Source organism: Gymnoscopelus microlampas (assembly GCF_963454915.1).
Source record: "Gymnoscopelus microlampas genome assembly, chromosome: 24".
Taxonomy (NCBI): domain Eukaryota; kingdom Metazoa; phylum Chordata; class Actinopteri; order Myctophiformes; family Myctophidae; genus Gymnoscopelus; species Gymnoscopelus microlampas.
Window position 1 is genome coordinate 8,285,566 of NC_139961.1, and position 60,948 is coordinate 8,346,513.

At 40.4% G+C, this 60,948-nt stretch overlaps 3 protein-coding genes across 3 annotated transcripts; all 3 read right to left on the bottom strand.

The window, feature by feature from the left end:
- Nucleotides 1-485: 485 nt before the first annotated feature.
- Nucleotides 486-11,109, bottom strand: LOC311041124 (thiamine transporter 1-like; the record flags this gene model as incomplete). The annotated part of the gene is made up of 7 exons (XM_084051627.1): nucleotides 486-938; nucleotides 2,203-2,344; nucleotides 3,884-4,076; nucleotides 6,611-6,872; nucleotides 8,158-8,385; nucleotides 9,415-9,741; nucleotides 10,984-11,109. The coding sequence occupies 7 exons, from the start codon at nucleotides 11,107-11,109 to the stop codon at nucleotides 768-770; spliced, it is 1,449 nt and encodes a 482-aa protein (XP_083907753.1). The 3' UTR covers nucleotides 486-767.
- A 7,936-nt stretch (nucleotides 11,110-19,045) lies between these two features.
- Nucleotides 19,046-26,433, bottom strand: LOC311040527 (uncharacterized protein; the record flags this gene model as incomplete). The annotated part of the gene is made up of 5 exons (XM_084050858.1): nucleotides 26,073-26,433; nucleotides 25,439-25,537; nucleotides 23,857-23,958; nucleotides 20,971-21,450; nucleotides 19,046-19,110 (listed from the first exon to the last, which is right to left on the bottom strand). The coding sequence occupies exons 2-5, from the start codon at nucleotides 25,506-25,508 to the stop codon at nucleotides 19,046-19,048; spliced, it is 717 nt and encodes a 238-aa protein (XP_083906984.1). The 5' UTR covers nucleotides 25,509-25,537; nucleotides 26,073-26,433.
- Nucleotides 26,303-50,341, bottom strand: LOC311040528 (uncharacterized protein; the record flags this gene model as incomplete). Its single annotated transcript, XM_084050859.1, has 5 exons — nucleotides 50,237-50,341; nucleotides 48,361-48,462; nucleotides 40,769-40,867; nucleotides 30,945-31,251; nucleotides 26,303-26,336 (listed from the first exon to the last, which is right to left on the bottom strand). The coding sequence occupies exons 1-5, from the start codon at nucleotides 50,313-50,315 to the stop codon at nucleotides 26,303-26,305; spliced, it is 621 nt and encodes a 206-aa protein (XP_083906985.1). The 5' UTR covers nucleotides 50,316-50,341.
- Between the last annotated feature and the right edge of the window lie 10,607 nt (nucleotides 50,342-60,948).

A 60,948-nucleotide genomic window follows, 5' to 3' on the forward strand; every position in this document is an offset into this window, starting at 1 on the left:
AACGTGCTGAAAGAGAAGAGGTTAAAAAGCAAACTTCAATGGATTCTCCTCCTGACTGGATAACAGCACAACTATCCAACACATTTTCTTGACTTTTTATAGTAAGTCACACTTTGAGATTTGTGTAAATATAAAGTGAGTTACAATAAATTATTGTATGTATTATTATTATTATTGTTATTACTACAACTGTAGGCTACTCTTTAGTTGTTGCTTTTCCAAAAGTATCTGAGAACAAAAATCTACTTAAGTGAAAGGAGAACTGCTGATTTTAGAATATGTTCCAAAAAAAGTACATTACTGTCTACCTCTGAATCAGAGTAATGACATCATCATTCAGATGTCCAATCAGAGATTTAGGACCAATGTGGTCACTGTGATGTCCTAAACACAAAAACCCAGAGTGTTAACCCAAATCTGAAAGTGTACAAATAAAATACAAATTGAAGGGACCATTTGCATGTACTATGTTTACACTCTTAAGAGTTAAATTAGCCTTCTGTATTTTACAGAGTATGGAGCTAAGCCAAGCGTATTAACCTACAGTCATAGATTGTCTGTGCGTCAATAAGCGTTCGCTCTCTACCGTGTGAAACCACGTAGAGACTCGTTTGTGCTGGCGTTCAAGAAGAAGCCAACGTTTTGGATTCTCCACACACGACCGCTCACTTTGAGTAACCGATTGCCACCTTTCCTAGTGCATGTGGGCTTTAGTGCTACTGTGATAAGGAAGATAACGTCTTGGGGGCTGCCACTTATCGTAGAGGTTATGTTTTAGAGCTGGCATCATTGAGCGGAGGAGAGTCTCGGGCCAGGGAGTCCTGGAGGCCATCGTCTGGGACGTGCGGCGTAGAGCGCCTCCTGGGGGCCAGCCTGTAGAGTCCCGCCAGGAGGAAGACCACGGCGATGGCGGCAAAGTAGCAGCCGTAGATGAGGAACTGTAACACATAAACAAAGTAGCAGCCGTAGATGAGGAACTGTAACACATAAACAAAGTAGCAGCAGGCAGCCGTACATGAGGAACTGCAGACAAAGAAGAGAGGAGATTCTTTATTTTGGATTTCTCATTTTGCTTTGCCCTGCGATGTGCATGAAAGAACTGCATGACAACATCTTCCCCCGGTTCTTCACACTAGGAAACACACACCCCTCAGAACACATGCACCACATCTACTTTATGGTTCTTTAAACGCATTGACCCAGCAGCAGCAGCAGCAATGAACGTGCGTAATGATTCATCTGTATGAGGAAGGCTCCGGCCAAAACGTTCACTGCTGCTACATTGACTAAAAGAGCCTAAGAAAGACTTTAACCCATTTAGACGTGGAACAACTATACGTTGTTACACCTTTCAAGCAGGGAACACTACTGTTGCTATACAGTATATATGTCACACAGTACGATTGGAAAACCAGTCCGATTGAAAAAAGGTGCACTCGGTTTGCACCGACGGAGGCGTGGCGTCTCAAGGTGACTTGAGCCACGAGAGGCACCGCCGAGCGAGCTAAAGCGAGCGAGTCGTCATGCTGAGCGTTGAAAAACGCTCAGCATCTTCACCTTCAGTCGACTCAGCGCTGTCTCCCCCCTCGGTACCTCCGGGATGTCATTTCTCTTTTTTGACGGGGTGGCCCCGCCGCGGGGGAGCACGGGAGATCGGCTATTTAATCAGTGTTGATTTTGACAGAGGTGAACTCGAAGAAAACAAGCACTCCCTTTTCAATCAGACTGTAACATATATATATATATATACAGTATATGTATAGCACAGTATATAGCATCATCATTTATTTATTTTTTACTTTTGATAAAAACATGTTTTTCAGAAAACCTATGTCAGGATTTAGAAGGCGTTTTTAGAATCGGCCTCAGGTCTAAGTGAGTGCTGGTGATCATTTAAAGTCATTGGAATTATTTCAGAACCCCGCGTTGTGAGGTTGACCGAACTGCTATTTTCGGCAAAGAGGTTTGGTGTACAGGGAAAAAAAGAGCAGATCAAGTACTGAGCCAAAGGTCAGGTTTACAAAGTATTGAGGGTTTACGTTGCTAAATGTCTGAAAACACACATTTAACATGAATCCGATATATGTAGTGAGTTGTTTGTTTTGTATATCGACTTTGCATACTATGAAAAGTGCGATATAAGTGTGATGTATTATTATTATTATTATTATTATTATTATTATTATAAGCCAGCAGTCTCACCTGTGTAAAGACGTCCAGGCCTAAGCCAGCAGAGTCCACCACCACCAACGTGAGCAGCGTCTGCAGCAGCAGAGCCACAAAGGTGTTCACTCCAAACACCAGGGCGTAGCGCTGCATGCTCAAGCTAGCCGCTATCTGGTATCTGCAGGGAAAAAACAAAAACAAAAAGAGGACGTAATGTCAGATTGGGATCAGTAGTGATCAACCTGTCTGGATTTATTCATTAACCCATTTAGACCTGAGGCAGATTCTTTTAAAAAGAACATGTATTATGTGACCATAGATCGTCTTTGTCAGGTGGAAACCCATTTATGTCCAAAAACTTTACTTTTCAGGATTAAAACAGCAAAAGTAGCAGATCTACAACCTAAAAACGCATTGCGATCTGCTACTTTTGATGCTTTTGTGTCACGCTGCAGTATAATCAAATGGGACATTCATTTACAAAAAAGGCGTCCCCCGCTTGAAAGGTTTAACGACGTACAGGTGTAACACCGTGTAACAGGTCTAAATGGGTTAAATGTATTTTATTTGTGCTATACACTGACCAATAGCTAATTTATTTAATCGGAAGAACATATTTCCAAAACATCTGCTACAGTAAGTGTGAGCTGTAACGGTGTCCTACTTACAACGCAAAACACTGCTGTTTGATCATTCACCGAGTACTGATGTGAGATGATGCAATAGTTATAATCCCTGCCTCTGGATAGATGTGTGTGCCTGCTGGTCAAAGAGACGCAATCGTCCATGAAAGATTTCAATTTAAGTCGCCATTATAACACCAATGTCGGCCATAAATACAAATATGAGAAGTACACTGGAGCTGCCAGATCTGCTATTGTCGCTGACCTGAAATCAAAAATAAAAGACCAACAGAGCTTTTTTTACCAAAGCTACTATACAGGAGTCCTGTCTCAAGGCATCTTATGCCGTTTCACTTGATCTTGCTAAAAGTAAGAAACCATTGTCAGACGGTGAGACGGCGAAGCGATGCGCAATTCTGATGGCTAAATCTTTTGGAGATGACAACATGGCCAATAACTTTGAATCTGTGTTTCTCTCGCGTCGTACAGTGACGCGTAGAATATTTGACATTCAGAATCACGTCGAGGGAAAGATAAAACGTCCTGAATGACTGTGTGTACTTTTCCTTGGAAGTAGATCTTCTATTTTTGAATAGCCAAAGTGTAAAATAATGCTTTTTTTAGCTCGAATCAAAAAATGACACAGACCGGTCTTAACCCATTGAGACCTGAAGCCGATTCTACATGTCTCCTAAATCTCAACAGTTTTCTGAAAAAAACGTTTCTATATCAGTGGTGTTCAATCTTTTCCCAAAATGAAATGTATTTGGCCGCGGACCCCCATCAAAATATTTTGTTCCAGGGACCCCCAGAAGCAACGATTTGAGTTAAAAATGTTCGCTTTAAAAATATATATATTCAAAGACTTGCACACATTTTCACGATTTTTCAAAAATAGCAGATCTACAAGCTCGTAGCGCGGCACTCGGTGCCGCGCTACGATCTTGTATATCTGCTATTTTTGAATAGCCCAAAGTGTAAAATAATGCTTTTTAGCTCAAATCTAAAAATGACACAGTTCCAGGTCTTACTGGGTTAATGTAACCCAACTAACTGAAGACCACGTGGGTGGAGAGAGGGTTGTGTTGACTCACGTGGCGATGGTGATGAGCAGCATGTACGTGGCCCTGAAGAGGACGTAGGAGCCATAGCACACCCAGATGTTCCTCACCAGGTCCATGACGTAGACGGAGGCGGCCATGACCACAGAGAACACACACAGGGCCAGCTCCCCCCACACGGCCCAGGACACCTGCACGTAGCCCACAGCGAACGCCGCCAACGCCCCTATGGAGAGAGCCAAGACAAAAACCTTGGTTACTCCAGCCATAGGTCTGCTGCAGACAAAGTGATTCTAAGCATGGGGGTCCCCAAATTATTATTTTTTTGGGGGTGGTCCCCAGATGATTAGCTTAACTCGTTGACTGCCAAGGAAGAGATGACGAGATTCTCACCAAGTGATGTTTTCAGTGGTTTACAATAAAGGGCGCTCTTCCGCAGAACGTGATCACAGCAAAATGAAGCTGGTTTCATTTAGTAATATAGGTGATAAAAATCACATTTTCTCAGCTTTCTGTTGCTTTTTGGCGAAACAAGCTACATTCAACTGGCCATAACTATGGAACGGATTATCGCGACGGCACGCTTTTTTTTCTCCCCGATTCCCCAAGACCCCCTATGTCTTTCGAGGCGATCACCAGGTTGATCGTTGAGAATAATAATATTCTATGATTTTTCAAAAGGTTAGTAAAAACGCTCGAAATCGCTGGCAAGGGCAGCTATAGACAATGTTTTAACTCTGGCAGTTAAAGGGATTCTAGGCAACATTAAGCCTACATTTTAAAAATATTCATATATATATATATATATATATATTGCATTTTGTCCCCTCTATCAGCCACTATATAATGATGCTGGTTTGTTTTCCTGCATTGAAACACAGTCCTCTTTCTGCAATCCGTATTTTCCCTACTATTTATGTTTTGACATCCGGGTATCCGGGACGTAAATGAAACGCACGCATGTGCGCGTCCGTGTCGGTGTGAACTGTTCGAGTGAAACCGAATGGAACCGAGTGCAGCCGACTAAAATGGAACGAGTCAATTTAAAACTCAAACTTCTTTTTTTAGGCACGGAATTTACTTTTAAGATATATTTTGGATAGAATGTAGTTGTTTAACTTCATATATGTGGTCAATTTATCATGACACAGCCTATGAAAAAAATAAAAAAAATCACACCCTGTGTGAAGAGAGTGGTGCCTTTGATGAGCCCTGTATTGACCCCCGTATTGATGTTGTCATCAATGTTTGTTTATTGGACAGACATACATACATACATACGGACACACGGAAAAAGTCAGATATAGGAGTGGTTGGCACCACTCAAAAATCAGAGAACCGGCAGGGGTTCACACCCACACACGCACACACGGCTGTATCAGAACATGGCCATGCTGTTTTGTTGATTAGACTGTATTTTTGTATAGGCAATCTAAAAGCCAGTCAATAGGTGGTTTCAGAGAGTCATTAAGTAACTGCATTATCAATACAGCAACACAGCAAAACTATTACTTTTGAATACCTAAATATTTTAAGTAAGTACTCCCGTACTTTTACTTAATAGTAATATTTGACCCGGAGTATCTAGCCTATACTTTGTGTACATTGTGCTAGTAACAGCTTCATTCTTTGACTTTTTGTTGTGCCGAGTCATTTACTGGAAATCACTTGATCTGCTGTAAAGCCCCCCCCCCCCTTTCTGGGCATGTCATAAATGTGTTGCAAAACCATGCTCTGTGCGTTTATACATCTGCAATTTAAATATAACACATAATTACACAAAATGAAATATGTCAAGCCTGCATCTCCTATATCTAGCCTATCCAGTATCTCAAAAATATTGAAAGACCAATCAAACATTGTATTTATAATACCAAAATATCAACCTTGTGAAAAGTATGTTCATTCATTATGCGACAACAAGCATCAGCTGGACGGACACACACACACACACACACACACACACACACACACACACACACACACACACACACACACACACACACACACACACACACACACACACACACACACACACACACACACACACCTCCCCTCTGCAGTAGTCTTAAGTGTCTCTTTTCTCTCCAGCCCTTGAATATGATGGAATATGATTATGGATTACTGTGATTATGGAAAGCTCACATTTCACATCGCATCGCACACACCATACCTGTAACTTTCACTAAACCCCTTTTTTTGTTGAAAAAAACACTTTTTTTTTCATTATTAAAGGGACATTTCGCCGATTTTGCAACCAGATCTTATTTTAAAGTTTAGGACTCAAGAAACAAGATCCAGTTTTTTTTGTGTGTATAATCTGTGTTTTTAGCTATCTAGTAATCTTCGAAGATCTCGTGACGTTATTTACGTCACGACCATATGGTCTCATTTCTTTCCACACTACATCTCAGTCAGACCAGCTCCAAAGACAGCCATTAGGGGTGTCCCCAAGATTTGGTCCAACCTTGAACGGTCTTGGACTCCACCCCATAGAGTTGAGGCAGCGGCGGCTGCTGCTCATGCAGCCAGCGGGCAGCCCCCCCCACCCCCCCGCCGGCGATTTTAGACAGAACAGAACACAGAAAACAGCCCAAACTGCGCATTTGTTCGGGAACCGGCATGCTTTGGTTTGGTTCGGATCGGGGGGTGGGTCATGAGCTTGAAGATCAGCTCATTTTGAATAGCCCAAAGAAATGTTAAAATGACTTTCCCTGTCTTAATGGGTTAAATGACAACAGGGACACGTGTAGGCCTCACCTAGCAGCGTGGCGAGCGTCTCCACGTAGCCGTTGTAGATGTCGGCGTGCTGCGAGGGCAGGACCTCCTCCCACAGGGCCTGGGCGTAGTTGAGCACCTGGAAGTAGCCGCAGGTGGACAGGGCCCACCACGCCGACCAGGCCAGCAGGGGGCGACTCGAGTAGCACTGGAGGAAGTCCTCCCACAGGAGGCGGAGCACCTCCAGCAGCCCTCCGCCGCCAACGCTGTGTCTCCCTCTAGTGGCCTGGCTGGCCTTGGGGACCTGGGGGGGGTAACTTTATTTAAACAAGTCTCAAAAACACAACTTAAAAAGGATGCAAAACAGAAAATTAACTCATTGACTGCCATGAATGATGCAGGAGATCACGCGGTCGCAAAAGAACCCTAAAAAACAGCCACATTCACTGCCATTCTAATGGATTTGGAAACATGCCTTTTTCTCTGATTTGTTGCTTTTTAGTTTTATGGCAAAAACAACCTACTTTCAACTGCCATTAACTATGGAACGGATAATCACTGTTATACTGATATCGTAATATGAGACTAGATATTGTCTGGGATGTTGGATTATGTTAATATATTGAATAGGACACACATGTTGTTTTAAAGGCTGCATTACAGTGCAGCAATGTAATTTTGTGAACTTTGCCCGACTGTTCTAGTTGTTCCATTATATGCCCATGCAGTTAATTATTACATAGACAATCCAATTGTTAGAAAGACACTGATATTCGTTTTATGCTTTTTTTGACACCATGGCGCGTACCTTTCTGCAGTTTACGCAGGCAAGCTCTACATACACTGAAGTCTTTTGCCAAATGGATTAAAGCTAAATTAAATCTCACGACTGAAACATTGTGTCCTTAACGTGCGATTTGGGAAACGGGTGTGAAACGAGCACTTTAAGACTGCCAGAGTATTTTCATAAAGTACTCCCCCAGTGCCAGCGATTTTTTTTTTTTACTTTGTTATTTACATTCAAATCGTTTGTCTGGCTGCGGTTTTAAACACACACGACAGATCGACCAGCAGATCGACCTCTCGATCACTCGCTCACTGGCTCGACCCCCCCCCCCCCCCCCAAACAGGCTAAAACAGTCCAAACGTCTGGATATGACGCTTTCGCCGCTCGCCGCTCGGGCTTCAGATCGTTGGTGTACATGACGACGATAACTGTTCGTCATCCAGACTAAAGAAAATAGACGTTTTTTATACCGTGTGAAAACGTGTTTTTCCCTATTCTGGCCTAAAATGAGACTTTCAAGCTTCTGGAGAACCGGAAACGGAATCTGCGTCATGAATCCGGATCCGGGTGAGTGTGAAGTGAACAAAAAGAGAAACTGATGGTGAAAAATACACAGAACAGCTCGATCACAGATTAAACAATGAAAAAGCTATCAGCGCGTCTAACGCGTCGATGGCGTCTGTGGGTTAAGTAGCATTTGACTCGAAAACGCGTCGAGAGTTAATGCTGAGAACTGTAATACATGAGATTTAGTCTAAAAATGGGCTTCATTTGTATCACTGTTAACAATCGAGTGACTCACCGCCGCCACGCCGTCCTCTAAAGTCAGAGGCACTTTACTCTCTGCGTCCTCCATGTGGTCTCCGGGGCCCCGAGGCTCCGCCCCCTCGCCCGTCCCCGGGCCCTTGTGGAAGAACAAGCTCTGGCTGGCCACGGGCAGGAACCAGGGCGCCAGGAATGCTGTGGCGGCCGACGCCAAGGTGAGGCCGACCAGGTAGTACAGAGGGACGTGGAGCACGGTCACCAGCACCTGTCCAGAGAGAGAGGGAGGGGGGGCAGTAACCCATTTAGACACAAGGGCCGATTCTAAAAGAAATGTCTTTGTAGGAATGAGCCATCTAGTGGCTGGAAGCAGTACAGAGGCGCTTGTAAAGTGCAGTCAAAAAGTGCTTTATTCAGCGACTAAAAAAAACAAAAAGACATTTAAACTGGGGCTCCAACCAGTGGCGTACCCACTGTAGACTCAGGGCGCCAAGGCGGTCGCCTGCCCAACTAAGATCTCGCCTCCCCTAAAAAACCCAAATAACCCGAAAATGTGTCATTGCGTGCATAATGTCCTCAAAGTCACGCATCCAACAAGCTTTGAACTGAGCAGATTGGACCTTCTGTTCCAGAGATAATGGCCAAAACATCTTGAAAACGGCCACCTTCACTGGTTTTCGATCACCGATTTTCGATTTAGTTGAAATTTCTTTCTTGGGGGGGGGCCAAACATCTCGCCTGCCCTAAATGTAAATCCTGGGGACGCCACTGGCTCCAACACAGGTGACATGGTGGTACCTATAGTACGTAGCAAAAAATCCTGAAGGGGGGCGTCAAAAAGTGTCATTTGGAGCGGCGGACATCTTGGTGGGGGATAAACAGGTTGACTTAACATTGACCCCCACGAGTATGTCTGCAACTACTATGCCACGCCCCCCCCCCCCCCCCCCGTGGCAACGTTGCCAAGCACTATAGTTCTCATCCTAACACCAACTGACTGAATCCGTTTGTTGCTTTTTATACTCAGCTGGAGGCAATTAGTTTGGACTGCACCATGTCAAGGGGTATATTAACAAATAATAATAATAATATAAATAGCTAAGCCCAAGCTCAACGTTTTGCTATCATTTCTGTTTCATTCTGTTTCAAGGTAAAAAGGGTAGGCATTATAAGCCACGGCTTCAGCCTACACCTTTCCGGTCCATGTGTTGTTTTTGTGATGTTTGTTGTGAATGACCCTGTGCATGGCTCAAGACAACAAAAGAAAACAATTCATTCATTGTCCAACCAACCGTACCTGTCCCAGCAGGGAGCCCAGCGCCGAGCCCAGCAGCGAGACGCCGCGGCAGTAGCCCGTCACCCTCTGGTAGCGGGCGGGCTCCACCACGCTGTAGATGTAGGAGTAGTAGGCCACGTCGGCCGCCGTGGCCAGGCCGAAGAACAGCTCCACCAGCTGCATGGCGGCCACGCCCCGGGCCGCCAGCAGCAGCGAGTAGGTGGCCACCAGGCTGGCCGCCTGCAGAAGCAGGACGGGCCGGTAGCACAGGTAGTCCGTGGCCAGGAACACGGGGAACAGCAGCGCCAGGTAGGAGTACGTCCATAACGGGTAGATCTCTTTCACAAGCTGAAAGAACAACAGTGAACTGGATTAATTTCTCAGGTGGTAGAGAGAGTGAATATGAGCTTGACAGGACTCATTTACAGGTGGAAGTAGATCTGGGGCGGCCGTAGTTTAGTGCAGTGGTTCTCAACATGTGGGTCCGGTCCCAACATGACTTTTTTGAGGGGGTCCCCAGATGGACAGTGAAGTGACAATTTAAGGACTTTTCAGACCGTTTTAATAACTCCCCCCAAAAAATTAAGAAAATAAAAAAGACCATTACTGCATCAAAAGTAATCAAAAGAATATAAAAACTTGTTCTTCTTTTTCTTGACAGCAAAGGCTTTTATTTTCGATAAAATACAATGAAATGAAAGCAAAAGTCAGGCTTGATAAAATGCATCTGTGATAGTCTTGATCCAAGGCTACTTCAGACCATTTTCGACTATTGTTTTTATTTAGTTTTCTTTGGTTTGTTTTTTAGGAAAAACAAAATAGCCAATTTAAAATTGAGATGACGCGGTGCCATGCCCACTCTGAGGGGGCATGGCAACCTGTGTAAGGTTATTGTCCTCTCCTTATTCATTATTATTATTAGTATTATAATACCTGTGTCAGAGTGAGGTTCTTGTCCTCTCCTTATTAATTATTATTATTATTTTAATACCTGTGTCAGAGTGAGGTTCTTGTCCTCTCCTTATTAATAATAATAATTTTTATTTTAATACCTGTGTCAGTGAGGTTCTTGTCCTCTCCTTATTATTATTATTATTATTATTTTAATACCTGTGTCAGTGTGAGGTTCTTGTCCTCTCCTTATTAATTATTATTATTATTATTGTAATACCTGTGTCAGAGTGAAGTTCTTGTCCTCTCCTTATTAATAATAATTATTATTATTTTAATACCTGTGTCAGTGAGGTTCTTGTCCTCTCCTTATTATTATTATTATTATTATTATTTTAATACCTGTGTCAGTGTGAGGTTCTTGTCCTCTCCTTATTAATTATTATTATTATTATTATTTTAATACCTGTGTCAGAGTGAGGTTCTTGTCCTCTCCTTATTAATAATAATTATTATTATTTTAATACCTGTGGCAGAGTTAGCCCTGAAACATGACTGTCATACCATGACAGTCATGTCATCATGGTATGACAGTCATGTGATGTTGTATACAAGCGTGATGTGAACCATGGCTATGTCAGAGTGAGGTTCTTGTCCTCTCCTTGTTAATAATAATAATAATTATTGTTATTTTAATACCTGTGTCAGTGTGAGGTTCTTGTCGTCTTCCAGGAGGAAGGCGGTGAGGAAAGGCTCGTAGGGTCTGAAGTCAGAGAAGAAGCCGTAGACACACAGCAGCACGGTGGGGCACAGCCATGAAGACATATGCCTGTTCTCTGTCTCTTCAGCTCTACAGCCATGAAGACATGCCTGTTCTTCTCTGTCTCTTCATCTCATCATTGACGACATCCTCCACCTTGCCTCGGTGCATCATGTGTGTGTTTGTTGTTCGTCCGTCCCCTTCGTGTGGGAAATGACGAGTGACGACACGCCCCTCCTACCCGGCCAATCAAATGTAACCTCGCGTCACCAGTCCTCTCCACAGCGGAGGAGGAAAGCGACAATGCTACACATATTTTGGTATTGCACCCACACTAACAAGTTTTGGAAGGATGTAACTCTGTATATTGTTGATAATGTTGACTCTGACTTTAGACCCCCCCAGCACCCTCACACAACAAACACACCAATTATTACATAACATTGCATTGTCAACATTACTTTGTTATTAACTGTTCCACAGAAGTAAAATACTCTGACTGCATTACAATGATCAAAAACAGAGTCAACAGTAACAAAATAAACATTACAATATTTGGGCATGCATGTGAGAATCAAGGAATGACGGCTACAAGACGCTAATAGTAATAATAATAGGTCTACAGAAATTGATTTGATGACTGAAGCAATAATGTAAGACCCAATAATAACCATTCATTACTTAAAAGTTAATATCTCTGTATGATTGCATGCACTGATATCACACGTCCCAAGCGGGGGTCTGGGGGTCCACCCCATAGACTGTACACACCAGAGTCTGTCTAGACGCCAGTTGGCGTGTTGCTGCCCCCCACTGTTGGTCTGATTGATTGATTGATGTACTTGTATTTAGTAAGACATGAGAATAGCAGTACAGAAGTACAAATTCACACAATACAAGGTCTACTAAACTGGAACTCATTAATCTTGTTTAAGATGAGAACCCCATGCACACAAATCATGATGACAGACAGACAGATATACACGCTACTATACAGAATGTCATACAATCAGTTTACAGGTTACTGGTATGAAGAGTGAAAAAATATGTACAAGAGAAGAAAGAATATGAAAAAAATATGTACAAGAGAAGAAAGAGAAAGGGGGGAGGGGGGTAGGTTAGGACTTAGGGTAGGTTAAGATTTGGACAGGGGTTATTTTGGAATTGCAGCCTCCTGAAGGTGTATCTTTAGGGCAGTTTTGAAAGTGAGTAGGGTTTTACACTCCTTTACTCCTTTTGGTAGGGCATTCCACATTTTTGATGAATAGCATGAGTCATGAGAACGAGTTCCTTCCCTTTGTTGAGCCAAAAAGGGTTGAACATGATTTGTGGAGCTGCCTCTGGTGTTATGATCATGGACTTGATTAACATTTTGGAAGTATTTTGACAAATACAGGGGGATCCCAATGTTGTGGTGCATCTTGAAGACCATGGCCCATAGCAAGTTGCTGTACTCTGTCCTCAATCCTAAGCCATCCAATCCTAGCAAAATGAGCAGGGGTTAGATGGGTTTTGTGATTGAGGCCAAGAAGTAGCCTTACAAGTTTGTTTTGGGATCGGGTACTGTCCATTGTTTATATACAGTAACAGTGACCTTCCTGACCTGTAGCGACCAGAACATCCATCTAGGAGTGCAACAGTTAATGCAACTAATTCAATTTAAATGATTACAATTTATATTTTGGGCATGTCATTACAGGCAAAAATATTGAAAATAGCAGATCTACAAGCTCACATCGCGTCACAGTGCGATGCGTTTTAAGCTTGTAGATCAGATATTTTCCTTCAAGTCTTGCACAACACTGTTGTACAGCATAGTATAAGATAGGGCTGATGTCATTAATCAAAGAGAAAAAACATAATTGCTTCTCAATTAATTAATCAGAAAATGAATCTACAGAGTCAGCCCTACAACAGCTTCCATCACTGCACATTGATGCTGCACAGGTCTGATCACGTCTCATAGAAATGCAGGATACAACATATACCAACAAACCATGTTACATGACACAACAACATACCATGTATTAAACATGTTAACCATATCATTTTCAAACTATGTAACTATATCAATATTTCTATGATAAATTCAGTCTGTATGGTATATTCAGACTGTGACACAGTAAGAGTATCACAAGTTTTTTCAAAGCAATGTATGTTCCAAATAGTTCTGAGTTTGGTTGTTGTACCAGAATGTTCTGGGAAACAGGAAACAGTTCTGTAAGATAGATTGATTGTGATTAAATGGGTCAGGGTCCCATTTGGGTCAATGTTTTACTAGGTAGATATGTGTATATATTTTGTATATTAGAAAGGTCTAACCAGGACTGGGGTCGCAAATTAGCCTTGGCTATAACCCCCATATACAATGCAACGGTTTCATGTTTTATAACTTGTATTGTTTTTTGTATTGTCCCTGTCAAATAAACATATAAATAAAATAAAAAGGCCGACCTAAAATGGTGTACCTAATCATTGATTGAATACTTTATTAACAGTTTGCAAATAGTACAGTGGTACGATTATCCACAAGTTTCCTAGGGTGTTGTGGGCATCACTTCCTGTCGATTTCATTGGATCAAATCGACAGGAAGTGATGCCCACAACGGTCTAGGAAACTTGTGGATTCAATGGTGCTAAAAGGATAACACCAAAAGCCCTAAGGGCTTGTTTCCATTGTGTCAAGGGACCCTGGATACCACCTTCCCAAATACAAAAAAAATAAACAGGGTCCCAATAGGGGCTAGTCATTTATATAGCTTAAGGGACCGTTAAATGGAGTTCAATGGACAAGTGCCGTGACATTGGGAGGTTTTCATTTGTTACTTCCAATGGTGTGACATCATCTTCTCTTTCTATTATGGTATACATGAATAACACCAAAATACATTTAAGAGTGTACATATGGAACCAAATAGACCCGTAACATACAGTACATATACAAGTAAGACGCGCGAACGCTGGAAGCGAACGCAGCTCGAAAATATTGTGTATTTACGAACTCTGTGTGTGTGTGTGTGTGTGTGTGTTTGTGTTTTGACTGTAGCTGCACTCTGGCGTCCTCTGTCGGCCGCACCCAGGCAGTGCACTGCACACAGACACACAGACACACAGAGACACAAGCCGAGCAGACTTTCATAGTAAGCTCCACTTGGGCGGAGGCGCGCCCTCCTTCCGCGTTCGCAATGACATAATTGTGCACATGTACATGCACACATAATTACAACATAACATGAATACTTCATTAGTGCAAGGTCTCCAGTTAAAATACCTCAAGGTAAAACATATATATATATATACTGTATATATATTTTATATTTAACACGTTAAACTATGTGTTGTGAGGTTTTAAAAGAAGAAAACAAAAGACCTGGGATATGTCTCCAAAAGACGAGTCCTAATGGAAACTTCTGTTGACAGGAGCAGTATAAATATCCATGATAGTTTTGCCTGTATATCCAACTCCCTGACAACATAGAGCTGTTTAATTTGATTCTCCTAGTGAAGTCATTTATAGTGGACATTATTTCCCTTGGTGTGAATGCACTGATGTCTTTTCAGAGCACTTACTGACTGAAACTCTTCTCACACTGTTAACATTGTGGCAAGAGTTTTTCTCCAGTGTGGACACGATGGTGTCTCTTCATGTCAAATGCCTGAATGAAACTCTTGTTACAATGTTTACACTGGAAAGGTTTTTCTCCAGTGTGGATACGCTGGTGTCTCTTCAGGTCAGATGACTTACTGAAACTCTTGTCACAATGTTCACAGTGGAAAGGTTTGTCTCCAGTGTGGATACGCTGGTGTATCTTCAGGTCAGATGACTGACTGAAACTCTTGATGCAATGTTTACAGTGAAAAGGTTTTTCTCCAGTGTGGACACGCTGGTGTGTCTTCAGGGAAAATGACACACTGAAACACTTGTTGCAATGTTTACACTGGAAAGGTTTTTCTCCAGTGTGGACACGATGGTGTTTCTTCAGGTCAGATGACTTACTGAAACTCTTGTCACAATGTTCACAGTGGAAAGGTTTGTCTCCAGTGTGGATACGCTGGTGTATCTTCAGGTCAGATGACTTACTGAAACTCTTGTCACAATGTTCACAGTGGAAAGGTTTGTCTCCAGTGTGGACACGCTGGTGTATCTTCAGGTCAGATGACTTACTGAAACTCTTGTTACAATGTTCACAATGGAAAGGTTTCTCTCCAGTGTGGATACGTTGGTGTGTCTTCAGGGAACCTGACTCACTGAAACACTTGTTGCAATGTTCACACTGGAAAGGTTTTTCTCCAGTGTGGACACGCTGGTGTTTTTTCAGGCCATGAGACTTAATGAAACTCTTGTCACAATCTTCACACTGGAAAGGTTTTTCTCCAGTATGGACACCTCCACTCGTCTCCCCCCAATCATCACTGTCTTCAGTGACTTCAGTGTCAGATTCAAGCTCAACTTCAACTTCAGAGCAGTGTGAAGAGGTGTCTTCATCAACTTCACTTTTCACTGCTAGTAACAACATAGACCCAACAGGCTCCTCTGGTCTTTGAAGTAGCTCCTCCTGTTCCTTTTTAATCTTTGGAGGCTCTGGTTCCTCCTGGAGCAGACTGGGGCTCCTCTCCTGTTCAAGAGAAACCTCCTCTTTACACTCAACCATGTGCAGGATGGCTAGGAGCAGAAAAATAACATCATAGTCAACACTGGATTCATAAAATGTAAATCTATTTAAATATATCTTCCATGTTCCATGTAAAGAGCTATTGCCTACAAAACCTGACTAAACAGTTACTAAATAGGAACAAAAAAGGTTTTCAAATAAGTACTGCTTAACTCCCAAAAGGTTTGGACTGCAGACTGACTGATTGATTGAATATTTTATTGGACAGAAATGTAAAAACAGAGTACAGTCAAACACTTTGTCTAAAAGGATAACACCAAAAAAGTCTGTGCGGTCTTGTTTCCATTGGGGTCCTAGGAATTCAATTCATCAACATAAAAAATAGCACCAAACATTCAATATCATCAGAAATATAAAACACTATTATGTACAGAGTAGGGAAATAAAGCGGGGGAGGGAGAAGTGATAACTACCTCCCCCTTTAGCCTCCTGAAAGGTGCATTTCCAGGGTTGTTTTAAAGGAAGCCAGTGAAAAACTTTTTTTGAGGGATGTGGTCAGGGCATTCCACAATTGGGTGGCAGTGCTGTAAAAGGAGAATTTACCCATGTTTGTTCTATAGGTGGGTGTTACCAGATCGTTGTTTACGCTACCTCTAGTATTGAGGTCATTGAGGTCATTGACTATTTTGAAAGCCAAACCCATTTTTAATTGTTTAACCCTGTCCTCTACCCTGACCCATCCTAGGCTAGCAAAATGTGTGGGGAAAAGGCAGGTCATGTGACCCAGGCTGCAAAGTAGTCGGATCAGTTTGTTTTGGGAGGTTTGAAGCTTAGTCTTTAGTGACATTGAGATGTTGGAGTACCAGGAGGTGCAAGCATAGTCAAAGAGGGGCTGAATGAGGGGTCCGGAAAGAGTCCTGAGAGCACTTTTGTAGACAAAAGAGGACATTCTTTTGATCACCTTTGTTGCCATGCTTTCACCTGTCAGGTATTCGTCAAGAATACAGCCCAAATAGGCTTGCAAAGAAAAGGAATCCAAGGCACTGCGTCTTTGATGGATGATGAGTGGAGCGGCTAAATGCTTTTTATTGGCAGAATCTTTCAGTTGATGATAAAAGCGTGAAAATTGGCATGAGCAGTCTCCATGGGTCACTTGACAAGAAAATTGTCCGAGGCAGTTGTAATTTCAAGATGGCCGACACCTTAGTGGGCAGTTAAGTGATATGATGGTTTATTTGGTGATACAAGCATGAAAATTGGCATGAATAGTCTCTGTGGGTCACTTGACAATAGGCCACCCACAGCCAGCTACTTGACATTTCAACATGGCGGCCATTTTTCAAGATGGCCAACACTTTAGTGGAGCAATTAAGTTATATAATGGTTTATTTGGTGATACAAGCATGGAAATTGGCATGAGCAGTCTCGGTGGGTCACTTGACAATATGCCACCCACAGCTACTTGAAATTTCAAGATGGCGGCCATTTTTCAAGATGGCCAACACTTTAGTGGAGCATTTAAGTTATATAATGGTTCATTTGGTGATACAAGCATGAAAATTGGCATGAGCAGTCTCTGTGGGTCACTTGACAATAATCCACCCACAGCTACTTGAAATTTCAAGATGGCGGCCATTTTTCAAGATGGCCACCACCTTAGTGGAGCAGTTAAGCTTAAGAAATCATTTAGTTGGTGATACAAGCATGAAAATTGCCATGAGCTGTCTCAAAAGGTCATTTGACAAGAAACCCCACAACCACCACTTGAAATTTCAAGATGACTGCCGCCCGCCATGTGGATCTTTAAATGATACCTTTTCTCATAGAAATGTATTGGGTTCCTCAAAAAGCTCTGTCAAGAGAGGTTGTTTGACTGTGTTTTGTCTGAGTCCTCGCCCACGACCTCTCCAGTTTGGTAAAACCTGTCAGGAGTTGCCTCCCACTGGCATAGCTCTCAGGGTTCACTGAGGTACACAAGCTCCCTTACCACAACAAGTTAACAGTCACAGGGGAGGATTTATTTTTTATTTTTTAACTAACAGCCATTACATGTGTCAAATAAATACTAAGAAATGGGGAAAGAAAAAAATATGACTAATAAATGAGCACAGTTGTGGTGCTGATTAGCACAGTTGTGGTGCTTAACGGACAGTGCTCCAAAATTATAATTGAGCAATGGCTAATACTGAATGGCAGTAGCCACGGAACCATGACAAACTATACTAATGAACTAAACTGAAAATGTGCTTCACTGTTACGTATGGCAGTGGAAGCAATGTTACAAAATAACAACTGAAAATTACACACTAATAGACTGGTGACAAAGTAAAACATGATGCACTGATGTGGCGAGGGGAAGCCGAGCCATAGGCCTACACTTGAAAACACAGAGGACAACGGGGAACAACTCTGGCAAAATAAACATGCAAATAGGTTCTAGCAGGGGCAACTACATAGGCATGTGCAACTGAGTCCATATCTGAAGCACTTACACCTTCCAGTACATGCCTTGGTGCACCCACATTTGGTCAACTCCCAACAACTCTCCGCAATAGGTGGAAGTGGAGTCCAGAAGACTTTCCACTTCTCGTCCTGTTCCACCCATCCCCAGTCAGATGGGCTCGGCATTTGTGGATGTCGCTTCAATGCCTGTCCCCACACGTATCCAGCCTCATAAGAAGCACGTTTGGCATGCTCTTTGAGTGCTGCTTGAGTTGGTGGGATCAAGTCATAATGTCTTTGCTTTCTGGCAAAGAGATCAAGATGTAGATGCTCTCTTTTGGGCCCTTTCCAGCTCTGTGTTGTTGAACCTAAGTTTACAGCTTAAATTATATTTTGCTCTGTTTCCTGTCAATGTGCTTTCTATGCCATCACCTTCATCTAGTCGGGTTAGACTAAGTAAGATAGGCAGAGCATTGATCTTATGAAATAATGGAACATTTCTTGCAATGGTATCATAACCAGTACGATCGTGCTCTCTGTTGAATAAACTCGGCTGAATGAGTTTTTCCTTGGTGACCTGCTGAAAAATGAAACATCTGTCTGTTAGTTTTCTCAACTGTTATGATGGCTTCTGCCATGTCTGCAGCATAGGCAGAGGCCGAGGGTTTATCCTTTTACCACCTTTTACCAAGCACTTTGATGTATGGGATACAACTAAGTTCGTGCCTTAACCCTACACTTAGTCCGATCGTTCATCCAATGCCATTTAAATCCTGTGCGATATGTACACCATCCGGTCAACTAAAACCCCATTAACCTTGGCTCGGCTCTCCCATGCTGGCACAACCTGTCAATTCAGGTGCGGCTATCTAATTGTTTCGGGGTAAATTAGACAGCATTTGGGGTACTAACTTTCAATTAGCTGACATTGAACCCCACTCTGAGTTTAACAGCAGTGATATATCACCAGTGTGGCCTGGTAGTGCGGATATTCACTCTTATCTAATCTATCTATGATCAACAAATCAACACAACTGTATTGTGATGTGTTAAAAGTTGTTCTTTAGCATAATAACAATAATCGTATAATTGCCCTTAATGAAAAAAAAATCACACCCTGTGTGAAGGTAGCGGCGCCTTTGATACATTTTGTCATCGATATGTGTTTATAATGTGTTTATAGCCACGTGTCACGTGAAGCTTGACCAATCACTTTGTTGACGGGTCTGACCAAACACGGACAAAGTCAGGTATAGAGCAGGATCCGCTCTATACCTAAAGGTAGAGAGCGGCTAGCGCCGCTAAAAACTTACCTAGAAGGAGACTTTAGCCAAATGAATAATAAAATTACTAAATATTTCTAGATATTACTCATTGTTTATTTAGTCATTGTTTATATAGACATCTAATTCTATATTCATGACATCATAGTGATGTCATGAATAGTCCCCTTGCCTGACAAATCAGAACCTTGACGGGCCTGACCAATCAGAACCTTGACGGGCCTGACCAATCAGAACCTTGACGGGCCTGACCAATCAGAACCTTGACGGGCCTGACCAATCAGAACGTTGACGGACCTGACCAATCAGAACCTCGACGGGCCTGACCAATCAGAACGTTGACGGACCTGACCAATCAGAACCTTGACGGGCCTGACCAATCAGAACGTTGACGGACCTGACCAATCAGAACCTTGGCGGGCCTGACCAATCAGAACGTTGACAGACCTGACCAATCAGAACGTTGACGGAAAAGCCAGGCATAGAGCAGGACCGCTCTATACTATGCATAGAGCGGCGCCAGCGCCGCTGAAAACATACATTTCTATGAGAAAATTTATCTTGAAAATAAAATAGAAATTTCAAGTGGATGTGAGTGTTTTCTTGTCAAGCAACCCTTAGAGACTGCTCATGCCAATTTTAATGCCTGTATCACCAAATAAACCATTGTATAACTTGATTGCTCCACTAAAGTGTTGGCCATCTTGAAAAATGGCCGCCATCTTGGAATTTCAAGTAGCTGTGGGTGGCCTATTGTCAAGTGACCCACAGAGACTGCTCATGCCAATGTTCATGCTTGTATCACCAAATAAACCATCATATCACTTAACTGCCCACTAAGGTGTCGGCCATCTTGAAAATTGAAATTACAACTGCCTCGGACAATTTTCTTGTCAAGTGACCCATGGAGATTGCTCGTGCCAATTTTCACGCTTTTACCATAAATTGAAAGATCGTAGCACTTAGCTGCTCCGAATGTCTTTTCAGAGCACTTAACTGACTGAAACTCTTCTCTCACTGTTAACATTGTGGCAAGAGTTTTCTCCAGTGTGGACACGCTGGTGTTTTTTCAGGTTACCAAACCAATTAGGTCACCTGAATAAATGAAACACTTATGTTTTTTTTCCAGTGTGAACACGCTGGTGTGTCTTCAGGGAACTTGACTGACTGAAACTTTTGTTGCATTGTTTACAGTGGAAAGGTTTTTCTCCAGTGTGGACACGCTGGTGTATCTTCAGGTCAAATGACTTACTGAAATTCTTGTCACAATGTTCACAGTGGAAAGGTTTTTCTCCAGTGTGGATAGGCTGGTGTTTCTTCAGGTCAGATGACTTACTGAAACTCTTGTCACAATGTTTACAATGGAAAGGTGGAAAGGTCTCCCCCCAATCATCACTGTCTTCAGTGACTTCTGAAGAGATGTCTTCATCATCTTCACTTTTCACTGCTAGTAATGTCAACATTGACCCCACAGGCTCCTCTGGTCTTTGTAGTAGCTCCTCCTGTTCCTGATGTCTCTTCAGTTCAGATGACCAAATGAAACACTGGTGTATCTTGAGATAATGTGAACGGCTGAAACTCTTGTTACACAGTTTACACTGGAAAGGTTTTTCTCCGGTGTGGATACGCTGGTGTAGCTTGAGACAATATGGACGGCTGAAACTCTTGTTACACAGTTTACAGTGGAAAGGTTTTTCTCCGGTGTGGATACGCTGGTGTGTCTTCAATGCAGATGGCCTAATGAAACTCTTGTCACAATGTTTACACTGGAAAGGTTTTTCTCCAGAGTGGACACCCCGACTTGTCTCCCCCCAATCATCGCTGTCTTCAGTGACTTCACTGTCAGATTCAAGCTCAACTTCAGAGCAGTGTGAAGAGGTGTTTTCATCAACTTCACTTTTCACTGCTAGTAATGTCAACACTGACCCAACAGGCTCCTCTGGTCTTTGAAGTAGCTCCTCCTGTTCCTTTTTAATCTGTGGAGGCTCTGGTTCCTCCTGGAACTGACTGGGGCTCCTCTCCTGTTTAAGAGAAACCTCCTCTTTACACACAACCATGTGCAGGATGGCTAGGAGCAGAAAAATAACACGATAGTCAACTCATCATTCATAAAATGTAAATCTATCTTCCATGTTCCATGTACAAAGCTATTGCCTACAAAAACTGACTTTTTCTGATGTCTGTTAGGTGTTGTATGTTAAAAAAAAAGGAAAAAAACATTTAAGGAAGTAGGCAATACGAATGATCATATGCTGAAAGTTTTCATTTCATGTATGCCTCAAACAAGCTTGATATATGCAATCATGCAGATGTGAACTGTTTATGTACCTAACTTCTAATACAAATATTAATGGGGGAAAACAACTGACTAAACAGTTTCTAAATAGGAACAAAAAAGGTTTTCAAATAGTACTGCTTAACTCCCAAATGGTTTGGACTGCAGACTGACTGACTGATTCATTGAATATTTTATTGGACAGAAATGTAAAAACAGAGTACAGTCAAACACTTTGTCTAAAAGGATAACACCAAAAAAGTCCTTGCGGTCTTGTTTCCATTGGGGTCCTAGGAATTCAATTCATCAACATACAAAAAAATAGCACCAAACATTCAATATCATCAGAAATATATAACACTACATTATGTACAGAGGAAATAAAGCGGGGGAGGGGAATGGGGTAATGGGGGGGGGGGGGGGGGTTGAATGTCAAAGGGAGAAGTGATAACTACCTCCCCCAATTTTCAGGGTTGTTTGAAAGGAAGCCAGTGAAACACTTTTTTTGAGGGATGTGGTCAGGGCATACCACACTTGGGTGGCAGTGCTGTAGAGGGAGAATTTACCCATGTTTGTTCTATAGGTGGGTGTTACCAGATCGTTGTTTACGTTACCTCTAGTATCGAGGTCATTGAGGGCAAAGTCGCATTGACTATTTTGAAAGCCAAACCCATTTTTAATTGTTTAACCCTGTCCTCTACCATGCCTGAACCATCCTAGGCTAGCAAAATGTGTGGGGAAAAAGGCAGGTCATGGACCCGAGGCCGAGAAGTAGTCAAATCAGTTTGTTTTTGGAGGTTTGAAGCTTAGTCAATCAATGTGACATTGAGATGCTGTAGTACCAGGAGGTGCAAGCATAGTCAAAGAGGGGCTGAATGAGGGCTCCGGAGAGAGTCCTGAGAGCACTTTTGTAGACAAAAGAGGAAATTCTGCCCACAAATCTTTGATTTACTCTTTTGATCACCTTTGTTGCCATGCTTTCACCTGTCAGGTATTCGTCAAGAATACAGCCCAAATAGGCTTGCAAAAAAAAGGAATCCAAGGCACTCAGTCTTTGATGAAACAAAAATATATTGAGGATTTATTTTGAGCAAGGCAACAATATGATCAATACGATATGTTGACGCGACCAGGATGGTTTACCAGGCTATCCCTGCTTTGAACTCAGCCTCAAGGGTTGGACTGGGGTAAGTCCCTGTGACATGTACTTGTACATCATGGCTGGGGGATAATGATTGTACATCAAGCCGCCTCACGTCACAGAAACAGGAGATAAGCTCCTGGCCTATGGGCCACATGGCTTAAATATTTTCAAGGCTACCTACTTAGCTGCAGATGTAATCTCATATTATGTTTTTGGTTTGACGGGAAGTAATTATGATTGGACTATTGATGTAAAACCTCAACAATAATATATTTATTCATATATTGGCATCTAACTACGTCCCCATTACGACCACGGATATTCTCTAAAAGTGTGAAAAACATACTTATTGATTGAACTAATACTTATGTTGAGCGACCAGTCGACTCTATACTCTGTACTTGGTCCTCTCTTTTTCCCCTCTAAACCAAGTATTTTGTGATGCATTGTGAGCTTGTAGATCAGCTATTAGCAGAACCCTAGCATATAGATGCTAGGGTTCAAGTGGTTAAACTCAAATCAAGAAGCTAATAAAAAGGCTGTTTAATATCTGTGTTATCTCACACAGATCAGACTCACAGACCCATTTATAGACCTCTCACCTCCTACAGAGGCAAACCATCAACAAAGAGTTTTCATAGTTTTCAACTGCTACCAAACTTTAACCAGGCATTTGTGACTTTCATGGCTGGAGGTGCTTCTGTTTCATGATATCATTCACTTGGCGTCTTGAGCTGTGAGCTGTGTGACACACACACTGTTCTAGATGCTTTGGTCTACGGCCACTCTGTAGAGAAATGGACTATGTGGTGCAATTTCTCTTTTGTATTTCTTTGCATATTAATGATGCCTATGCATATTGATTGATTGAGTGATTGATTGATTGAATACTTTATTAGTCAAAACATGTAAATAACACAGAGGTAAAGTAAAACATTTCGGACAAAAGGATAACACAAAAAGTCCTGGGGACTTTTAATAATCTATAATATCCTATAATAGCCGGATATTATCATCATTTTTTGCCAAGATCATCGCATAGTTAAAATACGTACTGAGGTGTGGGTGGTCTTCAGGATCCTCCTGTTTAATAGAAATGTCCCTGGCTGAGTCGGGAGAGTTCATCTTCACCTGCAGTCTGGACTCCACACACTGGTCTGAAATGAACACATTGAATAATGACTTTAATTACTGGAGCAATGGTGTCAAAAAGAAAGATTTGTAGAATGTAAAACCAAAATAGCCGAAGTCAACTTTCCAAAATATGAATATTGGGTTCAAAGATTGTGGGATTTATATATTAGGGAAGAAATCATGCTTTATTTAAGATTAGACAAGGAAATAAATGTATTAAAAGATGGACTCCCGCAATGCAAACAATGGTCTAAAGTAAATAAGGTGAAAGTATCTCTTTTTAATGTTTCTGCATCTCATCCTTCTACACCCACACCACCACCAATTAACAGCCCCAACCGTGTGTGAAAAGTAACTCTGTTGGCATAACAGTTGCCTTAGGAGATTAGATTATGGATAGGTCTCTGGTTAGAAGGAGCTCTCCTTATCGCTATGGTACTTTCGAGCCTTTCCCCTCGCACCGCGGTAGCACAGCCTCTTGTAAATATTAAAAATACACGTTTGCTACTCACCAAAACAAAGATGTTTTTATGGAGTTGAAAGCCTACTCTACTAAGTAGGAACACTCTGAGCCCCCCACCTCACGTCTAAAATACACTTTTTGGGCAGAAAAGAAAATATTTCACCGGAAGGCCAAATCTGGTCAATAGGAAAATTACACTGACCAGATCAGTAGAGGGCAATGTGAAGTAACCAAATACACGTTTTCCTTCCGGTGAAATATTGTCTTTTCTGGCCAAAAGGTGTGTTTTAGGCGTGAGGTGGGGGGCTCAGAGTGTTCCCACCTAGTAGAGTAGGCTTTCAACTCCATTAAACCGTCTTTGTTTTGGTGAGTAGCAAACGTGTATTGTTTATTTTTTACTACAGACGAGAGGTTGCGCAAGCACGGTGTGAGAAGAAAGGTTCGAAAGTACCATAGCGTTAAGGAGAACTCCTTCTAACGCTATGGACCAGAGCTAGGTTATGGTGACACTCGGTTAGGGTTCATCTTCCAGGTAGCATCCATACGCAGAGCAAGTTTCATAGCAATCTGTCCATTAGACTTTGAGACATCTTGTGTGTGAGTGGCCTAAAGGTGCAGCATTTGGGCATCAAAATCGGTAAGATTCATCCTGGCTGTGTGCATTAAAGGACTATTTACTGTAACTGTTGGAAGAAGATGCATTCAGTCACAGTTGGCACTGTGTGCAGTGGAAAAGGCCACATGACCAGAAACAATCATCCAGATTATGGATGTTTATAACTGACCAATTTATAAAGAAAACAATCCACTGTTCTGGCATTTTTCTTTGAATGTGTTTCAATATTTATATTGTTTTATAACCACTATTACCTTTACATCCTATTCCATTTTTATTGTATCTAATTCCACACAGTGGAAGCAAAAATAGTTCTGCTGCCAAAGTATAGTGCAACTAGCAACTGTATTGTATGTGTATGTGACAATAAACACCTTGAAGCTAGAAAAGGGGAAGAAAGAGAGAGACAGTGAATGAAACGTACTGAGGTCTGGCTGGTCTTCAGGCTCCTCCTGTTTCATTGAAACGGGTCTGGCTGGGTCTGGAGAGTTCATCTGCACCTGCTGTCTGGACTTCACAGAGTCTGGAATGAAACAATTAAAATCCCAGAGGAATTTAGGATTAAATAAGAAGAGAAACTCCTCTTATACTCAACTTCAACAATAACAGACAACAACTTAATAAAGAGTAACTTATTGTGTTAATAACTTGTCAACTGGGTAAGTTACTTTTTCATAGAACACTTCAATTATAATTCATAACCTTTTACACTTCAAGTACACACACACACACACACACACACACACACACACACACACACACACACACACACACACACACACACACACACACACACACACACACACAGACATTCTTATTTAGTCATGATTTGTGCAAATGAAATACTAATAATATTAATATAAACAATACAAACTTTTTCTTTTTCAGGTAAACACTGTTCAGGTTCACTACCATAATAGTGAAATGCCCCTTTTCCTTCAGGTCAATTGATGGATTGAATATTTTATGAACAGTTTGCGAAAAAAGCACAGAAAGTACAGTTCTATACACGGTCAGCTAAATTCATTCCTATTTTTTTAAAACAACAAAAAACATACCTTCCTCAATAATGTATCCTGGTAGAAAACACACTTGAACACCTCTAATGTGGAGTGTACTTGTCTTGAAGCTAGCTTAGTAATAATAATAATAATAATAACTTGAATTTATATAGCGCCTTTCATAAACATAAGGACGCTTTACATCAGAACAAAAGTATTAGCATTAGCATTAGCCCACCACAACAACAAAGCAAGTCTTTGAACGTCGTGTGTAAATTCCTCTCGTTTCACAACGTGCCAGCCTGTCTCTCTTTACACAGACTGTCGCACAAAGACACACTCAGACAGAAGTTACACAAAGGTTTGTTCACTGCAAACTTATATTATAACACAGACTTTCTCTGTATCAGTTCGTTCACTCTCTGCTCTGTTTATTTCTTTGGCTCTAATGGATGTGATTCAACCCGGACGAGAGAGAGGGACGGACACGGTCCCCGCCCGTGCCCGTCCGGGTTGAAACACACACTATTCCCGTAGCCATGGTTCACATGACGCTCGTCTGTCACAAGCGTCACGGAACCACTTGTTCCTGGTTTGCGATTGTTTTACATTTACAACTGTTACATCTACATAAACGTTCATATTTAAAATATAAAGTATTGACCCCCATACCATGGATGTAACAAGTTGAGGCGTAAAGGTCTAAATATCTGTATATTCTGTATTGTTCATTAAAAAGCTTTTTAATCCGATCGCCAGCCATTTTCTTGGAATTTTCTCTAATGCTTTTAACCACGCGACCCTATTGGTTGGGAGGTGTACTGCACTCTGATTAATTACAAAAAATAAAATAGAAAATAGAAAATGGCCGCTGATCGGATTAAAATGCTTTCTATTGAACAATACGGGAGATATGGGTACTTAGACCAGTGCGCCTCAATTTGTTACATCCGTGGCCATGGGGTAAAGGATTTTATATTTGAAATATGAACGTTTATGTACATGTGACAGTTGTAAATGTAAAAAGAATTGCAAACGAGGAACAATAGTGGTTCCATGACTGTCATGGTATGACAGTCATGTTTCAGGGATAACTATTCCCACAGAGTTCCCGCAGAAGCCTCATAAATGTCCAATGAATTAATAATGTTCCATGAATTTCAAAGTCTATTCTTAAAGAAAAAAAACATTTTAAAAGCTTTACAAATAGATGAAACACAACGTGAATAAGTTCATTCTGCTGTGTTTCAGTGGTTGAGCTGCTAACAAACGTCCTCCTGCTGCTTAACGACGACACTGTTTAGAAACGACTTGTTTTAGTTGTCTTTGTGTTTTAAAGTGTCAACAGTCAGTCAACACACCAGAGTCTGTCTAGACGGCAGTTGGCTTGTTGCTGCCCCCCACTGTTGGTCTCGGGTACTGTCCATTGTTTCTATACAGTAACAGTATGTGACCTTCCTGACCTGTAGAGACCAGAACATCCATCTAGGAGTGCAACAGTTAATCCAACTAAATCAATTTAAATTATTACAATTTTTATTTTGGGCATGTCAGTACAGGCAAAAATATTGAAAATAGCAGATCTACAAGCTCACAACGCGCCACAGTGCGATGCGTTTTGAGCTTGTAGATCAGATATTTTCCACAAGTCTTGCACAAACTGTTGTGCAGCATAGTATAAGATAGGGCTAATCAAAGAGAAAAAACATAACAGCTTCTCAATTATTCAGAAAATGAATCAAACGTCAGCCCTACAACAGCTTCCATCACTGCACGTTGATGCTGCACAGGTCTGATCACGTCTCATAGAAATGCAGGATACAACATATACCAACATACCATGTTACATGACACAACAACATACCATGTATTAAACATGTTAACCATATCATTTTCAAACTATGTAACTATATCAATATTTCTATGATAAATTCAGACTGTATGGTATATTCAGACTGTGACACAGTAAGAGTATCACAAGTTATTTCAAAGCAATGTATGTTCCAAATAGTTCTGAGTTTGGTTATTGTACCAGAATGTTCATTCAATGCGTCAGGGTCCCGTTTGGGTCCATTTTTTACTAGGTACACTAGATATTTGTATATATTTTTTATATTAGAAAGGTCTAACCAGGGACTGGGGTCGCAAATTAGCCTTGGCTATAAACCCCATATACAATGCAACGGTTTCATGTTTTATAACTTGTATTGTTTTTTGTATTGTCCCTGTCAAATAAACATATAAATAAAATAAAATAAAAAGGCAGACCTAACATGGTGTACCTAAATCATTGATTGAATACTTTATTAACAGTTTGCAAATAGTACAGTGGTACGATTATCCACAAGTTTCCTAGAGTGTTGTGGGCATCACTTCCTGTCGATTTCATTGGATATCATTGGATTTCATTGGATCAAATCGACAGGAAGTGATGCCCACAACGCCCTAGGAAACTAGTGGATACAATGGTGCTACAAGGATAACACCAAAAGCCCTAAGGGCTTGTTTCCATTGTGGTCCCGTGTATTCAATTCATAGAGGCATTTAAAGACATACAATAATATACAAGACATCAACACTACTATCAATAAAATGTGTACTGTGAAATGGGGGCGGGGGGATTGCTGATGTTAAGCTTAGACTTTACTAGGACCAGTGACGAATCGCAGACAGGTGCTCTTTTACGGTGGTTTTGAAGGAGGGTAAGAAGTCACCCTTTTTGTGAATCCTGCGATATATCTCGATATTGAAACATGACGATACGTATCGACGTGACGTCATACCGTATCGCGATATTTTAAATATTTGTTCAAAAAATAATGTCACCTTTAATTTGCTATCACAACATCTAATAATGTGATACAACTTAATAATGATCATATAGCCATTACATTAAGTGTATAAACATCATAAGTAATACAAAATACATTTACAATACAATAAAATACACGCAGAGGAAAAGCGGCGCAGCTGGGGCCACTGTGGCCGTGAGGCCATGTCATTTTTCGAGGGGCACACGGCCAAAGAGAGGGCCATGGCCGTCGTGGGCGCCGTGAAATTCCTGCCCTGATCATAGCCATCGTGACTACTAATTGAAGCCGAGGCCGAATTGGGCCAAATCGCATGGATGAGCCCTGACAGCACATGGTTGGTGCTACAGACTCCAAATTTCGCACACAGATAGCTCAGACCTTTGCCTACAATCTTAGCTAGGCCTCGACCCGACCCGATATGCGGTTTTCCGGAACCAACGCGAAAGGCTGCATATTCTGCTTAAAGAAGAAACAAACAAAAAGCGACAGAGATATATGCCATATATGGGCATAAAAGGACACATACAAACAGATACATAGATCCCCATATATGGGCATGAAAGGGAAACAGACAGACAGATCCAGAGATCTCCATAATAAAGTCAAAACGGGTCCAATGACAACAGGTATAATGGGGTTTGCATTAAAGGGGGAACCGGCACTGTGTTCAATGGACAGGTGGTGCGACATTGGGAGGTTTTCATTTGTTACTTTCAATGGTGTGACGCCACCTTCTCTTTCTATTATGGTATAAATGAATAAAACCAAAATACATTTAACTCTCTCACTGCCAGAACGACTTATGACGAGACATCGTCATAACGCCCTGGCTGCCAAGAACAACTTATGACGTTTTTTTTAGGAAAAACGTTCAGAACCCAATATACCGTGATCCGATGATTTGCTGCTCTATTCACTTCTTGGTTAACTTAAAAAGGCTGTAATTCGGCTCCTGAGCACATTTCTTTTTTTTTTTTTTTACAATTTTTGTACTATGTATTTTTGGCCGAGACATGCTATTTTCAAAGGCCGGGCGTATAAAATTGGAGGTCGCGATGACATTTTTTTTTTCTTCGCGGAAGCACAGTGAAACCCGCTGTGATTATCAACCATCAGGGGATCGATCATACTGGAGATAAATATTATGTGACTACTTAAAAATAAAATTGAAAAATTGCTGGCAGTGTGTACACGCAGCCAGAAATAAGTCTGTTGTGAGGTTTTAAAAGAAGAAAACACTTATGTTTTTCCTCCAGTGTGGACACGCTGGTGTGTTTTCAGGGAACCTGCCTGTCTATAACTCTTGTTGCATTGTTTACAGTGGAAAGGTTTTTCTCCGGTGTGGATACGCTGGTGTGTCTTCAGTGCAAATGGCGTAATGAAACTCTTGTTACACAGTTTACACTGGAAAGGTTTTTCTCCAGAGTGGATACGCTGGTGTGTCTTCAGTTCAGATGACTGAATGAAACTCTTGTTGCAATGTTCACAGTGGAAAGGTTTTTCTCCAGTGTGGACATACTGGTGTATCTTGAGACAATATGAACGGCTGTAGATACGCTGGTGTGTCTTCAGGTGACTCGACTGATTAAAACTCATGTTACAGTGTTCACAGTGGACAGGGTTTTCTCCGGTGTGGATACGCTGATGTGTTTTCAGGGAACCTGCCTGACTGAAACTCTTGTTACACAGTTTACACTGGAAAGGTTTTTCTCCAGTGTGGACACGCTGGTGTGTCTTCAGTTTAGATGAACAAATGAAACTCTTGTTACACAGTTTACACTGGAAAGGTTTTTCTCCAGTGTGGACACGCTGGTGTGTCTTCAGTTTAGATGAACAAATGAAACTCTTGTCACAATGTTCACACTGGAAAAGTTTTTCTCCAGTGTGGATACGCTGGTGTGTCTTCAGGTCAATTGACTTACTGAAACTCTTGTCACAATGTTCATAGTGGAAAGGTTTTTCTCCAGTGTGGATACGCTGGTGTGTCTCCAGGGAACCTGACGCACTGAAACACTTGTTACAATGTTCACACTGGAAAGGTTTTTCTCCAGTGTGGACACGCTGGTGTCTCTTCAGTGCAGTTGTACAAATGTAAGTCTTGTCACAATGTTCACACTGGAAAGGTTTTTCTCCAGAGTGGACACCCCGACTTGTCTCCCCCCAATCATCGCTGTCTTCAATGACTTCAGTGTAAGATTCAATTTCAACTTCAACTTCAGAAGAGTGTGAAGAGGTGTTTTCATCAACTTCACTTTTCACTGCTAGTAATGTCAACATTGACCCAACAGGCTCCTCTGGTCTTTGAAGTAGCTCCTCCTGTTCCTTTTTAATCTGTGGAGGCTCTGGTTCCTCCCGGAGCAGACTGGGGCTCCTCTCCTGTTCAGGAGAAACCTCCTCTTTACACACAACCATGTGCAGGATGTCTAGGAGCAGAATAATAACATGATAGTCAACACTGCATTCATAAAATGTAAATACATTTTTGTATCTTCCAAGTAGGGATGTCCGATATTATCGGCCTCCCGATATTATCAGGCCGATATTAGCATAAAAATCAATATCGGAAAATATCGGTATCGTTTAAAAAATATTTTTTTTTAAATAAGTTACATGAGTTTTTACTGTATGGTGTGTGTGATATGAAATGTGAGCTTACCATAATCACAGTAATCCTTAATCATATTCCATCATATTCAAGGGCTTTTGCAGAGAAATGAGACAGACTCCAGTCACTTTCAAATTAGAGCACTGCAGAGGGCAGGTTTGTGTGTCTGGGTCCAGCTGACGCTCGTTGACACTCGTTAATGTTATAGGCATCAGAGCAACTATGCTTCTGCACCGTCAAATAGGCCAACATCTAATCTAAGATTAGTGCGACTCATTAAAATGGCAACCAGTGAGTCCTGGGACTCACTTTATTGAAAATCTAACAACATCACTCTATTATATTAGATTTATTAGATATTATATTGATATTGTAGCTATTTTATTTCATTAGATATGTGATGTTGTTACCTGACAATTAGATGACTTTTGGTGAAAAGCATATATCGGTATCGGTTGATATAGGTATCGGATATTAGGAGTTGGACAATATCGGTATATCGGTTATCGGTAAAAAAGTCAATATCGAACATCCCTACATCCAAGTTCCATGTACAAAGCTATTGCCTACTAAGACAGACCAAACAGTTACTAAATAAGAATCTGTGTTGGGGGGCTATGAACAAAAAAGGTTTTCAAAGTAGTACTGCTTACCTCCCAAATGGTGTGGATAGCAGACTTGCAAAGAAAATAAATCGAAGTCACTCCATTTTTGATACAATTTTGAGCAAGGCAACAATATGACCAACGTGTAAAGACCTAAAGGTCTTCATCAGGGTCTGTTTCTGGGGAGTTTTCCAGCTCAGTATTACAACAAGGCTACACAAAGCGTACATGTGTTTTAAAGTATGTGATCTAAACTCGTTGCGTTGTACACTGCAACAAGGCAGTGCCAAATCAAGTGCATGTTACTGCATTGGCTATTTCTCATCTCAAATGTTTTTGGAAACATTTAAAGTATTGTTTATGACATAATTAATAACGCACCATTCGGCCATCCTCTTTGCCCTAATTCAACAGAGTAGCACTGCCCTCTAGAATCTAGCATATGCTAATGAATCATAGCTGTTTGAAAGACTACTTGACAAGTGCTTAATATAACATATTGAAATTGGTCGGAGTGTCCGCCCTGAGATTGGGAGGTCCAAGTTCAATCCCCCGGCCGGGTCGTACCAAAGAATATAAAAATGGGACCCATTGTCTCCCTGCTTTAGCCTGCGTCTGACGGTCTGCAGAAGACACATGATAATGTGAATTTGCGCGACCAGGACGGTTTACCAGGCTATCCCTGCTTGGCACTCAGCCTCAAGGCTTGGACTGGGATAAGTCCCTGTGACATACTAGCGTCTTGTCCAGGGGCTGTACTTGTACATCAAGCCGCCTCACGCCACAGAAACAGGAGATAAGCTTCTGGCCAATGGGACCTGAGGATGTAATCTCATATTATGTTTTTTGTCATTATTCTGTGGGTTGATTAAAGTTGGGGAAAACGCTCACCCCAAAACATGAATTATGATTCTGTGCCTATCGGTACATAACTCGGACGGCGGAGTGGGCTCAAGCGAACTTTGCAACTTTCGGCACGGCAACTCGCTCGCTTTAGCTCGCTCTGTGGTGTCTCTTGTGGCTCCAGTTCGCTTGAGATGGCGCGCCTCCGACGCGGTCCAAAACTATACTTTATACAAAACAACTACTGAGCCCCGTCAGTAGGTCAGTATCTCACCTCAATAGTCTGATTAAACGTGATAATGTCCATTCAATGCATTGCCAGCATCCAAAATGGGTGGCAGAGTCGAGTCTATACTCGTCCGCTCTTTTTCCCTCTAAACCAAGTCTTTTGTGATGCATTGTGAGCTTGTAGATCAGCTATTAGCAGAACCCTAGCATAGGGATGCTAGGGTTTAAGTGGTTAAACTTCAAATAGAAGCTAATAAAAAGCCTGTTTAGCCCATTTAGACCTGAGGCCCATTCTAAAAACACCTTCTGAAAATCTTCAAATATGTATTCAGAAATTAACAAATGTATGTTACTATATACTGTACATAGCAACAAGAACCCCAAAAGGGGTTCCCGTCCTGAAAGGTGAAGTTACAAATAGGGGTTCCCACTAGGGGTGGGACGATATGGGTACCTCACGATACGATATATATCACGATATTAGGCCCACGATAACAATATATATCACGATATTCGACAGGATTCGATATATTGCGATATCACAATATTTGTTATATATTGCAAGAAATTTCACCAACGATATATCACGATAGTCCTTGTATTCAATTCATAAACACATGAAATAGCACCAAACAGTTAAAAATCATCATTACACAAATACAGAGTTGGGAAAAAAAAGTATCACAAACTAAAAAAAAAAAAAAAATGTTATATCGATTTATTTATTTATTCATTTCGATTATTTATCGCGGGATAAAGTATCGATATATTGCGATATATCGTCCCACCCCTAGTTCCCACCCAAAATGGGTTCATATCCGTGTTATCTCACACATACAGTATCAGACTCACAGACCTGTTTCTAGACCGCTCACCTCCTATAGAGGCACACCATAAAAATCAGTTTTGAAATACTACCAGTGTTATTCTTTCTGTATTTTTATGTTGATATTATTTGAGCTGTTTGGTTGCTACTATATATGTCTATGAATTGAATACCAAGGACCCCAATGGAAATAAGCAAGGACTTTTTTGGACGGACCTTTTAGACAAAGTATTATAAAGGTAATTGTGCTGTTTTACATTTTTTTGCCTAGTAAAATATTCAATCAATCAATCAATCAAACCAAACTTTAACCAGGCATGGTTAGTGAGCTAACCATTTAGCTGTGAGCTGTGACACACACACTGTTCTAGATGCTTTGGTCTACGGCCACTCTGTAGAGAAATGTACTATGTGGTGCAGTTTCTCTTTTGTATTGCATATATTTAATGATGCCTATGCATATTGATTGATTGATGGAATACCTTATTAGTCAAAACATGTAAGGTACAGTAAAACATTTAGGCCAAAATGTAGGCCTGATATTTTTTGCCAGGATTATGGTATAGTTAAAATACGTACTGAGGTGTGGGTGGTCTTCTGGATCCTCCTGTTTAATAGAAATGTCCCTGGCTGAGTCTGGAGAGTTCATCTTCACCTGCAGTCTGGACTCCACACACTGGTCTGAAATGAACACATTGAATAATGACTTTAATTACTGGAGCAATGGTGTCAAAAATAAAGATTTGTAGAATGTAAAACCAAAATAGCCGAAGTCAACTTTCCAAAATATGAATATTGGGTTCAAAGATTGTGGGATTTATACATTAGGGAAGATATTACGCTTATTTTTTTTATTTTATTTTTAAGATTAGACAAGGAAATAAATGTAACAAAAGATGGACTCCTGCAATGCAAACAATGGTCTAAAATGAATAAGGTGAAAGTATCTCTTTTTAATGTTTCTGCTACCATGCATCCCATCCTTCTACACCCACACCACCACCAATTAACAGCCCCAACCGTGTGTGAAAAGTAACTATTTTGTCATAACAGTGGAGGTAGTTAGGGTTCATCTTCCAGGGAACTAGGAGACAGTTATGAGAGAGGTTATGGTGACACTATGTTAGGGTTCATCTTCCAGGGAACTAAGATGGTTATGAGAGAGGTTATGGTGACACTCGGTTAGGGTTCATCTTCCAGGGAGCACGCATTCGCAGAGACTTGTACATCAAGCCGCCTCACGCCACAGAAACAGGAGATAAGCTCCTGGCCTATGGGCCACATGGCTCGGGAATAATTGGTTCTCAAGGCTACCTACTAACCTGAGGATGTAATCTCATATTATGTTTTTTGTCATTATTCTGTGGGTTGATGAAAGTTGGGTCAAACGCTCACCCCAAAACATGAATTATGATTCAGTGCCTATCGGTACATAACTCGGACGGGGCTGAGTCGGCTCAAGCGAACTTCGCAACTTTCGGCACGGCAACTCGCTCGCTCTGTGGTGTCTCTCGTGGCTCCTGCTCACTTGAGATGGCGCACCTCTGACGTGGTCCTAAACTATACTTTATACAAAACACCTACTGAGGCCCATCAGTAGGTCAGTATCTCACCTACTTAAACCAATCAATAGTCTGTTTAAACGTGATAATGTCCCATTCAATGCATTGCCAGCATCCGAAATGGGTGGCACAGTCGACTCTATACTCGGTCCTATCTTTTTTCCCTCTAAACCAAGTCTTTTGTGATGCATTGTGAGCTTGTAGATCAGCTATTAGCAGAACCCTAGCATAGGGATGCTAGGGTTTAAGTGGTTAAACTTCAAATAGAAGCTAATAAAAAGCCTGTTTAGCCCATTTAGACCTGAGGCCCATTCTAAAAACACCTTCTGAAAATCTTCAAATATTTATTCAGAAAAATCAGAAAAAACAGATGTATGTTACTATATACTGTACATAGCAACAAGAACCCCAAAAGGGGTTCCCGTCCTGAAAGGTGAAGCTACAAATAGGGGTTCCCGCACAAAATGGGTTCATATCCGTGTTATCTCACACATATCAGACTCAGACCTGTTTCTAGACCGCACACCATAAGAATCAGTTTTCATAGTTTTCAAATACTACCAGTGTTATTTTGTCTGTATGTTTATGTTGATATTTGAGCTGTTTGGTTGCTACTATATACGTCTATGAATTGAATACCAAGGACCCCAATGGAAATAAGCAAGGAATTTTTTGGACGGACCTTTTAGACAAAGCATTATAAATATAATTGTGCTGCTTTACATTTTTTTGCCTAGTAAAATATTCAATCAATCAATCAATCAAACCAAACTTTAACCAGGCATTTGTGACTTTCATGGCTGGAGGTGCTTCTGTTTCATGATGTCATTCACTTGGCGTCTTTAGCTGTGAGCTGTGTGACACACACACTGTTCTATATGCTTTGGTCTATGGCCACTCTGTAGAGAAATGTACTATGTGGTGCAGTTTCTCTTTTGTATTGCATAATGCATATATTTAATGATGCCTATGCATATTGATTGATTGATGGAATACCTTATTAGTCAAAACATGTAAGGTACAGTAAAACATTTAGGCCAAAATGTAGGCCTGATATTATCATTGTCATGATATTTTTTGCCAGGATTATGGTATAGTTAAAATACGTACTGAGGTGTGGGTGGTCTTCTGGATCCTCCTGTTTAATAGAAATGTCCCTGGCTGAGTCTGGAGAGTTCATCTTCACCTGCAGTCTGGACTCCACACAATGGTCTGAAATGAACACATTGAATAATGACTTTAATTACTGGAGCAATGGTGTCAAAAATAAAGATCTGTAGAATGTAAAACCAAAATAGCCGAAGTCAACTTTCCAAAATATGAATATTGGGTTCAAAGATTGTGGGATTTATACATTAGGGAAGATATTACGCTTATTTTTTTTATTTTTTTTTTAAGATTAGACAAGGAAATAAATGTAACAAAAGATGGACTCCTGCAATGCAAACAATGGTCTAAAATGAATAAGGTGAAAGTATCTCTTTTTAATGTTTCTGCTACCATGCATCCCATCCTTCTACACCCACACCACCACCAATTAACAGCCCCAACCGTGTGTGAAAAGTAACTATTTTGTCATAACAGTGGAGGTAGTTAGGGTTCATCTTCCAGGGAACTAGGAGACAGTTATGAGAGAGGTTATGGTGACACTATGTTAGGGTTCATCTTCCAGGGAACTAAGATGGTTATGAGAGAGGTTATGGTGACACTCGGTTAGGGTTCACCTTCCAGGGAGCACGCATTCGCAGAGACTTGTACATCAAGCCGCCTCACGCCACAGAAACAGGAGATAAGCTCCTGGCCTATGGGCCACATGGCTCGGGAATAATTGGTTCTCAAGGCTACCTGAGGATGTAATCTCATATTATGTTTTTTGTCATTATTCTGTGGGTTGATGAAAGTTGGGTCAAACGCTCACCCCAAAACATGAATTATGATTCAGTGCCTATCGGTACATAACTCGGACGGGGCTGAGTCGGCTCAAGCGAACTTCGCAACTTTCGGCACGGCAACTCGCTCGCTCTGTGGTGTCTCTCGTGGCTCCTGCTCACTTGAGATGGCGCACCTCTGACGTGGTCCTAAACTATACTTTATACAAAACACCTACTGAGCCCCATCAGTAGGTCAGTATCTCACCTACTTAAACCAATCAATAGTCTGTTTAAACGTGATAATGTCTCATTCAATGCATTGCCAGCATCCGAAATGGGTGGCACAGTCGACTCTATACTCGGTCCTATCTTTTTTCCCTCTAAACCAAGTCTTTTGTGATGCATTGTGAGCTTGTAGATCAGCTATTAGCAGAACCCTAGCATAGGGATGCTAGGGTTTAAGTGGTTAAACTTCAAATAGAAGCTAATAAAAAGCCTGTTCAGCCCATTTAGACCTGAGGCCCATTCTAAAAACACCTTCTGAAAATCTTCAAATATTTATTCAGAAAAATCAGAAAAAACAAATGTATGTTACTATATACTGTACATAGCAACAAGAACCCCAAAAGGGGTTCCCGTCCTGAAAGGTGAAGCTACAAATAGGGGTTCCCGCACAAAATGGGTTCATATCCGTGTTATCTCACACATATCAGACTCAGACCTGTTTCTAGACCGCACACCATAAGAATCAGTTTTCATAGTTTTCAAATACTACCAGTGTTATTTTGTCTGTATGTTTATGTTGATATTTGAGCTGTTTGGTTGCTACTATATACGTCTATGAATTGAATACCAAGGACCCCAATGGAAATAAGCAAGGAATTTTTTAGACGGACCTTTTAGACAAAGCATTATAAATATAATTGTGCTGCTTTACATTTTTTTGCCTAGTAAAATATTCAATCAATCAATCAATCAATCAATCAATCAATCAATCAAACCAAACTTTAACCAGGCATTTGTGGCTTTCATGGATGGAGGTGCTTCTGTTTCATGATGTCATTCACTTGGCGTCTTTAGCTGTGAGCTGTGTGACACACACACTGTTCTAGATGCTTTGGTCTACGGCCACTCTGTAGAGAAATGTACAATGTGGTGCAGTTTCTCTTTTGTATTGCATATATTTAATGATGCCTATGCATATTGATTGATTGATGGAATACCTTATTAGTCAAAACATGTAAGGTACAGTAAAACATTTAGGCCAAAATGTAGGCCTGATATTATCATTGTCATGATATTTTTTGCCAGGATTATGGTATAGTTAAAATACATACTGAGGTGTGGGTGGTCTTCTGGATCCTCCTGTTTAATAGAAATGTCCCTGGCTGAGTCTGGAGAGTTCATCTTCACCTGCAGTCTGGACTCCACACACTGGTCTGAAATGAACACATTGAATAATGACTTTAATTACTGGAGCAATGGTGTCAAAAATCAAGATCTGTAGAATGTAAAACCAAAATAGCCGAAGTCAACTTTCCAAAATATGAATATTGGGTTCAAAGATTGTGGGATTTATACATTAGGGAAGATATTACGCTTATTTTTTTTATTTATTTTTTAAGATTAGACAAGGAAATAAATGTAACAAAACATGGACTCCTGCAATGCAAACAATGGTCTAAAATGAATAAGGTGAAAGTATCTCTTTTTAATGTTTCTGCTACCATGCATCCCATCCTTCTACACCCACACCACCACCAATTAACAGCCCCAACCGTGTGTGAAAAGTAACTATTTTGGCATAACAGTGGAGGTAGTTAGGGTTCATCTTCCAGGGAACTAGGAGACAGTTATGAGAGAGGTTATGGTGTCACACTATGTTAGGGTTCATCTTCCAGGGAACTAAGATAGTTATGAGAGAGGTTATGGTGACACTCGGTTAGGGTTCATCTTCCAGGGAGCACGCATTCGCAGAGCAAGTTTCACAGCAATCTGTCCATTAGACTTTGAGACATCTTGTGTGTGAGTGGCCTAAAGGTGGAGCATTTGGGCACCACAATCAGTAAGATTCATCCTTGCTGGGTGTATTAAAGGACTATTTACTGTAACTGTTAATAATAATAATATAAAATGTATTTGTATAGCACCTTTCATGACATGACATGCAGCTCAAAGTGCTTTACAGAGAAATAATACAATTACAGTTACAAATAATTCAACAATACAGCAAATAAGAAAAGCAGAAGCATAAAACAACATTAAAATAATAGCAAAGGGCAGTGAATCAGGCCATACACTGAGGACATGTACAATAACACAGAGATTTAAAAATCAGCTAAAAGCAGGAGTGAAGAAGTAGGTCTTGAGCTGTGCTTTAAATGTATCCACAGAGGCTGCCTGTCTTAGGTGTAATGGGAGTTAATTCCACGCTGTCGGCCCGTAGATGCAAAATGCTGCTTCACCGTGTCTATTATATGTCATTGTAGGCACCTCGAGCAGGTCAGCACTTGAAGACCTGAGGGGGCGGTTTGGAACATATCTCTCTAGGCAGTCATAGAGATAGGAAGGTGCCAGACCATTTAGAGCTTTATAAACTAGTAAAATAATTTTAAAATCAATCCTAAAAACAACCTGGAGCCAGTGTAGTGAAGCTAGAACTGGAGTAATATGTTCTCTCATTTTAGTTTTAGTTAAAACTCTGGCTGCGGCATTTTGAACAAGTTATATTTTGTCAGTTGTTTTCTTTGGCAGGCCAGAGTAAAGTGCATTGCAGTAATCAAGCCGAGAGAAAAGAAAAGCGTGGATCAACGTTTTTGCATCGTCCAACGACAGATAGGCTCCTATTCGCGCAATATTTCAGATGAAAGAAAGCAATCTTGGTAACATGATTAGTGTGTGTATTAAAATTCAATTCAGAATCAATAATAACCCCTAGGTTCTTTACTGTAGTGTTACTTTCTACAGTCAGGTTACCAAGTCTACTTATTATTGATTCTCTCTGCTCACTAGAGCCAATTATGAGAACTTCTGTTTTATCCTCATTTAGCTTAAGAAAGTTGGAAGAAGCTGCATTCAGTCATAGTTGGCACTGTGTGCAGTGGAAAAGGCCATATGACCTGAAACAATCATCTAGACTATGGATGTGCATAACTGACCAATTTATAAATACAACATTCTACTGTTCTGGCATTTCTCTTTGAATGCATTTCAATATTTTATACTACCATTACCATTATATCCTATTCCATTTTTATTGTACCTAATTCCACACAGTGGAAGCAAACATAATTCTGCTGCCAAAGTATAGTTCAACTAGCAACTGTATTGTATGTGTATGTGACACACACCTTGAAGCTAGAAAAGAGGAAGAAAGAGAGAGACAGTGAATGAAACGTACTGAGGTCTGGCTGGTCTTCAGGTTCCTCCTGTTTCATTGAAACGGGTCTGGCTGGGTCTGGAGAGTTCATCTGCACCTGCTGTCTGGACTCCACAGAGTCTGGAATGAAACAATTAAAATCCCAGAGGAGTTTAGGATTAAATAAGAAGAGAAACTCCTCTTATACTCAACTTCAACAATAACATACAGCAACTTAAGGAAAGAGTAACTTATTGTGTTAATAACTTGTCAACTGGGTAAGTTACTTTTTCATATAACACTTCAATTATAATTCATAACCTTTTACATTTCAAGTACACACACACACACACACACACACACACACACACACACACACACACTTATATTTATATATATATATATATATATATATATATATATATATATATATATATATATATATATATATATATATATATATATATATATATATATATATATATATATATATATATATATATATATATATATATATATATATAACATGGTAATCATGTCACATAGTAATCACTTGTCATTTGGGCGAGAAACTTTCACAGAACATTCCCTGATTGTAAAGCATTAGCATTAGGGCTGTTATAGAAATTACAATTCATAACCTTTAAGGACCATCTTCACTTCAATATATGTTGCAGTCATTCATATTTTGTGGAAAATATAAGAAATATCTTCATGTAATCCTCTCTCTGATAGAAAATGTTCCCTCTTTAAAGGACAACTTTGGTTTTTTACAACCAGGGTTTATATTTTAGCTTGTAATTAAAGTAAATAAATGATGAGTGTAATTTTTTTTTCATTTACTGCTTTCTATAGTTTTTGCATTTTTTGCGATATTTTTTACAGTGGGCGGGGGCATTCTGTCCGGTGGCTAAATATGCCTTTTTTACACAATAAAAAAGGTCCGGCTGTCTGAGATGGCCAGATGTGAGTTATTGGGGGCTAGAAGAGCTACTGTAAATAATAATAAAGAAAACGCCGGGTTATTGTGTTAAAAAAATACATATTTAGCCACCGGACAGAATGCCCCCGCCCACTGTGAAAACACTGTAAAAAAGATTGTGAAAATTGCTAAAACTATAGAAAGCAGTAAATTTAAAAATTTTAACACTCATCTTTTATTTACTTTAATTACAATCTAAAACATAAACATTGGTTGTAAAAAACCAAAGTTGTCCTTTAAGGCAAGTAGAACAATTTTGTTTTATTTTTAGGAAAATAATTCTTAATCATTTAGTCATGATTTGTGCAAATTAAATACTAACAATATTAATATAATCAATACAAACTTTTTCTTTTTCAGGTAAACTATTGTTCAGGTTCACTACATTAAATAGTGAAATGCCCCTTTTCCTTCAGGTCAATTGATGGATTGAATATTTTACTAACAGTTTACGAAAAAAGCACAGAAAGTACAGTTCTATACACGGTCTGCTAAATTCATTCCAATTTTAAAAAACAACAAAAAACATACCTTTAGCATTAGCATTAGCCCACCACAACAACAAAGCAAAGTCTTTGAACGTCGTGTGTAAATTCCTCTCGTTTCACAACGTGCCAGCCTGTCACTCTTTACACAGACTGTCGCACAAAGACACACTCAGACAGAAGTTACACAAAGGTTTGTTCACTGCAAACTTACATTATAACACAGACTTTCTCTGTATCAGTTCGTTCACTCTCTGCTCTGTTTATTTGGCTCTAATGGATGTGTTTCAACCCGGACGAGAGAGACGGACGGACACGGTCCCCGGCCGTGCCTCTCTCTCTCGTCCGGGTTGAAACACACACTATTCCCGTAGCCATGGTTCACATGACGCTCGTCTGTCACAAGCGTCACGGAACCACTTGTTCCTGGTAAGCGATTTTATTTTTTACATTTACAACTGCTACATCTACATAAACGTTGAGATCTCAAATATAAAGTGCTAAACCCCATGCCATGGATGTAACAAGTTGGGGCGTAAAGGTCTAAGTACCTGTATATTCCGTATTGTTCAATAAAAAGCTTTTTAATCCGATCGCAAGCCATTTTCTTGGAATTTTCTCCGATGCTTTCAACTACGCGAACCTATTGGTTGGGAGGTGTACTGCACTCTGATACATTACAAAAATAAAATAGAAAATGACCGCTGATCGGATTAAAATGCTTTGTATTAAACAATACGGAACATACGGGTACTTAAATCACTGCGCCTCGACTTGTAACATCCGTGGCCATAGGACATTTATATTTGAAATATGAACGTGTATGTGGATGTGGCAGTTGAAAAAACAAAAAAAACAATTGCAAACCAGGAACAATAGTGGTTCCATGACTGTCATGGTATGACAGTCATGTTTCAGGAATAACTATTCCCGCAGAGTTACCGCAGAAGCCTCATAAATGAATTAATAATGTTCCATGAATTTCAAAGTTTATTCTTAAACAAAAATACGTTTTAAAGGTTTTACAAATAGATGAAACACAACGTGAATGAATTCATCTTCTGCTGTGTTTCAGTGGTTGAGCTGCTAACAAACGTCCTCCTGCTGCTTAACGACGACACTGTCTAGAAACGACTTGTTTTAGTTGTCAAGTGTCAAAGTGTCAACAGTCAGTCAACACACCTGACCTGTAGAGACCAGAACATCCATCTAAGAGTGCAACAGTTAATCCAACTAAATCAATTTAAATGATTAAAAATTTTATTTTGGCCATGTCATTACAGGTAAAAAATATTGAAAATAGCAGATCTACAAGCTCACAACGCGTCACGGTGCGATGTATTTAGAGCTTGTAGATCAGATATTTTCCACAAGTCTTGCACAACACTAGTGTGCAGGATAGGATATAAGATAGGGCTGATGTCATTTAATATCAAAGAGAAAAAACATAATAGCTTCTCAATTAATTAATCAGAAAATGAATCTACAGTCAGCCCTACAACAGCTTCCATCATTGCACATTGATGCTGCACAGGTCTGATCACGTCTCATAGAAATGCAGGATACAACATACCAACATACCATGTTACATGACACAACAACATACCATGTATTAAACATGTTAACCATATAATTTTCAAACTATGTAACTATATCAATATTTCTATGATAAATTCAGACTGTATGGTATATTCAGACTGTGACACAGTAAGAGTATCACAAGTTATTTCAAAGCAATGCATGTTCCAAATAGTTCTGAGTTTGGTTATTGTACCAGAATGTTCTGGGAAACAGGAAACAGTTCTGTAAGATAGATTGATTGTAATTCAATGGGCCAGAGTCCAATTTTTTACTAGGTAGATATTTGTATATATTTTGTATATTAGCAAGGTCTAACCAGGGACTGGTCGCAAATTAGCCTTGGCTATAAACCCCATATACAATGCAACGGTTTCATGTTTTATAACTTAATTGTTTTGTGTATTGTCCCTGTCAAATAAACATATAAATAAAATAAAAAGGCCGACCTAAAATGGTGTACCTAATCATTGATTGAATACTTTATTAACAGTTTGCAAATAGTACAGTGGTACGATTAGCCACAAGTTTCCTAGGGTGTTGTGGGCATCACTTCCTGTCGATTTCATTGGATATCATTGAATTTCATTGGATCAAATCGACAGGAAGTGATGCCCACAACGTCCTAGGAAACTTGTGGATACAATGGTGCTAAAAGCACCAGATAACACCAAAAGCCCTAAGGGCTTGTTTCCATTGTGGTCCTGTGTATTCAATTCATCGAGGTATCTAAAGACATACAAGAATATAATATACAAGATATCAACACTAGTATCAATAAAGTGTGTACTGTAAAATGGGGGGGGGGTAATTTTTGATGTTAAGCTTAGACTTTACTAGGACCAGTGACAAATCGCAGACAGGTGCTCTTTTATGGTGGTTTTGAAGGAGGGTAAGAATTCACCCTTTTTTAAAGTGAATCCTGCGATAGATCTCGATATTGAAACATGACGATACGTATCGACGTGACGTCATACCATTGTCATTTTTCGAGGGGCACACGGCCAAAGAGAGGGCCATGGCCGTCGTGGGCGCCGTGAAATTCCTGCCAACATAGCCATTACATTAAGTGTATAAACATCATAAGTAATACAAAATACATGCAAAGTATTGTGTCCTTAGTTAACTGATTATTTAATAATTGAAATAGTGCCCCATTCATTGTGCATGTAATCTAATACATCAAAATGACATTAAATCATAATATAAAAACTAAGATTCTAGAAAAACTGTTCTACCTTTATACAATTGATATCGTTTACATGGTCATTTATATTATAGCTTAACACATTGACTGCCAGAATTATTTTCACTGCCTATTGTTATTCATGCCAGAGATTTTTCAATGGGAAAAAAAAAGTACTCAGGAGCCGAGATACAAAATTTTAAAGTTTTAAGTTAACAAGGAAGTGGATGAGAGTAAAGATCTTCGAAAATTCATATCTCCTTGGTCTTTGGGTCCAAAAAAAAGAAAAAAAGTAAAAAAATAAAATAAAATAAAAATTGATTTTTTTTTTTTGAAAAAATATTTTTTTGCTAATATCGAATTAATTTGATCTTGCCAGGCAAGTGATGATAAGCTAATATCGAATTAATTCGATCTAGGCAGTCAATGTGTTAAGGGAACGTTCAATGGAGTTCAATGGACAGGTGGCGCCACATTGGGAGGTTTTCATTTGTTACTTTCAATGGTGTGACTTCACCTTCTCTTTCTATTGTGGTATAATAACATGAATACTTCATTAATGCAAGGTCTCCAGTTAAAATACCTCAAGGTAAAACAATTATATATATATATTTTTTTTTACATAAAACACTTAAAAAATGGTTATGAGTTTTTTTTAAAAGAAAACAAAAGACCTGGGATATGTCTCCAAAAGACGAGTCCTAATGGAAACTTCTGTTGACAGGAGCAGAATAAATATCCATGATAGTTTTGCCTGTCTATTCAACTCCCTGACAACATACAGCTGTTTAATTTGATCCTCCCACTGAAGTAATTTATAGTGGACATTATTTCCCTTGTAGTCCAGGGGCCAAGGCAGATTTTGGTACCACCTAAGGTGGCCGTACATTTTTGGTATTTTTGTATTCCTACATGTCTCTAGTTTATATTTTGGTATGATACATCTTCCAATTCAGTAGCTTAATGACAGTAATCACTCTAAACCGGCTAATGTATCCGGTAGGAGACACAAAGTAGAATCTTTGTGTCTCCTACCGGAAATACACCCGGGCATCAAATTATTGCGTCAAAAAACAAAATATATCCATGTATTCAAGGCTTCATGGGGTGTGCAATTGACAGAAAATAATCATTTTTTGGGTGAAGTCCTCCTTTAAGTTTCCCAGGGGGACTCTCTACCCATTCAGCTATGACCACCCTAGACCGAAGGAGGGTCAACTTTTACAAGCTTATGGAAAGCAGTCTTTTTGCAAACACCAAAAATCTGAGAAGTTATCAATTGCACACCCCATGAAGCCTTGAATAATTTGATGCCCCGGTGTATTTCCGGTAGGAGACACAAAGATTCTACTTTGTGTCTCCTACCGGATACATTAGCCGGTAGGTAGTGATTACTGTCATTAAGCTACTGAATTGGAAGATGTATCATACCAAAATATAAACTAGAGACATGTAGGAATACAAAAATACAAAAACTTTACAGCCACCTCAGGTGGTACCAATTTGTCAAAATATCAGTGTTGGCCCCTGGACTATTGGTGTGAATGCACTGATGTCTTTTCAGAGCACTTACTGACTGAAACTCTTCTCTCACTGTTAACATTGTGGCAAGAGTTTTTCTCCAGTGTGGACACGATGGTGTCTCTTCAGGCCAATTGACTGAATGAAACTCTTGTCACAATGTTTACACTGGTAAGGTTTTTCTCCAGTGTGGATACGCTGATGTTTCTTCAGGTCAGATGACTTAATGAAACTCTTGTCACAATGTTCACAGTGAAAAGGTTTTTCTCCAGTGTGGATACGTTGGTGTGTCTTCAGGTTACCCGAAGAATTAAAACTCTTGTTACAGTATGTACAGTGGAAAGGTTTTTCTCCAGTGTGGACACGCTGGTGTATCTTCAAGTCAGATGACTTACTGAAACTCTTGTTACAATGTTTACAATGGTAAGGTTTCTCTCCAGTGTGGATATGCTGGTGTGTCTTCAGGGAACCTGACTCACTGAAACACTTGTTACAATGTTCACACTGGAAAGGTTTTTCTCCAGTGTGAACACGCTGGTGTGTCTTCAGGTTACCTGCCTCACTGAAACACTTGTTACAATGTTCACACTGGAAAGGTTTCTCTCCTGTGTGAATACGCTGGTGTATCTTCAGGTTATCCGACCGATTAAAACTCTTATTACAGTGCATACAGTGGAAAGGTTTTTCTCCAGTGTGGACAGGCTGGTGTTTCTTCAGGTTTTCCGACCGATTAAAACTCTTGTTACAGTGCGTACAGTGGAAAGGTTTTTCTCCAGTGTGGATACGCTGGTGTGTCTTCAGGTGACTCGACCGATAAAAACTCTTGTTACAGTGCGTACAGTGGAAAGGTTTTTCTCCAGTGTGGATACGCTGGTGTGTCTTCAGGTGACCTGAGATATTGAATCTCGTGTTACAATGTTTAAAGTTGAAAGGTTTTTCTCCATCTGGTTGAGTTGAAGTCTTGGTAAACTGTTGATGACTATAAGATCCTGTAAGATAAGAGAGAGAGAGAGAGAGAGAGAGAGAGAGAGAGGAGGAGAGAAGAGGAGAGGCAGGTTAAAATTGGTGAGTACACATACAACTTCAAAGCTTCCATCATCAAATACATTTATTCCAACTCCCAGTTTTCCCCACCCATGTAAGTCCTGTCCCTGCATTTAACACAGACTGACCTCCACTTGTCTCCTCCCAATCATCACTGTCTTCAGTAACTTCAGTGTCAGATTCAAGCTTAACTTCAATTTCAGAGCATTGTGAAGAGATGTCTTCATCATCATCTTCACTTTTCACTGCTAGTAATGACAACATTGACCCAACAGGCCCCTCTGGTCTTTGAAGTAGCTCCTCCTGTTCCTCTTTAATCTGTGGAGGCTCTGGTTTCTCCTGGAGCAGACTGGGGCTCCTCTCCTGTTCAGGAGAGACCTCCTCTTTACACACAACCATGTGCAGGATGTCTAGGAGCAAAACAATAACATGATAGTGAATAGTGGATTCCTAAAATGTACAAATATTTATCCTTTGTCCGTGTTCCCTGTACAAAGTGAGCTATGACCTACTTTGATTGACCAAAGCAGGACGTAGCGCCTTCGTCCTACTCCTCCCGCCCCAAAACTCCCTGCTGACAGGCTCCGCCGCCAGCGCGTAGGAATACGTGCAGTTATATCACCCTCCCCTTCCGGCTTCCCTCCCCCGAACACGGGCCAATTGTGTTCGTAAAGACGCTAGAGAAAGCCACGGTGGATTCGAACCCACTACCTCCGCGGTGGTGGGCAGGCACTTTACCACTGTGCCACCCGAGCGCCCTAAAAATATACGTTTTTGAGAGATATTGTAATGATGGAAAAAATGAAAGAAAGAGAGAGAGAGAGCACATGAAACCTACTGAGGTGTGGGTGGTCTTCAGGTTCCTCCTGTTTAATAGAAATGTCCCTGGATGAGTCTGGAGAGTTCATCTTCACCTGCAGTCTGGACTCCACACACTGGTCTGAAATGAAGCAAGTGAATAAGGACCTTAAAGGAGGAGTTCACCCAAAAAATTACTTATTTTCTATCAATTGCACACCCTATGAAGCCTTGAATCCATGGATTCTTTTTTGTTTTTGTCGCATTCCTAAGCAAATAATTTGATTCCCGTGTCCTACCGGCTAATGTATCCGGTAGGATACACAAAGTAGATTATTTGTGTCTCCTACCGGAAATACACACGGTCATCAAATTATTGTCTTAATGCCACAAAAACAAAAATAAATCCATGAAATCAAGGCTTCATGGGGTGTCTAATTGATAGAAAATAAGTAATTTTTTGGGTGAACTCCTCCTTTAATCGAAGACCGGGAACGCATGTGTGTCATTTTAAAATGTCTTTGGCTATTCAAAAATAGCAGATATACAAGCTCATAGAGCGGCACCGAGTGCCACGATACAAGCTTGTAAATCTGATATTTTTGAAAAGAAATCTTGAAAATGTGTGCAAAATCTGCAAATCTTTGAATCTATATATTATTTTTAAGGGAACATTTATAACTCAAATCTTTGCTTCTGGGGATTCTAAAAATATAATGTAATGTAAACTTATGTTGCTATAATACGAGGACCACCATGTCAAGGACCACCCAAAATTATATGTAAATTGTGGACCCCCACCTCATCTAATATTTGCTTTGTTCCAGGGACCCCCAGAAGCAAAGATTTGAGTGCGAAATGTATATATGTATTCAAAAACACGTTTTTACGTTTTAAAAAAAAAATGGCAGATCTAAAAGCTTGTATATTGTAAGCTTGTATATTTGCTATTTTTAAATGGCCAAAGAAATGACACAGATGCGTTCCCGATCTTAATGGGTTAATAACTGGAGACCCGTGGTGTCAAGAATAACAATAATATTTGCTGAAGATAAAGGCAAAATAGCCTTATTTTCTAGTCACTATTTTGGCCTGATGGTGGCGCCAGAAGAATCAGGTCATTGGGACACTCTGTTAGGATTAATCTTCCAGGGAGCATGCATGCACAGAGGAAGCTTCATGGCAATCTGTCCATTAGATTTATAGACATCTTGTGTGCAAGTGGCTTAAAAGGGGAGTTAAAGGAAAGGCGTTTGAGCACCAAAATCTGTCAGATGAATTCTTGCCGGGTGCATTTGAGCCAAGGACTATTCACTGTAACTGTTGGAAGAAGCTGCATTCAGTCAAAGTTGGCACTGTGTGTAGTGTGTAGTGGAAAAGCCCATATGATCAGAAACAATCATCCAGACTTATGGATTTGTATAACTAACCAGACTTGTTCAATTACTATGTCCTTTCTATCCTATTTAATGTGTATTTTATCTTACTCCACACTGATAAAGCACAATGATTTCACTGTCAATAGTGCAGCTGGCAATTGTGTTGTATGTGCATGTGACAATAAACACCTTGAAGCTAGGAAAAAATCACACTCAGTGTGAAGTGGGCGGTGTGGTCATCACAGTGGTCATCACAGTGATGGAAGCTCACTTAAAAAAAAAGTTTTTTTTTTAAGTGCATAGTCCTATTTATAGGTTATTAATTTCATCATGTGTCTCGCTAGTTAATCACAGTGCTGAATAGTTAGCCAATCACAGTACAGCTAGGGGTGTACTAATGTAGGGGTGTACTAATGTATAAGCCAATCACAGTACAGAGAAGGGTGTACTAATGAGGTGTCCCAACCCCACTTATAGGGGCGGCTACACCGCCCAAAAAGGGAAGAAAGAAAGAGACAGACAGAGAGTCAAACGTACCAAACGTACTGAGGTCTGGCTGGTCTTCAGGTTCCTCCTGTTTCACTGAAACGGGTCTGGCTGGGTCTGGAGAGTTCATCTGCAACCTGCAGTCTGGACTTCACAGAGTCTGGAATGAAACAATTCAAATCCCAGAGTTCAGATTTCATTAAGAGAGACTTCTCTTACACTTAATTTCAACAAAAAAGGAGTAACATGGTAATCACAGAACATTTCCTGAATAATACATAATAATATATAATTCATAACCTTTAAGGCTCGTTTCCACTTCAATATGTTTTGCAGTCATTAAAGGTAGGGTAAGTGATATTTTTGGGTTAAAACAAAAAGTATTTTGTTAAAAGGTTAAAGCACTATATTCTGATAGTAATCATTGCTATAGAGTGTTTGTTCAGTAACAGGAGTCCCCCCCATCTCTCCAGCTCATTAATAAACAGAAAATACATTTTCCGGTAGGTGTCAAAATCTCAGCCAATCAGGAGAAAGTACCCATTTTTAAGCTTAATTTTTATAGTGTTCCAGTTCCAATTTTGTCTTCTCATTTCTTAGTGTCATCACTTCCAATTTCACTTGTTTAATCTATATCCTGATCCTGATTGAATACAAAATGGAAATGAAACTGAAACAAAATGTATTTTCTGTTTTATAAAGAGCTGGAGAGACAAGGAGACTCCTTTTACTGAACAAACACTCTATAGCAATGAGTACTATCAGAATATAGAGCTATTTTGCAATTATTTGAATATTTGCAAATCACTTAGCCTACCTTTAATATTTTGTGGAAAATATAATTAATATCTTCATGTAATCCTCTCTCTGATTTGATCTCATTTTCCCTCTTGAAGGCAAGTAGAATGATTTTTAGGAACATTATATTTACATAATTATAAATGATGTACAAATGAAATACTAATAATATGAATATTATTAATAATACAAACATTGTTTTATTTTTTCAGGTAAACACTGTTCAGGTTCACTACCATAATAGTGAAATGCCCCTTTTCCTTCAGGTCAATTGATTGATTGAATACTTTATTAACAGTTTGGAAAAAAAGCACAGAAAGTACAGTTCTATACACGCTCTGCTAAAAGGATTAAAACCCAAGAAAGTGCTATGGCTTGTTTCCTGTGTACTCAATTCATCTAAACATGCAGTGCTTGGAAAAAGTACTCAAATATGTTGCTTAACTTAAGTAAAAGTATCAATACTGCAAATGCAATGTTAGAAGTACTCAAGTAAGTATTCAAGAAGTTACAAGTAAAAGTCCAGAATTGAAAAATGACTCGAGTAAAAGTACAAAAGTATTGGTATCAAAATGTTCTTAAAGTACCAAAAGTAAAAGTACTAAAATATTTGAAAGTAGCATATCTACAAGCTCACAACGTGTCGCGCTGTGACGCGTTGTGAGCTTGTAGATCTGCTATTTTCAAATAGCGTAGGTATAAAATATTTATAATGTAATAATTAATATCTGCAAAGTAACTAGTAACTAAAGTTTTCAAATAATTGTAGTGGAGTAAAAGCACAATATTTGCCTCTGAGATGTAGTGGAGTAAAATTAAAAGTATAGACAATTGGAAATACTCCAGTAAAGTAAAAGTACCTCAAAATTGTACTTAAGTACAGTACTTGAGCACATGTACTTTACTTTACACCACTGCAAACATGTAATGACAGACAGATATACAGTACAATACTATGCCAAAACGTCATATAAACCAGAAGTAATCAAAAAGAACAATAGCAAAGGACTTTTTCTGAACAAGGACCAGTTCTGAATTGCAGCCACCTGTAAATGCTCTTTTAGAGCTTTTGAAGGAACAAACACTCCCATGTTAGATTCTTATTTTAAACAACAACAATAAAAACATACCTTCCTCAATAATGTATCCTGGCAGAGTAGAACACACTTGAACACCTCTAATGTGGGACTTTAGTCTTCACTTGAGTGTACTTGAAGCTAGCTTAGCATTCATTAGCCCACCCACCCCCAAAAAAAACAACAAAAAAAACAAGCAAAGTCTTTGAACGTCGTGTGTAAATTCCTCTCGTTTCACAACGTGCCAGCCTGTCACTCTTTACACAGACTGTCGCACAAAGACACCCTCAGACAGAAGTTACACAAAGGTTTGTTCACTGCAAACTTATATTATAACACAGACTTTCTCTGTATCAGTTCACTCTTTCTCTCTGTTGTTGTTGTTGGATGCATTGTGTGTTTCAACCCGGACGCGAGAGCAGGACGGACACGGTTCCTCGTCCTTCCCTCTATCCTGTCCGGGTTGAAACACACACTATATTGCCTGGCACACCTTGCTACCGCTTGCCGTACTAAGGGCCGCGGGTTCAAATCCCAGCTAAAGCATAGTACTGAAGATCCCTCATCCGTGCGTGAGCGGGGTGGGCTCGGGGGGTTATTCCCCGGGGTTTCCAGACAATACAGCGGAGGGGTTATAGAAAAAATATAAACGGGCAGCTGACATTTTACAGAAACATTTAGAGCAGAGGGAAGAATGGTTGTAGAAAGAAAAAGAGGTGGGAGTTATCGAGGGAGGGGATAAACTGTATCACATATTTAGTTTTTGAATATTACACCACTAATAGTTGCAGTCACTGTAGTTAATGACCATATGTCTTTCTTTTAACCATAAGACGCTGCCTTCATGATCTGATCTAAACTCCACTCATTATTTACCCTCTACTGCCCTCTAGGGGCTACAGAAGCACTAGTCAAAAGCAACACAGAAGCAGAGCCGCATTAACCCTAGAATAAAAAAGAAGGATGGATTACAGGGGCGTGTCCCAGCGTAGTACCGGGGTATTGCACATGCGCAGTAAAATCCTGCCTGAACATACAAAAAGGCTCAGTAGATGGCAGCGTGTGACCCTTAAACGGTAGTGTTTGTTTTGTGTCACTTCAGTAGCCACGGAGACCTGCTGAAGATCTTTATTTGCTGAAATTAAATGTTAATATGGCCAAAACAAGTAGGCCTATTTAGTGCCATAATAGGCACAATTGAGTGGCATGTCACTGAATGAATATTAGCCCAAACTTGGATATGGGGGTTTATGTCACTTTGTTGTTGTTCTTTATAACTATGTAAGTCATTTAGTCCACTTGTGTTTTAGAATTACAAACCTCCAGCTGTTTAGGTGCTGAGTGGAGAGAACAACAAACACACACCTCGACCGACTGAGAAGGGATCCTGGGGTTTTTTATGTAGCGCCTCTGCTGGAACACTCCGTCGTGCACTTCCTGATAACACTGCGCATGTGCAATACCCCGGTACTACGCTGGGACACGCCCCTGTAATCCATCCTTCTTTTTTATTCTAGCATTAACCGCGGAACTTAGTGGAACTGGCGTTCCACGGCCCGCAGCCTGCAGGGCCCTGTGAGAATTGTGCATTTAATGTTTGTGTATTTAAAGAAAAAAAATTGATTTATATTGGTTAAATAGAATCTGGCGATACCTCTGAGACAGAAACGATACGTGTCGCTGTTTAGATGCCTCAATAAAATGATGTACTGTGCACATGGAAAAGCAAGTGATTCTAAAACAACCATTTCGAGCTTGTGGATCTGCTATTTTTGCCATTTTTGAATTTGAATCCTGAAAAGTAACAGTTTTGGACATAATGACAGAGACGGTAAGCAGAGGTGATAATGGGATGCATGTCCATCAACTGAATTTAAAGTTAAACACAAATGCCGCCATCTTGTGTGAGCTTACTGTGATTTAACCAGTTAAGCCCCATTTCATACTTCCCTATTTTATGTGTTCGACGGCGTAGCACGAAAATAGCAGATCTACAAGCACACAATGCTTCGGCAAGTGACGCAACACACCGTGAGCTCGTAGATCTGCTACTTGTGTGAAACTTGGACCCTAACAGAAGAGAATACAGAGCATGGAGATGGGATGCTACAGAAGACTCATGGGTATCTCCTACACCCAACATGTCACCAACGAGGAAGTCCGGCAAAAGATCAGCCAAGCCATCAGGTCCACATGATGACCTGCTAACCTCTGTCATAAAGCCAAAACTGAGGTGGTACGGACACAGCACCAGATCCTCAAGCACTTTGTGAGCCTCTGTGAGAAGTGCTATATAAATAAAATGTACTTACTTACCAATCTTATACTTTGGCCATTCAAAAATAGCTCATAGCGTGGCACCGAGTGAGCAATCCCACCGATACCTCTCTGCCCAGGCGTCTTCACTTTGGCTGTCACAATCCTGTATAGAACCAAACAAAAACAACATTACAACAGGGAAACGTAGACACTTTACACACATCTGCATTTAGAAGCTTTATCAACATTGGTAGACCTACTTTGTTTTTTGACGGTGTATTACTCATTGTAAACTTAATCAGCACAGTCAAATATGTATCTGAAAACATTTTAGGTTAGAAATAAGCAACTTGGTAACAAACATTATGCCTAGTGGCCGTCTCTCTCTCCCTATAGCAGCGTATAGTCTCTCTCTCCCTTGAGCAGCGTGCTCGTGCAGGCTAACAGCAACACTGCACACCATGTGAGTGAGATTCCACCGTGCCATAGCCTGAAGGGATGGAACCTTCTGATTGGTTGCGAGGCCGTTTCAGACTGAAACATCAAAATAAAGTGAACAGAAATGTCATTTCGCTGGACCTTTAAGATGTAACTATGAGAACTTACCAAGGCAGTGGTGTAGAAATTGCTGGGGTCATCTCCAAGCAGAAGAGGGAGGCCTCGGAGAACAAGCGTACGCAGCGCTGTCACGTCTGGTTTCTATAAGTGGATAATGAACAAACAAAGTTCAAGTTCTGACATTCAAAACTTACAGTACAGTTACAGCATGAAACACATGTCACCACAATTTATGTTTGATGGTGCAGAGAACCGTTACTGGTTGGAGATGTGATTTAAAACAATACAATCCACAGCATTTAGTTATCAACAACAATCAATAGTTAACAATAGCAAAGGATCACAACTCTTGATGTATTATAAATCACCAACACTATAATACAGCCAGGAAGCTATTTAAGTACTATTTGGGGTTATAGGTTGTACATAAACTGGGTCATGATAAATACAAATATAAGGAGCATGTTGTAGACTTACCCCGTCAATTTGCTGCACAACTCCGGACAATCTCTCTCTAATGGCACCTTTCTTGGACTTGAAGATAGTGACCAACTGTGGTGTGTAGCGATCCAGAGCATCTAAGAAGTCTGTCTCTAGGTGTGTGGTGGTGGTGATCCTGTTAAACTCAGCATAAACCTATACAACACAGCAAACCACAGAACAAAATACAGTGACTAAATACATTTGAACCTGTGTGTACATTAGGAAAACATTTGGTTAATGGTGCAAGCCAAAAATGTAATGCATGTTATTATAGGGCAAAACAAAAAAGCCTATGAATATCAGTACTTGTCTCTCTTTAAAAAAAGCTGGCCACCGCTCCTTCATCGTTGCCACTGGAGGTTCGTCCACCACAAGCTCCCGTCTCCGCAGTGCAAAGGTCTGGTCCATCATTACTGCAATGCCACTTGCACTGGGGTTCCGTTTTTTCATTTCTTCCACTAGGTAATTTCTCTGCTCCTCTAGCGTAGCTTCATCCTTCCCGTCAGGGAGATCCGGTAAGTAATTTGCCTCATTCCTTTTTGGTCTTTTGAGGCCTCTGGCTGCAGTGGCACCTCTTCTCTCCCCATTTATAGCAACCTCCAAAAAACGTACTACTTTTCTCTGTTTATGCTGTTGTTAAGCCGTGACGTTGCGCCCCATCAGAACAACTTCTGGGTCCAAGTGTGTATTTTGTTCCTCGTTCCTCCCGTTTGTATGCGAGAGCTGGCGAAAACTTCTGGGAACTCAGATTAGTATTTTGCCAATATGCGCAGTGCTGTTTCCCTCGCTGTTTTCACAGATCTGAGACTAAAATAACGACTAAAGTGTCATTCTACCGCTTTCCTAGCAACGACAAAGAGAAGAGGAAATCGTTATTGTATATATATATATATATATATATATATATATATATATATATATACACATATAAATTATAATAATAAATAAATATGTATATAAATATATATATTAGCCTACTTTTTACTGTCTATGATATTATCATTAAGACCCTTTTTAACCCTCATTGGTTCATTTGTGAAAAAGGTAGTTATTGTAAAAAGATTCACGGGTTCTGACATGTTTGTTTACAATGAAGAGTGGACGGCACTGGTTCCTTTTGGACCCAGAAGTGACGTCGGAATTATGGAATTCAGTGTCTTCATACTGAAGTTTGAAGTCATCCTGCAGTTGGCATTTTTCTGTTACTTTTACCTTCAGCTCTTCAAGCGTTTCTGGTTTTCTATTCAGTGACACTTTCCTTATGTCATGTTCATTGATGATGATTCTCAACGTATAGGTGTCCATGGTCATACAGAGTGAATACAAATATAACTAGAAAAAGTGCTCCTCGGAGCACAGGTCTCCGCCAGGTCAGGTAGGTTATTGTGGTCTCTTGGTTGCGCTACAATAGGCCAATGTGAAAAGGGTGCCATTTCTTCTTAGGCCTTGCACGGCAATCGGACACTGCATGCATGATTTGAGGCATTTTGTTCAAAAAAAAGGTTTAGCTAAATTAGACCTCCTGGTGGCGCTATAACAGGCCAATGTTAAAAGGGTGGCATTTGTTCCTCAACGTAGTGCGAATGTGCGTGCAAAGTTTCACCGCAATCGGACGCTGCGTTCATGATTTGCAACATTTTGTTCACAACGGGACACTCCTGCAAACTTTAGATGTCAATCTTAGCCAATGAGGATGGAATATGAAAGATGTAACAGATCCGTCTTGATCACATGACTATAGAGAGCATGTGTACCGATTCGCGTGAAATTTGGATAAAATCTGAAGGAGCAATATCCAAAAATGTGTTTTATATAAGTTGGCCTCCTGGTGGCGCTACAAAAGGCAGATGTGAAAAATGCAGGGCAAAGGTTTTTCCCTGGCCTCTAGGGAGTGCGCCTACAAAGTTGTACACAGATCGGTGCAATTATAGGTAAAAACATGTATCGGCCTGTCATAGCTCCACCATGGGACTGATTTGAAAAATTTCAAGTGGCATTTCTTCCTCTGCCTAGTGAGAATGTGCGTGCAAAATGTCATGCAAATTGCATGTTGTGTTCATAATTTGAGGCATTTTGTTCAAAACGGAGCAGTCCTGCAAACTTTGGAAGCCATTTTTAGCCAATCAGGATGGAATATGAAAAATCTGAAAAACCCGTTTCGTTTAATGACTATAGAGATACTGTGTATTGATTCGCGTGATGTTTGGACAAAATCTATAGGAGTATTGTAAAAAAAATGTGTCTTGCAAAAAGCGGCCTCCTGGTGGCCCTATAACAGGCCCATGTGAAAAATCTGGGGCAGAGGTTCTGAATTGGCATCCAGGGAGTGTGTTTGCAGAGTTTCACTGCGATCAAGCCAACGGAGCCAGAGATTAGCTGGTCACAGACGGACGGACAGACAGACAGACAGACGGACGGACGGACGGACGGACAGGGTGCAAAACATACTCTCTCGCCATGCCTTACGGCCTGGCGGAGACAATTAGTGCCCTTTCCATATACTGTCATTCAACATAATATCATGTAACGCTTTAGTGCCACATACACATTTCCTTTCACTTGATAGGAGGATAAGGGGAAAACCTCATTCAGCTCAGACAGCTGTGTGACTGTGAGAGACCCTGCCCCACTGGTGCACAACTCGTACGCACGTAAATGCTCTTCATACCATGCTGTCAAAAGCCTGCAGACGAACAGTGTCTGTGTGTTGATGATGACAATATGAGTTATTTTCTGGAACTCTGGAAGAAATGAGCAACTGCCAACTGAAATGATCATGTCTGCACTGTATTTAATACCATGAACACATGCAGAAGATGCAACCATCACTGTGCTTTGGTTGGCATTTCGCTGACGTAGTGAACTCTGAATATTTTCAGGGAAAGTTTTAAAGAAATTACATTTCTGTTCCGACTTTTAGGCTTTGTAAACAAAATAAAACAACAACAACATACAAAGAAATGACTGACAATGACCGGGGCCAGTAATACCATTATGTACTATGGCCAAAACAGGCATTTAAAAATGTTATACTTCAAAAAGTGTCAAAACATTGTGAGAGTAGCCGATCTACATGTTCACAACACATCGATTTGCGACATGTTGTGAGCTTGTAGATCTGCTATTTTCACTATTCTTCAATAGATTAATTTATACAGATGAACGGAAACGATTATGATGATAATGCAAAATATTTGCGATTTTCTCTTAATTGTGATCAGACATTTATCCTATATTATAACCCATTTAGACCAAGAAAGAATCTGTGTCATTTTTTAGATTTCTTTGGCTATTCAAAATAGCAGATCTACAAGCTCATAGCCTCTGTGCCACGCTTACAGGAGGTCCCCCGGGCCTGCGGGCGGACCTCTCATGTCACGCTCATGTCACCATGAGTCAGCTATAACAATATAAGGAGTTCCCAATGCAGCTACGCCTAATTATGGAGTGTTGTCTAACCTCAATGTGTCATCATGGAATCAGCAAACAAATCAGTCAGCTCCATAAATACACCTCTAGTGTAATAAAGGTCTCCATCACCTTACATCCTGGGTTCCAAACTGCACACAGCACTAGACATTCCTCTAAAGCATACGTTCATATATCGCCCTGATAGTTAAATTGGACTGTTAATTCCTGACTAAACTTGTGTTGCTCTGTTACTCGTGGGTAAAAAGGTGCTAACCTGTTCCTGGATGTCCTTGTAGTCAGATGAAGATGGGCACAGTGCCTGTTGGCAGGATGGTACCTGAGGGGATTCTGGTCAGGGCCCAGGCTGACTCCAACTGCATGTGTTTTGCACCTATACAAACACAGAGGAGTCATTTTACACCAATGTCACATGGTGAGAATACAAGCTTTATCTGAACACCAAGTGCTCAGTCACAGGCTGACCCTGCTAGAGAATGCTTTTCATGGCAGCTGATAGAAAACCACCCAGATATCATTATAGAAAACCACCCAGATATCGTTATAGAAAACCACCCTGATATCATTATAGAAAACCAGACAGATCGTCACTAGTTGATGACCTCTTTCTTTTCTTTTATTCCTACCATTGTATACAACCCCTTCCATGCTTGTCTTACATTTGTATCCCTCATTTGCCTTTCAATCTTAAGTTTGTAGTTGTGTTTACATTCACTGGTTATCCGTTTTATATCTTTCTGAATAGCTTTCACTTGAATTAGGTCACCTTGTTCAAAAGCACGTTTCTTCCTATATAATGCTTCTTTCATTTCCTTATTCATCCATGGTTTATCATTTGGAAACACTTTGATCCTTTTGGATGGAATAACACTATTACATTACATTACAGTCATTTAGCAGACGCTTTTATCCAAAGCGACTTACAATAAGTGTATTCAACATAGGTAGGGAACGAAAACTACTAATCACCAGAAGTTTTAAGTACATTTCCTGCAAAAACAAGCAACCAAGAGTATACCTAGCGCTAAGGTAAAAGTGCAATATATCAGCTACCTACTTTCTTAACCAGATGAGACAAAAATGGCAAAATCAAATGAGCACGAGCTAAAACAAATAAGTGTATCGACTAAACAAGATCCAATAAAACAATACAAAAATAAAACAAGAGTTCGTACAACTAGTTAACAACAAGTAGGCCAGGCAAAGAGGAAGGATAGTGTTTCCTGAAGAGGTGGGTTTTCAGCCTGCGGCGAAAGATGGGCAGTGACTCTGCTGTCCTGACATCAGTGGGAAGTTCATTCCACCACTGTGGGGCCAGAACAGAAAAAAGTCGTGACCGTGTCGATCGACCAGAAGGACCGTTGAGTGGCGAGGGAGTCAGTCGCCCCGAGGTGGCAGACCGGAGTGGTCGGGCAGGGGTGTGGGCATTGACCAAAACCCACTATCTGTACAAAACTGTATATAGTGTGCAACAACAAGTTCATCAAGATCAGCACATGTGTCATTAAACATGTCCCATAAAGTCACTCCTCACTCCACTTAAGAATGTTTTTTACTTCGGGTTTGCTTGATTTGAGTCTCTGTTTGTAATGTGGGATCAGATGGACAGCATTATGATCAGAACTCCCAAGCTTCATTTTTTGGTGGCTCTTATATGCGCCCTTTATGTTTCCAAAGCATAAGTCAAGAGTTTTTTCCTGTCTTGTGAGACAAGTGACATACTGATGCTTAAGCGAACATCCATTGAAATCTCCCAGTATGAACTTGGGCGAGTCAGGATAAATATTCTCCTGCTTTGCTATTGTCTCATATATTACCCCCGCGGCTGCCTTCATATTCGCACGGGGATGAATATAGACAAGAGTGATACATATCTGACCAAATTCTCTTGGCAGGTAAAACGGTCTAAGTGAGATAAAAAGGAGTTCGATGTCTTCTGAACAATAGGAGTCTCTGAGTGTGTAGTCTTTGCACCACCGCTCATTCACAAATATACACCCCCCCCGCCCGTTTCTTTCTCCGTTACATCAAGGTCTCGGGCAAGTCTAATAGGCTCATTGAACCCTGGAATACGGATGGAATCATTGACAATCGTATCCTTAAGCCACGTTTCAGTGAAACAACGCAGAGACGCAGCTACTGCTATTGCCCCATAGTAGC